The sequence below is a fragment of the Carlito syrichta genome, unplaced genomic scaffold (genome assembly GCF_000164805.1).
Source record: "Carlito syrichta isolate Samal-C Ts95f unplaced genomic scaffold, Tarsius_syrichta-2.0.1 Scaffold305644, whole genome shotgun sequence".
In the NCBI taxonomy this organism is placed as follows: Eukaryota; Metazoa; Chordata; class Mammalia; order Primates; family Tarsiidae; genus Carlito; species Carlito syrichta.
In genome coordinates, this window is record NW_007249740.1 from 285752 (window position 1) to 357840 (window position 72089).

Consider the following 72089-nt stretch of genomic DNA (forward strand, 5'->3'; position numbering starts at 1 on the left):
TTCCTTGTTGTGACAAATATACCATCCTAAGCGTATAACAAAACCGAATATGGGGTACAAGACAACTCCCTGTCGTGCCTTCACATTTGTTGTGACCCCAAACGATTTTAAAATAAAAGGCTATTTCTAAACAGGGGGTGGTGTGAATGCATAGTAGACAGAGACTCCCTCGGTATAAACAAACCCGCATTCGACTGTCCCTTCTGAATTCATGCGTGCCGCACAATAAAAGCGTCAGTGGACACGCTGGGGTCACTCATTAAGGGGCAGACCAGTGGAGGGAAGACCTTCCTTTGTCTCACGCAGATTCTCAGAGCGCAAAACGCGCACATCTCAAGGAAGAGCCACACGTTGGGTTTTCCTGACAGAGCAGGGTCTGAACAGTAAACCCCAGGCAGCAGCCACCGCCACGCCGAGATGTTTCTGGCACTGCACTTCGAATCCCGGAGAAATGCTAAATGCCTCTGAGGAATGGAACCCGAACACATGGGCCCACAGCCAAAGATACACGCTGGCAACGCGGACCTTGGGGCACGATGGGTCTGGGGAACGACCCCCTCCCGTTGCCGGGGGAAGTATAGTCAGTTACTTCCCTAATTGTTCCCCCACGAATGCTGATGTCCTAATGAGATCAGCACCATTATGCATTCCTTTCATCTGTTCTTGCACACTCTGAAGTAGGGGGTAAGAGGTATTTGTCTGCTACGAGACACTCTTGGCAAATTAAAAGGATCTTGATGATGAGATAAATAAAAGCTTCCACCCAGCTTAGGCTGCTGTGGCTGGCTTTTGCCCATTAGAGTCGGGAGGGAGGGAAGCCTGCTGTTCACATTTGTCTGCAAGGACTGAGAAGTCCACCAGCCATTTCAGGTCACCGCTCTCTAGGCAAGCTAGCGAAAGGAGGACCAAGCCTCCGATGCAGAGCAGCTTGACACTCTTTTCTATCAAGCCGTGGGCAGGGTATGAATGTGCCACATTTGGTAGGCCCGGGACCAAAAGCCAGTGGCAGATACAGACGTTCAGTGGGCTCCACGGTCTCCACTCTGCCTGATCCACGTGCCACGGGGTGAGTGCCATGCAGTGACAGATCATTCTAGGAGCGCTTTAGAATTCAGCACATTATGAATGTGTCATTTCTAGCTGTATCTCGTTATGATGCCAAAAAAAAGGTGTGATTCTTTTAACTCACAGGTTGCATTCAGGGAAATTTAACTTTATGCCATAAGACAGAACATCCGCCAGAATGAATCACTCTCGTCTAGAAGGCCTTCCAAATCAGGCAGGAGCGGTCACGGCAGTGTTTCAGGGTTAATCTCGACGGCTCCACAATCGACTCTGAATGCTGCTTGAAAACTGCAAGGAGGCGAGGATCGCCTGTCACCTCGGATCTGCTCTGTAAAGACGCTCATTAAAGCAGGGGACCGGGTCTCACCATGCCACAGAGACGTGCCACTTCCTTTCCTTGGAAACAATGAAGTGCTGCCACGGCCACGTGAGTACAAATCCGACAGCTGCCAGGGAAGGGCAGAAAAACCCCACGCTGACAAGATTCCCACTCGCTCGGCTGCAGGGGGACCGGAGAATGCGCGCGTCGCTAGTGAGACGGCCGGGGCACGGGCTCAGCTGCTCACACCTGGCTGCCATGGACACCTGGGCACCCGTGCATCTCCGCCGGTCCACCCCCTTCCCCCCCGCCGGTCACGGGCGGCCAGAGGGCGAGGCAGTGGTCTCCAGCAAGAGCGTCGTCTGCATTGGCCCTTTTTCTTGGGTAAAACATTTTTCACCAATCATATCTTGGGCTTTTTGTTTTTAATTTTCAACTTGTTTTCCCACCATGCATAGACGTTAACAGCATCGTGATTTATGTTAATAGGACCCAGGTTTTGAGAATAGCGAAACTTTTCTGCTACAGGATTTTTTTTTATCCTTGAAGTTGTTCGCTAATATATCTCGAAGGGCATGCTTTCTTCTGTTGATTTTTAAGACATTTGTGGACGTCGTTTCAGAGTGACAAGCCAGACCACCATCACAAAACGTACAATGCTTGTGAGAAATCCGTCCTTCTCCTCATTCTTTCTCACATCCTGTGACTTTTATGGTGTGATATTCCACATGTTCAAGCTGAGTTTGTTTGGAAAACCACAAATTACTGAAACCTTATTTTCCGTAATCAGCTATTTTACAAATATTTATTTATGACGCACGAGGGATAATTGGCTCCTTTGAAGGGGACTCGATGTGTCTGAATTGGCACAAATGACAGAGCTCACGATGATCTATTTCACGTGAGAAGATTCCTCCTAGAGCTGCCTCAATTTCCCGGCAAGGAGAGACCAAGTTTTGTGACAGAATAAACCGGATGTGGAGGAATAACATGGAGCAGAACGGAACAAACTAGGTCACCGGCCCAGGCAAGGGATCCTCCATCCCCATGGGGAGGGGGACCTACCTGGGTGAGGCCCCCCCCAGGGCATTTGTGGTTGCGGGGTCAGGTCAGCTGGCTGTTTTCCCATTAGTCTGTTTCTCCATCACTCTGCTCTTTCTATTTTTCATGCCCCTCTCACCTGGTAAGGAATGTGTCTGTGTTTTCTCTTTCATTTACAGGTAGGAGAATTGATTTCACCCTCCTCAGTAGTCATGAGAGGATGTTGCCTATTGATATGTAAAATTAGGAAATATATTTGATAGAAGGCATGCATAGATTGGCAACACACTGCAGCAAGGCATGGGGCACAGACATCCTCACCTTCCCGAGATGTCTCCTTTAGTCTTGGTCTGTATGCGTGCCCTCCTGTATCTCTTGAAGGAGTCTGAAAAGGTTTTGTGGGGTTTTTTTTTAGCATGAATGACTGAACCCTCTGATGGTGTGCAGATCTGCAATATAGGACTTCGAAAATGCATGCTTATTATCTGTCTATAAATAGAGATTTCTTCCTCTACTGTCCTCTGTAGAGGCAGGGGATACTTCTTATTTATTTATTCATATGGCCTGCACGTTGAAAAATAGCTGACAATAAATGCGTTAAATTGTGTTCAGCCAGGGACTGTCTTAGAGAGCCATCTGAAAGGGACCATGTACATTGCTTATTTCATATCATTTACTCTGCTTAACACATCGTTTTGATTATAGATATGCTTTTCTGTGGATTTACCATTATTTCAACACTGTAGATATTAACCCAACTCCGAGCATTTTCAAAATACTTTTTCTCATTACAATTGTTGCTTATGTAACTTGGTGAACTCTTCCCACATCTCACAGGCCGGGATGAATTGCACGTCTTAAAACAACGACTCAGAGAACAGAGGGTGACGGGAACACTGACGGATGCTCTCTGCCACACCCATTCTCCAAGGCTTGGCAACACATTTAATGAGTGTTCCCTCACTCTTATCAAACACGCTCACGAATGTGCACACCCACAGCTCAGGAGAAAGTCAACCAACTCTTATTAAACAAAATTTTATGAAGAAACATAAGATAAAATGGATATAATAGAAACCAATTAATCAGTAAAATGAACATTCATGATATTCCAGCAAAACCTTATGTGGAATTCATTGCACTTCAAACTATAACACAAAAGGTTGAATGATTGCAAATAATGACATTTTTGAAATTACAGTTAGGGTCCCTTTGAGTCTGAAGGCTCTCATGTACCTGTCAACCACTCACGTGCACGGCGCTCTCCAGCACTGGCACCATCTGTGAAGCAGGCCAATCAACCTTATTTCTAATGACGTCCTTACAGTCTCTTATGCCACCATCAACCTGGAATGTCCACCGTAAGCGTGGCCCATGGGTCTCCATATCCACGCCTTTGCTCAATTTTCTTGGAGCTGTCTGAAAACTTTAACCTTGACCACTTTCTCCCCTTCCCTGGCACACACATTTTTTTCAGAACAACATTCCTCCTTCAACACTGTCTAACATCACCCTGGGCCACCTTCCCTTTGAACACAGTCTTGGAAAACTCTGTAAATAAGCTGCTGTTCTGCAAATCATTCATCTTTTTATGGTTTCCCACTTGTTTCACACTGACAGTATTTCATTTGGCCTCTTTTTTTTTAATTGGACTCTCACTCTGTCACCTGGGCGGGAGTGTAGTGGCCACCACAGCAGCGACCTGCTGGGCTCAGGCAATCCTTCCACCTCAGCCTTCCAAGTAGCCAGAACTACAGGTGCGTGCTACCACACCCAGCTATTTTTTTAATTTATTGTAGATAGGCGGGATTGCCAAGTTGCCCAGGGTGTTCTCGAACCCGTGGACTCAGACAATCCCCTCACCTCAGCCTCCCAAAGTTCTGAGATTACAGGCTTGAGTCACCATACCCAGCCTTGGCCTCTTCTTAAAAAGCCTTAATTTTTGAATGGGTTGTATACTACCTGTTCAAAATATCAAAGATACAAAAATAAATGCAGCAAAAAGCTTGATAATGACCTATGTCATGTTATTTTTTTCTCCAAATAGCATGGATGTTTCCTATTATCTCATATTCTTTCGTGTGCCGTTTATTTTATGCATATGTAACAAAATATGTAAAACAATATTTTATTGTATGTCTACACAAATGGCAGTATATTATAATCCTTTGACTTTGCTTTTTGTTCATTTAACACTGCATATTGGAAAATTCTCTATGTTGGTATCTAACTCATCTCTTCATGCTTTTGCCTGACTGCAGAATGTGTTCTCGGTCTGCCTGTCAGTTTATCTATCTACCACCTATTCATTTCTTTGCTAGTTTCTTGTTTGTCAGTACTTGGTTTACTTTCCAGATTTTTCTAGCACAATACTGCAATGAAGGTTCTTACATAAAAATCTTTCTATGTAGATCTTTGAGGTCTGTGTAAATACATGAAATAAATTCCTCAGAGTAAAATTGCAGGTTCAAATGATATTTTTCATTCATGTTTTTAGAAGATTTATTTTATTCTATTCAATTTGAATAAATGAAACTTGTACCCATTGGAAAATTCAAAAGGAATAAGAGGAAACTGTGAAAACAGAGTCTGTTTTATACTTAATTTCTCCAGCCACCTAATTTTCGTTTGTGGACACAAGTGACTCTAGGCGATCATATGCTTTCAGAGATATTGCATGCCTGTATAGGCATATGTGCATGTAGAGGATTTTTTTTTGGGGGGGCATGTTTGTGTTTTCTTCTGCATTTCACAGAGATCACATTGTTCTTGCCACAAAGTTGATTTGAAAAGCAAATGCAAAAGTGTCACAGTAACCACTGAAATTCAGTGTCAGGCAGAGTCCGTCGGAAGACTTTGGAAATGAAAGGAACCGTGTTATTTGTGGTCTCTATGACACTTGGCTGTCCGGGAAGAAAACAGTTAAAACGCAAGCCCCTGCACCTTTTCTGGTCCACGGTTTCCAGTCTGTCTCCATTGGGATTAGTTGCCCCTACATTTTTCTTATACTCGCCATCTTCGGAATCTCCTTCACCGCCATCTTAGGTTTCTCTCATCTCCTTTCTATGAGAATCTTCTGGGTAATTTTTAAAATGTAAGTTTGCGTATTTTTTCCTTGATTTATGCCCTTGTGAAGCACATCCTTAGGCAGCTTTTGAGGAAAGATGTATAGGAGATACATAGGTGTATCTTTAATGAACATTAAGAGTTGTTTCATTTTATCTTTTCATACTTAGGGTATAGAAGCCTAAGTTAGAAATATTTTTTCTTCACTGTGATGAAATCATGTCTTCAATGTCTTCTAAAGCCTAGTGTTATCATTGAGAAGTCTGAAGGTATTTGGATTCCTCTTCCCTTAAGTAAGCCCAAATTTTCTTTCTAGACATGTTGCCCTAGAATTTCTTAGATTTTACCAATGAGGTGCCATCATGAGTAGCTTGGTGGTCTTGTCCACTTGTGTGGGCCCTTTCGCTAGAGAACAATGCTTCATCCTTGGGACGTTTTCTTCTCTTTGGATGATCAAATTGATTTTCTTCTTCCCCGTTTTCTCTTGTTTTCTCTTTTCTTTCTGAAGCTCCTTTTATTATTTAGAAGTTTTACCCTTAGAAGGAGTCCTTTATGTTTTCTCTCCTCGTGTTTCTGATATCTGTTTTTTTCTATACTTTCTGAAATAATTTATCATCCATATCTTCCAACTTTTATTGACATTTCATTATAGCTTTTAGATATTTAATTATCAAAAACTTTTTTTTTTCTAAGAATGTCCTGATGAATAGTAGCACCTTATTCTTACCTCACAATAAACTGTGTTGTCAGTCTGAGAATCTTAGGGTAGCGTATTTGGAGTTTTTTCTTCCTCATGTTTTCTCTTTATCTTTCAAGCTGTTTACTAGTTTTGCAATGTTTAAAATCTTTCTATTCCATGTTATAGACTCTCCTCAGGTATCAAGTCACCCACGGTTCTCTGCTTATAAATGAAAAGGATGAAATACACTGCTAACAGTGAAATACACTGAGCAAGAGATGGGATTTGTCCATTTTGAGCTTGACCATGAGGTGATCTGGCAGACTGATCTTTGTTTGTTATGAAACACACAATGTCGCATCTCTATATCCAGATATTTATGCTTACATTTTGGGTAGTTGAAGATTTTCCTAACAGTGGCACTTCATTGCTGCCTGAAAAGTACCAGCTCACCTGATTGTGCCCTGGACCCAAGTCTGGAAGGATCATGAGAGGCCAGCATCTGGGGTTCAGAGGGTGATTTACGTCTCCTGTTTGCAAAACTAAAGCTTTGTCCTTAACCGTGGTGGTTTCTCCCGTCCTGAGAACAGCTACACTGCCGTCCACACAGAAGGAACCTGAGACACTTGAGTGAAAGGGAGGAGCTTCTTGGAAACCTGGAGATGAAGAGAGCAATCTGAGAGTCAAACTGCTTCTAGAAGAGTCCATGGCCTTTTATCAATCAGTGTTCTCTAGAGAAACAGAACCTTAGGCTGCAAATGCACAAATGTGAAGATCTGCAGCTGGCAAGCTGCACACCCAGAAGAGCACTCGTTTAGTTCCGGCCTGAGTCTGAAGACCTGAGCACCAGGAGAGCGGATGGTTTGCTCTAGTCCAAAGGCTGGCAAGCTCAGGACCCAAGAAGATCCAATATTTCAGTTTTAGTTCAAAGATCGAACAAAGTGGATGTTTCCACTTAAAGGCCATCAGGCGCCAAGAATGATCTCTTAACTGGGGGAGGCTGGACCTTTGGATCTCTTCAGGGCTTCAGCTGATTGGATACCTACTAGATTTGGAAAGCAGGGGGATAGAACAGACAAGAGACAAGTGGCTCAACAGTGGCACAGGTTTACTACAAAGGAAGACCGGCGGAGGAGGACACCGGATGACACTGGAACCTGGAGCCACCTACAGACCAAGCGCAATGTACAGCGGTCTGGGGGAAAGATGACGTCGGCCATCTAGGTGGGGAATTGTGGGCAGTTAGTTGGTGGCTGGGGGGCAGTGAGGGAAGCAGTTTTGCGATCACGCCAGGTAGTTTGTTGCTGTGGTAGTCAGCGAAGAGGCCTCACAGTCAGGGTTGAGGCCTCTCTGTCAGGCCAGCTGCTGTTTAACAGGGTGCCCTCTGCAGTCTGGTCGGTGTCCAGTTGGTCAGTTTCTATCAGCAAAATGGCAGGGACTGCCTGAAATAACGTCCCTGAGCCTAACATGTAGGTATAAACAAATAAAAATATACATTTAGGAGAAATGTCATATTGCATTTTTTTCTGTTAGAATTGGAAAATCTAGGTTTTTGCTAAAATCCTTCAATTATTATGACAATTATTTCACAGTTTTCTCCAATTATCTAATTTTATATCTAATTTTACAAAAAAAAAAAAGATATTTTGAAATGTAACAAAATGGTTGGATGGACTTAGAGGCTATAGTACTGAGTGATCTATCACAGAAACAAAGAACCGAGTATCACATGTTCTCACACATAAGGGGACCTTGAACAACTATCGTAATACTACAAGAAAAGGATTTGCAGTAGGGGGGAACTGCAGGGGGTGGAGGAGGGAGGCTGGATTGGCAGTAGAGGGCATCTGTGGGGTGGGGGGAGCTCACCTCACCAACAAGGGGACCTGCGTTATGAACACTTGTGTACCTAACCCTGAATTTGTGCCTCACATATTTAAAGTAAAATATTTTTTTAAAAGAAGGAATGATTGAAGTCGGAGTGGAATAGTAGCTAGCATGTCCTCTGAAATTGTGGTTTTGCAGTTTGTTGGAAATATGACTGCGTGTGGTGGTGATGTTCCTTAGTAAGCATTTTGCTTCCTGTGATTTTTGTCACTATGATCTAATAAAATCCTGCCATATCTTTCTGTGATTAATCTTCTACAGTGAGTTGCTGAATTATAAGGTTAAAAATTCTACATAAGCACTTAGCTATTTTTCTGCATTTCTAAAGGGTTATTCTAATTTAGCATTAGTTTCAGCTGGTTTTCTTTCCCCAAATGATGTTCGGGCATCTTGAAATATGCTCATCGTTTTCATCTGCCTAAATTTCACTGCCCACCTTCTTTGTACCTCCTTCTCTGAAGCTGTTTCTGGTGGTGGATCCTTTTTCGGAATTAGTTGATTTAATTAAAGACTCTGATTCTGAATCCCTTGACTACTGTCAAAACATATTTGTGTCAAGGTTTCCATCCCCGTCATCATCTGAGAAGCCTTGATTAGCTCACTTTGAAGACTTTCTTTTTATAATGAGAGCATTTCTTAGCATCTTGACCTTTCAGATCATTTGTATCAAGATTAACACACTAGGACTTTATGTTTTAATGAATATACAGTTGATATCACTTTCCATCTTCTATTTGTATTCTAAAACATGTGACTTTTGGTAACTCTTTTCTTTAGAATTAGTTTTTACATTCAGGTGGTAAAAAATAAATAAAGCAATTATGTACAGTTTTATTATTGATACAGCAGAATTTGGTCTGTAACTGCAAAATATGCAGTTATTAATGCATATCTGTCAGGCCAATTGCATGTAAGTTACAAAAAAAATGATGCTAGAATACTTATTCATGAACTCATCATGCAAATTACAAAATAAAATATTTGTAGCGCTCTTAAGCTACTCCTGTGCTCCTTCCAGATTCCCCTCTCCTGTCTTTCCTTGGAGGATAACACTGCCCTGGGGTTTGTGCTTCTTTTCTTTGTTGTTGTTGTTGTTGTTTTTTTTTTACATCACTGAACATATTACCATTTGGGTTTGTATCTTTGATCTTCTATAAATGATATCATGCTCTGTGTTGTCTTTTGATATAGATTTAAAGTAAGTCTTGTGTTACAATGGTTGCTTTAATTTCAACCACATATTCAATGAGATAAAAGGTAAAAGCAAGAATCCCAATGGAGAATTGGAAAATTTAAAACACGAGTTAAATTTGAATGGCAGATTAAAAGAAAAATACTCGAGATTTAGAACTTGGGTGTTTGCTTCGAAGTGAGATTGGAGATCACAGCAGAAGCAAAGCAAGGGCCTCCACAAATTTTCCCTCCAGTAAAAACAATGAGAACATTTCCCAAAATTGCCGTAATAAACTTTACAAGAACTCTGGAACATAACCAAAGACCTGTAATAATATGGGAGCCCATACTGAAGCAAACTGGTTGAATCTTGGTAGAACCATGAGCTCTGTGACATTCAAATTCCTATAAAAATGTCACATCAACAAAGCTGACAAGAAAGAAATAGAAAATCTGAAAAGGCTGAAATTAAAAGAATAATTTAAATTGCAACAAAAAAAATTCCAAGGAAGAAATTTCCCAGGCCATATTTCAACATAGGTTGCAGAGGATTAAATAGCAAGTAATTCAGATTTCATAAAACTCAGTGAGATATTAAAATAAAGAACACTATTAATCTCCCTATAGGAAATGAACATTATCTCCGTATCATAACCAGGCAAAGACGTGGGAATTATAGAAAAGTGATCATTCTATAACGGACGACCTGCAGCTCTGTAGGTCACTCTGTACAACCTGACAAGGAGATTCTAAAATCTACATAAAGATTAAAAAGTCAGGAATACCCCCCAAATTCTGAATAAGGAGCAAATTGTGGAAGTACTTGCTGTACTGGACACCATGACTTCAAGTTTCTCCTGGAAGTAGAAGAGAGAGCAGTGAGCAGGGCAAGCCAAGATGACAGAGAGCTCGCTGTTCTACTGAGATTCACTAGTCTTGTTCGATACATGCTTCTACAGTCTTATTAGACTGGTTATAGTCTAGAGTTCTTAAAACATTTATTTTTGCAAGTTTGGGAAATGTTCTCATTGGTTTTGGGGAGAGAAACTTTGTGGAGGCCTCACTTTTACTTTTGCCTGTACTTTTTGTGATGAACTTTGTAACATTGATTTTCGTAAACTTATGCCAATTAAGCTAGTATGGTATTTACTTATTAAAAGAAAAGTAGTAATTAAAGAGAATAGAGGATCCAGAATCATACTCATTCACAAACATGCTAGATTTAAAACGAAACTGAAACTGCAGTAAATGGAAAAGTTACAGACTTTTCAATAAACAGGATTTAGTGCAATGTATATTTTATTTGCGTTATCTAGTATATATACATACACATATATGTGCATATATATATTCCAATAAAATAACCTCCAATTTTTTATCATACCAAATGCAAGAAGCATTGTAGATATAAATAAGAAAGATAGGGTAAATCTTCCAGATTCTAAAATATTGTCATAATTTTTGATTTAAAAAGATCACATGGGGTAGGACATAAAAAAGTGTGAGCTGTAGGTGAAAATATTGATACATTTAACAAAAGTATAATTAAGAAATTGTGCCTTTCAAAGGACATCATGGATAGAATAAAAGGCAACCACAGGAGATAAAATATATTTACTAAATGCGTCACCAGCCATGGACTTAAAACTAGAAAATACAGACTGTGAAACATTTATAAGCAGTTCTGAACACAATTTTGCATAATCTACTAAACTTGAATAAATTCATGCTCTATGACTCAGAAATACTATTTTCAAATTTATTTCCCACAGAAATATGTACACATATGCACCGAGATATATGTATAAAAATGCTTAAGGCAGTGTTATTTATAAAAGTCGTAAACTGGAAAAATTGCATCAAAAGTGCAACAGATAAATATTTTGTGGTACATTCATTCAGCGCTGTATAGCAATCACACAGAATAAAATACCACTTCACGCCACAAGATAAAATAAAGAACAGATTGATTTCCACTTTTATAAAATAAAAATAAATAGGCAAAATTAAGCTCTGATGTTGAAGGACACAGTGAGGGGTGGTATTATGAGGAAAAAAATGGAAGTAATTTCCATAGAAGTCAGGAGAAAGAGTTAACTGCCATTTGCAAGTATAATATATTGTTAGGAACTTGAGTCACCATGATAGGCAATAGATTCATTGAACTTGCTCCTCCTAACTGACATTCTATGCACTTTGGCCAATTCTCTCACACTCAGCTCTGTACTTTTAGTTTTTGAATGCCTTTCTATATGTGTTATAATTCGCCAAAAGGGTTACTACAGTGAAAGAAAAATATTTGGTAAAACTCAATTCCAATTTATCAAAAAAATAGCAACTAGAAATGGAAGAGAAAAAAATCGCTTCAGTTTTAATAACTGGTATCTGTTGGTTGGACTTGGTGGCTCGTGCCTGCAATCCCAGAACTTTGGGAAGTAGAGGAGAGAGGTCTGAGACCAACCTAGACAATTTGGCAAGACCTCTTCTCTACAAAAAATAGAAAATAAAAAAATAGCCAGGCTTGGTGGGCACACCTGTTGTTCCAGAAAATTGGAAGGCGGAGTTCAAGGTTGAGGTTGCTGTAGCCGTGAGTGTGCTACTGCACTCCAGCCTGGGTGACAGAGTGAGACAGAGACTCAAAAAAGAAGACAAAAGAAAAGAAAAAGGTATCTGTCAAACACCCAAACTCATCTTCATATTGTGCAGCTAAACACTTTCGGCATAACATGAGAGACCAGAAAGAAGAAAATGATGCCCATAATTACTCATTGACGACAATATTTACAGAAGAAGTGAGCAAGAACAGAAGTAAAAGCCACATGAATCGCTGGAGATAGAAATGCCTCAACCCAGCACTTACAGAAAAAGTTAGCAACACCCACAAAGAGATAGAACAGTACCTATGGATATGACTTTAATATGGAATGTTGTTTAAATTCCATAGAGTATCCTCGATAACAAAAATATTAATAAGTTATGCCCGATACTACATGGAGAGAGCACACTAGATCAGCAAAACAGGATGTTCAACTGCAACCCAGATCCGTGTGTCATTGGAAACTGACACACAGCAAGGGCGGCATTACAGAGGAGTTGAGAAGTAACGAACTGTCTTACAAAGGGGACGTGAGCATGCACGATACTTATTTTTAAAAAGAGAAAAGAGGAAAGGACTGAAAGAAAGAAGCAAAGAGGGAGGGGGTGGGGAGGAAGGAGGGACAAGAATAGAAAAGAGAGAGAGAGGAAGGAGGGACGGAAGGAAGAAAGGAAGACTAATTAAAGGCAACATGAAAGCAAATTTAAAAAAAAAAATTCAGAAGAGGATCAGATAGTTTTATCCATGTACACGAGGTTATTAAGAATTTTTAAGACCAGGCCGGCAGTTATGTCTTCTCCCAGTGTTCTCCTTTTCCTCCCGTGTGCCCTGCAGGGTTGGGGTAGGGGCTTCGTGGTCCTTCTCTCTTCTGTGTAACTGCTGATACCCTAGAAGGCCTGGGACTCGGACCCTTCTCACAGGTGGATTCCTTCAAATGGCAGCAAGGTTTGTAACAAGTGCTTATATCCTGCCTTGCAAATGCCAGGCACGTTCTCAGAGCTCCTCAAGTATCAACTCTTTTAATTCTCATACCTGCCCCAGGATGGAGAGTTTTTGTTATTATTATACCCGTTGTACACACCCAGGAGGTTGACACACCGAAGCCACAGCACACAGAGAGACTGGGATCCAGAATGTGGCACAACGTGGCCCATGTCATGAGAGATTACCGAGCAGTCAAGCAGGAGACCAAATCACTAACTTAGTCACCAGAATGAGAAGGAAGGCATCCGCCATTACATCTGAAAAAGAAATCTAGGAGACCAACGAAGCGTTTGGGGTATTAAAATGGAGTTTTGTATTCAAACACATTCATACCAATATGGGACTTCGATAAATATTGAGGAACAACTGAACAAAAAATACTCAGTCTAAAATGGACGAGTTGGTATTGATATAATGGCCCAATGACAGACTATCAGATCTCAGCCCTTCTTGAAGTTTGACACGAGAATGTGTTTCTTGATGGATTAAGATTTAAATGGCAATTACATTTTCTTTTTTTTTTGGAGTTGGAGTCTCACTCTGTCGCCCAGACTGGAGTGCAGTGGCCGCTCCCAGCCACCGCAGCCTTGACCTGCTGGGCTCCGGCGATCCTTCCGCCTCAGCCTTCCGAGTAGCCGGAATTACAGGCGTGCGCTACCACGCCCGGCTGATTTTTTTTGATTGATTGTAGAGATGAGGTCTCGCTGCCCAGGCGGGTCTCGAACCCGCAGGCTCAGGCAATCCACTCACCTTAGCCTCCCAAAGGCACAGGATTACAGGCTGAGCCACCGAGCCCGGCTGGCAATTGCATTTTCAAAAGGTGATTTCTGGTAAATAATTTTTATGTTAAATTCCTTATTTATAAATTAGAATAAAAATAGCCTCTACCTAATAAAGTTTTTGACATGCAATTTTAAATGGTTTACTTTAGGAAAAACACACGTAACGTCTCCTGACACAGGAACACTCCATAGATGTTAGCTCTTGTTGCTGTTAGCCTAAATTTCAGGGTGATCCCTGTTTCACAAGAGTTTATGTCTGTTCTTGTAACATCAACGAGCACGCATTGGCACTTAGGAGCTGATGATGGGTAAAGTAGCTGACAGATACTGAAAACAATGGCATCATATTTTGTTTCTGGTCAACTTTCCGTATCATTTGTTCTGCAAAAACAAATAAATTTGCTGTGTATTTTACCGAATGACATGAAACGCAGGGCTCGTCGGAGTACAGTAGGCCTTTATGTAGAAATACAATGAAGTTAGCAACACTGAAACTTCGGCAGTGGCAAATCAATGTTTCTGTTGCTTCAGGGTACAAGACTGCTCTTGAAGATAAGAAAAATAGTGCATTTGGGTCAATAAAAAGTTTTTAAAAATCTACAAACTTGTGAGAAGAAAAGAAATAAAACAAACATGCTTCAACCACAGTTATTTTGGCGGTTTGTTTCTTCTACATTTCTTTATGAATCTTTGATTGTATAAGTAATGTAACAAGATCTAAATATTTTCCCAGTGTTTTCTCATTATTTATAATAATCATTATCAAACATTTTTGTTCCATTTATAAAGAAAAGTCTAACCTCATTTACGTTTCAACATAAAATTGTAAAACGTCTCCGAATCCTTGTAACTGCCTTATTCACACGCTCACTACTTGCTGTGCTCTTATTCATTTTCATCTAATGATTGTCAATGTTAAAGGATAAATACAAGCCAGTTTTTTAACCATTTTGTGTGGATTTTTTCATTTTGTCTTGCTTCATTTTATGCTATATGGGAAGTAAAGGAGGTGTCGGGAGGATGACAGTGCCTCCTAGGAATTCATCTGGGGAAACGAACCTTCAAAGGGACAGATGCTGACTACCTCGAAGAGTCAAGGAGAGGAGATTTCAAACTGGATGTGAGGGAAGAGAAGAGGAGCGGTGGCTGAGTGCCGACCTGGGCGAGGGCACAGGGCCACGAGATGTCCAAGCACACACTGTCCCCACGTGCTCATGTTACAATCCGGAGTTGACACCCTCCCACAGAAGACAACAGTCTCGCGTGCTTTCTATCAGCGGTTGTGATTCGAACGAAACCTCCTAAGCATATTCACAAACATGGTTCTCTGGCACAAAAGGGCTGCTAGATATTGCCTACGTTGGCATTAAACATCATTGGCATTACTTCAGAATGAATGTTTTTCAGAAATCTCAAAGCACCCTCTGTTTGTTGGAAAATTCTTTTTTACCTTCTGACTTCTCCCTCAATTGAGATTTAGCATGGTCCTGTATATTCTTTTTCGTTTGTGTGTTTTTTCAGTTGGAGTCTCACTCTTGTCGCCCAGGTTGGAGTGCAGTGGCACACTCCTGGCCACCACAGCCTCAATCTTTCCACCTCAGCCTTCCGAGTAGCTAGAACTGCGGACGCACACCACCACGCCCGGCTACTTTTTGTGGTTTATTCTAGAGACGAGGTCTCAACAAATTTCCCAGGCTGGTTTCGAACCCCTGGGTTCAGACCAACCTCTTGCCTCAGCCTCCCAAAGTGCTGGGATGACAGGCTAAGCCACCACGCCCGGCCGATCCTATATATTCTTATGTGTACCCGGTCTCACTTTATATTGATTGTCATATGACTTAATCAATGTGTACTCCTAATATGGGAGTCAAATAGTGTTTTGGGAATCAGATCTCGCAAGAGGATAAAATGCCAGAAGTATTGTGAGCATTTAAATTTCTGGTGGAGAAAGGACACGCCATTCGTCTTCAATGAATTTCCCACCATCCTCGATGGTGACTTATTTTTTGATCTCATTCCCAAAGTAAGGAGATGATTCTTTTAAAAAATTTATTTGATTCATTTTATTTTTATTTTAAAGATGTAGGGTACAAATCAGGGTTAGTTGGACAAATGTTCATTGTGTAGATAATGTTTGGGCCGCACTTTGGGCCCCGTTCACCTGGTTTGAGATCAGCTACCCTTGTTGATGCAGTTCCCCTTCCCCATTTCCCCTGAAGGACTCGGGATTACCGCTCAGGTCACAGAGACCTGACCCTGCGGATTTCCTTCGCTTTCCACACGACCGTCCATTTTTCTTTCGAGGCTATACCACCCATCTGCGAACTCCGAGTATCTTAGAGATGTGGCCACGCTAACACATTCACGTCACAGAGATGGTGATGATCAGAGCTTGGAAAGCCATCGTCCCAGACTGTCTCGGGAGTAAATCCAGGCAAAGCGTGGCTGGGCTATTAGCAAAGACTTCCTTTGTTCTTCCGCTGGGAGCGGATGGTGTCTGTGAAAATACTGCTTTTCATTTCCCCAAACCTCAGAGTAAAACAGAAAAATATTTTGCTCTCTCATCTGTGCTGCTTTAATTTTTATGGCAGGGCTATGTTTTCTTGGTTCTAAGGATGACTTCCCTACGATACCAACCAAGTATAAAAACTGCTTCTGTCAGAGAGGAAAGTCCCAATATTAAGGCAAACATTCTGATGCCTAAAACAGGTTATGCGCTCGCAAAATTAGCCACACAATTTTGCAGTATATTTGGATAACCCATTTGGGATGTATCTTTTCTTCTATTGTCAAGGGCAACAAAAAAATAAAAAAAATACTTTCAAGGCAACTGCATGTGTGATTATGCCAAATGTGACCGATGCTTGCAAAGTGCTTTCTCCCTTTGTAATCCCTGTAGAATTAGACGATCTATTAATACAGAATTGCATTATCTATGTATCGATATATCGTTAATATAGAATTAATTTACCTAAGCAAGCCATGGGAGAATTTCGACGGGGATTTTAATAGTGATAGATATTTAAATCATGACAGTTAAGCATTTAAAGTGAAACACTAGGTTCTGTTTGTGCTGTGATATCATAGAAGCCTGAACTATCCCACAGTAAGTTGCCCTGAGATATAGATTTGTATAGAAGTAGTTATGCTTAACTCGGTGCTCTTAATTCTAAAAATACAAAGTACTTTTAAATCTGTAAAGAATGACTTATATTGGATACAAATAAATTCGGGTAGACTGCAAATCACAGCAAATCATGGTGACACGCTAGGCAAGCTCGCGATGGATTCCAGGTGGAGGAGACTCCGGGCAGGAGGAAACAGCCATGCTCCGTTTGACTGTGAAGCTCCACTCGTCTGCCTTCAGTATGTGTGGCTGCATTTGCTTGTTTCCTTTTCTAGAGATCCAATAAAGTGTAATGAGGCACAGTTCCCGGCACAAAATGTTTGTGATTGTACAACATTGACAGACTGCGGATTCTCAGAACGAAGCCTTCACAGAGGCGAGCAACTGCTCATGGATACTGGCTCGTCTTGCTCTAGGGCAGAGGCCAGCGCATTTTTCCGTAAAGGGCAACACGGGAAACATGCTGGACTCTGTCAGCCGTAAGGTCTCTGGTTGGTCGGCCCTGACACTGGAGCAGCTGTAGGCGATATGAAAATGGATGGGCATGGCTGTGCTCCAATAAAACTTTATTTATAAATGCAGGCAGTGGGCCAGAGTTGTTCTAAAGCCATGGTTTGCGGCCCCTGTTCTATGGCATGTTTTTTAGACAGTCAAACATCATGTGCTTTGAAATCATCCAGATTTTCTTTAAGGGTGAATCTGGTTCTTATGGGAACTGAGCATTGTAAATGAGGGAATATTTCATTTGAGAAAAAAAATAACATTATGAAAATAAATTATTAAAGAGAGTGAGTGCTTAGGATTAAAAATGAAATATTATTGAATACCACACCATTATGGAATCTATAAAATACTACAATACTTGTATCAGTTGTCTAAAATATCTCAATAATACATGCTTCTTACATTTCTGTAGCTCACTTTTTAATCTCCTCGTTCATTCATAACATCCTTTCCTGAAGGGAAAGTAGGAAGTTCAAGTATACTTTTTTAACATGCTTATCTAAGTTTAGTTTTTTGGTTACTAATAGTTGAAAAACGTGACTTCCACACAGTAAATGTGATATTGGCAATGTCTGGCAAATATTCCAGAACTGTCATCAATTTTGAAAGACAAAACAAACACACTCACACACACACACACACACACACACACACACGCAAAACAAACAGAAATCTCTCCATCAGGCATCGATTATTTGACCCGTGGGATGGGAAAACTCTCCAGACTTGCTCTGGCTGCATGCGTCCCAGGCCTGATGTCCCCTCCATCCCCATACCCTTTGCCCGCAACACAGGACAGACTCTCGGTGCAGTGCCTCTTCGGGGGCTGGCTCCTCGTGTCCTGGTCCTGAGTGAAGCAGCAAAGAGGAAACTGGTCAGGGAAGGTGGGTCCTGGAAACCGTCCTCACATCAGGAAGTTGCCTTAGCTAAACCATACGCAGAAGTGATCACTGATAAGCCCAGCGTTATGTGCCACTTGGACCAAACCAAATTTATTTCCAACTCAGCTTCCCCTATCAAAGTCCCCCAATCAGCCGTGGCCACTCACAAAGCCCCCAGTAAAGGGCATGGGGTGGTGTGGAAGTCGTGCTCGGAAGAAACAGACTCAAGCAAGGATTAAAACATCTGGATGGGCATGGTGGCATGCACCTGTAATCCCAATACTTTGGGAGGCCAAGGGGAGGGAGGATCACTTGAGACCAGGAGTTCGAGACCAGCCTCGGTGACATAGCAAGACCCTGCCTTTACAAAATATAAAGAAGGAAGCTGAGCATGGTGACAGGAAGGCAGAGGTGCTTGAGACAAGAAGTCCAAGGCTGCAGTGAGCTATGGTCACACCACTGCATTCCAGCCTGGGTGACAGAGTGAGACACTGTCCCTAAACAGCAGCAACAATAACAACAACAACAACAACAATCAAATAACTAGGATGCTACTCTTGCAAATTTCACAAAGATGTCTGACCCATGTGTGTGCATTGCTAAGGCTTCTCCCAGTCCCTTAAAAGTGACTGTGGTCCAAAAGAGTGCCCCACACTTACGCTTCAATGGCATCACAGCACGGTCATTTTCAAGTTTCCTTAAATATGGAGACCCCCATGTCCAAGCGTGATCCATGGACTGTGAATCACTGGGCATGTGGTCTGGAAGAGCACTGCAACGATTAGAAAATCGTTTTCCTGCTAGACTCTTCAGCAGTCTGGCTCCCCACTAATATCCAGCATCAATAAAATGTTTGAAAAACCAGAGAGGAATCTCATTCCAGGTATTGCACAAGCTCTGTAATTACAGAAAGTTTATCTCTGGTTGGAACCAAAATAAAACATTAAATTTGGGTTTACGTGGTACATGCTTGTATTTTATCAGTGAGTGCGATAATAGATGCTAAGGGATCATTTGTAATGCCCAAAGTTTATGTTGGCAATGTAGTAAAAAACGGCTTATTTCCCTTCACAATCTAAAATTTTATAAAGAGATTTAACACCTATTGAATGCTTATAATAATGCACATATAAAAGGTACTTTTTACAGATATGTACAAATTAATATATATTTAATTAGGTAAGTAGATATTCACATCAGCTCCTGGAATCACATATGGTACATGATACCTTGCAATAAATATTGTTAAATAAAAGAATGAGTAAAAACCGGGCTCGGTGGCTCAGCCTGTAATCCCGTGCCTTTGGGAGACTGAGGTGAGTGGATGGCCTGAGCCCGCGGGTTTGAGACCTGCCTGGGCAGCGAGACCTCATCTCTACAATAAATCAAAAAATCAGCCAGGTGTGGTAGTGCACGCCTGCAATTCCGGCTACTTGGAAGGCTGAGGTGGAAGGATCGCCAGAGCCCAGCAGGTCGAGGCTGCGGTGGCGGGGAGCGGCCACTGCACTCCAGTCTGGGCGACAGAGTGAGACTCCAACTCAAAAAAAAAAAGGATGAGTAGATTAATAATCTCATTTGAGCATCAAAAAACGTTGATGTGACTATATTATCAGTATCCATGTTTATGAGTAACCTGGACTCAATATGAAATAAAATTTGCCAATTTTGACACAAAAAATTGATGGCCCAGTTTACATTGGTCCCCAGGTCTCTGAACTCCTAGTTCTAGTCTACTTGTCATCTCCTCAAAACATCTGAAAAAAAAAATCTATGTCTGGTTTCCAAGGAATGAGTGCAAATTAAATACTCTGGAAGCGAAGCCATTTTTGAAGCCTTGAAGCTAGTATCCATGGGACCAATTCTTATTATTTGTTATCCAAGACTTATCCACCCTCCTTCACCCATGCCAAGCAGTCTCCTAAGCCTTATGCAAATATTCACCTACTAATTCCCCACTGTGATGCCTGAGATAACCCCGGTTAGTACCCATATTATAGATGAAGAAACAGAGGGAGCGAGCAAAGCTAAGCCACTAGGTTAGAACCTACTGAGACCTGGGTTTCCAACGGGATACCCGGGTCCTGATTTTACATTTTCTATCATGCACGATGGCAGTCGAATTCTCATACATACAGACCTAAGTGTGTGGAGGTGCAGGTCCCAGAATGTGAATAAGAATCTTGATTTGAACCATGGCTGCTTAAACTATCCAATAGCTGTAAATCATAAAAATTTAAAATGGTGGATTGCCTGAGCCCGCGGGTTCGAGACCTGCCTGGGCAACTTGGTGAGACACCATCTCTACAATAAATCAAAAAATTAATTTAAAAATTAGCCGGGCATGGTAGCGCACGCCTATAGTTCCAGCTACTTGGAAGGCTGAGGCGGAAGGATCGCCAGAGTCCAGTGGGTCGAGGCCACAGTGGCTGGGAGTGGTCACTGCACTCCAGTCTGGGCAACGGAGTGAGACTCCAACTCAAAAAAAAAATTTTTAAATGGTTACCAAAGGCCTTACCAACGCTCTACCAAATTGACTTTTTGAATATCGTGGCGGTTTGTAGCTTAAGCATCAACATAGGCCTGGCCCATCTTGGCTCTTGCCCATAACTCAGGGGAGATTCCCTATTCCCCCTCAACACTGGCAACTCCGCCTCTGAAGTGTGGGGACATCAGAAGATCATTTGTCAAAATGCGACGGCCTCACACACAAATGTCTCCAGCAGCCGGCGGTCATTCTCAGCATTCCTTCAGTGGGTTCCTTTCACCTACACGGAGCTATATCTGGGACGTCTCCAGAAATTACAGGGCTATTTTTAAAGGTCCCATCACTTTCAAATAGTTCCCCAATCAGCGACTTGAGAGCACTCCTTTAACTTTTAATCTTTTTGACATTTTTGGACCCTGCTGTGTTTGTGTTTTCTTACCATAAATCATCTCTGTCTCGGAGAAGCCACTCATCAGTCAAGGTCTCGTTGCATTTGCACTCCCTCAAGACTCCTCTGATTTCCTAGGATTAGAGCTAGAATCGCCCGAGACCATGGAGATAGGTCAATAAACTGCTTAAAAAAACAATCCTGCCCTTCTCTCTCAAGCCGATCTCTGGCCTTCATTTCTGCAGTTGTTATCCCAATCAATACTGGTATCTGAGTAATTAAAGGCTTCCAGGTTTAGAGTTCTCACCCTCCTGCAGGCTCTGCTTATCTGCAGAAACACTGCCTGACACATCTGCTTCGACTGTCCTTGACTTTACAGCCACAATCTACAATCACACTGTTATTCTTTATTTTGAATCGACGGAGACGTCAGGTGAGCTATTTAAATGATCTTTGCTCATACAATTATCACCGTGACCCACCCTAATAATATTTGACAGAGTCATTGGGTTTGTATGTCTTATCTTAGTGCTAAACTAAATTCTCTTGAACTCACCGCACATCTTTCCAGGATAAATAAATGTATTCTCACTGAATTATGCTTACTTGTTTTTTTAGTTCCATGACAAAGTGACTCTGGAAATTACCCATCACAATTTCAGAAGCTCCTTCTCGCTAACTCGACCTTTCCAATAATCAATATTTGCACTAAAAGTTAAAAAATTCAATCAAGCCTAGGCATGCCTGCAAATGTACGAATACGAGTTATTGCATACGTCCCAAAGTGTGATCAAAGTGAGACTCCTCACTTTACGTCTGGTGACCAACACCAACTCGGTAGCTTCACTAAGATAGTGAGAAGATCTTTGACCTGTGAAACCCTGGAGGAAGCTGAAAACACTCCAGGTGTGTTTCCTCTGACACCTCCACTCACTGAGGCTGGAAGCTTTTCTACAACTGTGTCCTTGACAGTCGCCTTTGACTGAATTTACAAAAGTCCAGATGTCCTTTCAACAAAACTGTCCAAGAGTCCACAGGCAGGGTGAGTCAAGGAGAAGACATTAAGGAGAAAAGGACAGAGAGAAATAAAAACGGAAAAGCTAAGTAGTGAGAGGGAGGGTGTGGTTTCAGTCAAGACTACATTTCCTCGAACATGGCTCACTGGCAGCACTGCCAATGACTGAGAACATCCCCACAAACTGCCACCAAACATCACCACTCACTGGCATCATCAACCTACCACTACCAACCACCACCAGCCATCATCACCACCAGCCATCAGCATTAACCAGCCCCAGCAACAATCATCACCATTAACCAGCACCAGAAATGACCAACCACTACTAACCACCTCCAAAAGCCCCCATCACCGTTAATCATCTTCAATAACCGTCACTATTAACCACCAGCAGCAACAATCTTTGCCATCAGCCACCACCATACCAACCATCACCATCAACAATCATCACCATTAGCCACTACCTGCAACCATCAACCACTACCAACCACCACCAGCAACAACCATCACTACTAATTGCCATCCTTAAATGTAGGAGCTCATCACTGCTAATTGCCATCCTTAAATGTAGGAGCTCAGGAAAGATGGTACTGGTCCCAGAAGGGTCATGGAGCAGAAGAAAGACACGAGGTCAGGCGGTGGAGAGAATTTCCACATTCCAGGCATCAGAGGTCATTTCCGATGCTTACAAGGAGAATCAGAACTGCAATGGAAAATCCATGCACAAGAATCCACTTGGAAAGACACAAAGCTTGTATTTACAGCCCTTGAAAACCAAATCATTTCAGAAAGAGCCTACTGGAAAGTGTATAACTATGATGGACAATAACACCTTAAAAGCAGAATGTGTCTGCTTTTGCTGTGAGAGTTTAACTATTTACATTCTCAGATAAAGACACTTATGCTCAACAGACCATATGACCTTCACAAAGTCGCACAGCAGCTGTAGTCAGTACACAAACCCAGACAGCCCAGCACCCAATGGAAAAGGTTTCACACCACACAACCTGCCAGGGCTTCATCTTTCAACAGAAATGGTCTGCCTGCATGAAAAGGGTAAAACACTCAGCTTTGGGTGTGTCTTGGTAAATTTCCACTTCCATCTTCAACCATCTAAAAACTGCCCAGGTAATTGTACATAATATGAAGGGGGCGGGAAGGAAAAAAATCCATAAAAGATTATATAATTGTTTTTCTTATCTTCCAGTGCTGAAACGATCCATAGAAAATCTAGTTATCAGAAGACATCCAACCTTGACAAGGTTAGCTTGGATTTGCCGAGAGCAGCTTGTGATTTTTAAAGCATTATGATGATGATCATCATCGTTATGGAGTTGTAGCATGTACCTTTTAATTTGGTTGTCAAGGGAGACAGGGAGCAATAATTAAGGCTAAAAGATGGAGAATGGAAGCCTTATTAAAGGATCTATTAAAGTTGGGAATTTGATCTGAGAATTAGATTCTGATGAGAGTTGTTAATGCAGCCCCAGCCCTTCTGAGTGACAGGGGAACTGAGCACACAATTACAGCGACAGGCTTCTCCCTCATCTTTACAAGCCCAAACTCACAGTCACATCCACTTAGATTAATTTTTATGAAGCCTGAAAATTTATAGCGGCGCCAAATTGGAAACCCGTTTGTTTGTTGTCCACAGGAAATATTTTCAGGGGAGCAGATCGCACTGAAAGCCATCCTGTCCGTCTTGCTTGTCTTTTTGACTCGTGAAATTAATAATATGAGATTAATCTGCAGGCTGCTGTCTTTATGAGAGCTGATAGAGCGTCAGCAGCCGAACATTCTTATGATTATCAGTGGGAATGTCAAGGCAAGCATGTAAAAGTCACGGCGGATGCAGGTGCTCCCTGTACTGAGCAAAGGGTTTGGGGGAAAATAAATAAATAACAGCCTTGTGCCGTTTGGTGTTATAAGTGAGAAATCAGTCTTCCTTGCATTGCTGAAACCGAAATGTTCGGGAAGGGATTTTAAACAACTTTGGACATAGTTATTTCGAGATGTCTGTTCCGTAGAGATAGCAATAGTTCATTACCATGCACACTGAAAACCTATTTAAGGGGTACTTTGCAGCACAGAGATTAATTTACCACATCGTATTTTTTTCCTCCCAGTAACACTAATGTAAATAATTGTTGTACCTTAAATTGGCATTATATTTTGATAGCCTGGTTTTTAATATACAAAGAACTGTTCAGCAGAACTGTTCAGAAACACGGAAATGGAGACAGAAAAGAGGCGTCTTTGGGAGCAGCTCTCCATTTAAATTCCATGTATTGTTCTCATAAAGTGTGGGGGCTCAAGGTGTTTCACAGAGTAAGAATGATGGAAGCATGATTGTTTTGCAAATCAGTTTCAAAAATAGCAGAAATATTTGTTTGTAATTTGGATATGGTAAAATTTGAAAACTTAGCCCAATTAGAAGTGTTCTTTTACGTTTCTGTTACTATACTGTTATTTTCTCTCAAATGAATCTAATAGGATATATATATATATATATATATATATATAGAGAGAGAGAGAGAGAGAGAGAGAGAGAGAGAGAGAGAGAGAGAGAGAGAGAGAGGAGGGAGGGTGCCAAAAAATGACGCACATTTTAACAAAGGGAAAAAAAAACTTGCATTAAAATTTTAAAACAATATATACCAATAGCAAAAGATGACTCCAAGTCACCTTTGACTTCTGCACTTGCAAGAGATGCTCGGGGTGGCTCCCATCAGCATCCAGATGCTTCCCAGGATGGTGAATGACTGCAGAGCTTGTTGCTGTCGAGACTTCCTGTGTCTTCCCTTGCGCATGTCGCACACAGGACCATGTGTCTCGAACGGATCGGGTGTCAAGCGTGTTGGCGGTTCTGTTGCATATCCCCGCCTCCACTGTCCTTGTCCTTCCACAACATTCTCGAATTTCAAATGCCTCTTCAAAGTGGTCTTGGCTACTCGAACAACTTCCACCATTCTCTGTGACTGTCTTGCTGTCGCAGGGTGATGCTAGCATTCATTTGATGAACACCATCTTTTGAGCAAGCGTCATACTACACATTGCTACCGTAATGCAGTTCAGCCTCAAAAAGCAATACACAAATAGCATCTCTTTAAATGTGTATTCATATTTTTAGCACCCTTTGCGCGCACGCCCGCACACACACACACACACACACACACACACGCACACACACACACACACACACACACACACACACACACACAACTGGGCAGAGCTCTGTGATATTACCTTTAAGCTCTCCTAGTAATAAAAGTGTATTAACATCATCCTAGAAAATGGAACTCAGTGGATAGTACCTATAGATAGTGGAAGAAGAAATAAAATATGTTCCTAATTTAGGAAGTTGAAAATACTAAAAAGAGTAACACGTCTGTATTTTGGGGAGGAATTGGGAAAAATAAGCAATAGCTGAAGCCTCAATTTGCGGGAATATTATTTATAATATCTCATCTTTAACAGCATACAACTGTTATTTAGGAACATGGCAATTTAAAAGCAGAAATAATTAAATGATTTGAGTAGTTACATCTGGAAGTGCAAAAGTGGCTATAAAGGTACTTCAGAGTAAGAGAGGAGGAGAGAGTGTGCCTTTGTTTCAGCGACTTAAAAAATAATTTTATTAAAAATATTTTTATAATATAGTGTTCAAAGTTGTATTTAAAGCTATCCATGTACATTGTACATATAGCATTGTGGGTCATGGCAGGCTTCTAATCACTATTTCAAATCATCCAATGTATCATCCTTGTGAAAAAATAGTTATTCTGCAAAGAAACACTACTAGAACATTGTCTCGTACTCTTTGTCAATATTAGCATGATGACGAATAACTCATGAGTCAATATCATTTCATTTCCTGTGTATCAAGCTTGAGTGTCAATGCCGAGCACACTGTGTGCTGGGCTTCAAATACGTGGTGGGTACTGAGGAATGCCAACGTTCCATAGGGCCCGGGGCCCTGCTGTGACAGTGCTGGATGTGGGTGGAGAAAGGCACCGTATTTCCCCACCGACTACACTGTCACTCAGGCCTCCCCTTTCAGGACTATCCTCGGCCTCCAGGACGTTCTACTAAATGCCCTTAAGAGGTGCTGAGTCTCCTCAACCTGAGTCCTGATTAAACTGGTGATCTCATGTCACCCAAGCGCTATGCATTTGTTAAAAGACTATTCTGTGTGTGTAGTGAGGCTTAATAAATTGCAACGTATTAACCCGTGTGGCAGTTACCAAATCACCTGAAGGAAGAGGTGGACTACACAACATATGAGAGGAAAATTTTGATGTTGGGAAGGTCTTAGTTTACTATGAGGAAAGCTTGACAGCCTATCATTTCTTAAAAGCTCCTGCTTTCTGTACATCTACAGATGGACACTAAATCAAGGATCTAGAGACAAATGAATGACCTGAACTCTGCCGATGACCAGTCTGTGATCTTGGCAAAAGTATTCACCGAAGTGTGATGCTTCATCTATTACATGTGGTCACAGTTACCTTCTCTACATCATACTTTTTATGTGTGTCCAATCGACACAGACATCAAAATTTTTTGTGTGCTAGGCAATAAGGAAATAATCACCAACTAGACAGACACATTTCCTAGCTTTGTGAGACTTAAAGTCTGGGAGAAAAACAAAGATGTAAATCAAAACCTGTATGAATGAAGAGCTACATCATGTTTCTGATTGAGGATACTTAGCATCACCAATATTTTAATTCACCCCTTTTGAAACTCTAAAATACGGGAACCTAACCGAGTTTATTATGATAAAACTTAATAAGCAAGTTCTAATACCAGACGAAAAGATATGGAAAAAATCAGTGCAGAATACGTTGAACAAGAAAAAAATAAAAATGATTTGATATACTAAATATAAGAATTTACTAACAAGCCTAGTAATTAAAGCAGTGCAGTGTCCGCATGTGAAATGAAAGTAAGAAAGGAAGACGGGAAGGAAGGAGGGAGGGAGGGAAGGAGGGAAGGAAGTAAGAGGAAGGGAATGAAGAAAAGAATGCCTTTAAGAGAAAGGAAGGAAGGAAGGAAAGAAGGAAGGATGAAGGGGAGAAAACAGGGAAGGAAGGAGGGAAGGAGGGAAGGGAAGAGGAAAGAAGAGAGGGAAGAAAAGAAGGAAAGAGAAAGACTCTGCAAAAGTGGTGTTGGGATAGTTAGAACATGTTTGTGAAAATTATAACAGCAAATAAATAAACACATATTGACATATATGCACACACATATAAATGTATTAAGGGACCAAAAATTATAGAAGTCAAATATCTATTAATAATCATTCAAAAAGAAATTCCTCATTCATAGAGAATCTGCAATTTTGCATGGATACTGCCAGTAATTTTGTCAATCAAAATTGCAAATGCAGGTGAGATAATGGCAATTTACATTTTAAATTGGGTTAAAAAATGTAAGTATATGCCAGTAACCAATAAGTATATAAAAATTATTATTGAAAACTACTGACTTTGCGTGTACCTAGTTTGTGAGTGTACAGATATGGTACCATGTAAAGGGTATCTGTGTATTCACTAGAAAGATTGCATACCTCTGATAACTGACACAGTATGTTGCTAGCATAAAGGTATGTTACTATGCTTGCTGAAGAAAACTAAACATCTCTCTGTTTATATGGAGACAAATTTTTCATTAAATTATCAGAACTCCAATCTTATACTAAAAATGATCTCTAGATATGAAGTAGGCATTGGCTAGAATATCATAAATAATAATAGTATAAGTTAAATAGAAACATGCAATATCTCAATACATTTAGAAAAAGCATTTGAAAAATTACACAATTTCAAATGTGTATCTTTTATAGTAATTACCAAATTAAAGCATAAGAACCCTTCATTTTATACCATTTAATATTATTCATGCTGTTTTATCACTGAAATTTTTAACCATCTTATTTTCTTTGTCTTCCTATATAGTTGCTTAGCATTTTATGAAATAATTTCAAGTATGATGAAAACCATGATGGAGTGAATTTGTTTATCAAAACGTCTCCAGGAATATTCTTTTTGGAGAATACAGGTTTACCAGACACTTTCTAACCCTTATGAGTGTAAGCTTAAAATTATATATATGTATATATAAATATATAATGCATCTATATATCTGCATGTATGCATAATATCTATATCTGTCTATGTCGATATCTACACACACATAGATGTAAACAAACATACGAGGCTTCCACATTCTCCCGGGCCCTAGCTGTTGATACAAACGTTCTGCTGTCATACACGTGAGCTCACGGATGAGATGGTAAAATGTCGACTTGGAGCAAGGATGCCGGTTGCTAGAGAGACACTTGACCCGCTGTTGGACTCTGCCCACAACCAAGCCATAGCCTCTTTTCTATAGTCCGCTTCGGTGAATTATGCCCTACAAGTCATCAGTCTAGCATAATAAAAGAATCCTTCACAAGAGGAGAAAGAACACGATCTAACAGTTCAAAGGAACATTTACAGAGAAAGAACACAGTGTCACCGTTTCCATTTCACAATAAGCATAAAAGAAAAGAACGCTATTTTGAAGGAAAGTTGGTGTTGTCCAAAGCATCGACCTTTAATCTGTGATTGGTAGGATTCATGTGACCTTCTGCTCACACATGGGGATACATTTTTGGTGCGTGGTAGTTTTCCAGATGTTTTGACTGTTGTTTCATGGCACATTTGGGGGGAGCAGGATGTTTATTGCCTGTGGGGCTCTGTTCACTGACCAAGTGTTTCCAAATCAGAGGATGGTGCTGCAATGTCGGACAGAGCAGAGATAGTGGAGACTCCAGTCAACGCGTGAAGTGGCCAGTTAGGAGACTGTGCAGCCCTAATGCCTTGGCTCTCCACTTGTTTGAGGTGCAGCTGCTGTGCTGGTGAATGGTCTCATGGTCAGGGACACATGCTGTGGGAAATTGGCTGGACTCCCGGTGCCTCTCCGTTGTCTGTGGGCTCTCTGGGGTCTGTGTCCTCAGGTGAAGCTCAGTCTTGTCTCCATGTGACTCTCTGCCTGCCCTTGTTATGTCTGTGCACCTTAAAACAACAGCAAAATACTCAGGAAAACCATCCATTTGTACCATTCTTCATTTTTTGGTCAACTTTGCAACAAGACAATCTGGTATTGTTGTGGGTGCCTTATAAATGCCATGGAATAATTTTTATTTGGACAAGTGTCCATTTTCCAAATGGTTTGTCTCAACTGAAAACTAAGTAAAAAAGTATTAGCAAACAAAGCTTGTGTGCACTAATATGGCTCACAAATAAAACGTGATTTGTTATTGCATCTATTTTTTATTGAATACACAGTAGATAATTATGGCTTATAAGTTATATATTTTGCATGATATAAAGTTTTAACTTACACTTTTAAGTTTTTTATTTCCATAACTCAAATATAGAAGATACATTTATATTCAGTGTTCAAACGTTTGTCACAATTAATCCTCCTCAACATATTTTCTCTCTCATGTCTAATATATCCTTGTTGTATCGAAATAAGTTATAGTCAAAGTTTTAAAAAAATGAGTATACAAGTATATTGAATGAGGTTCTACTAAGCCTCTACTAAGAGTCCAGGGAAACACCAGGTTAATTTAATTATTTGGCTGAAGAATTTGCAGCAAATGAGTCAAAGTACATTGAGGTAAATGAAATATGATTAGTCTTTTCAGTAATGGATGCAATATTTTGGAAGAGTCTGCACTTGTTAATGCAATCAATACCTATGGAGAAAAGAGATATTCTAAACATAAACTGGGGTAAGTCAATATTTGATCTTGGATTTGTTCCAGCTGACAAAGGTTCATAAGTTCATCTAATATGGCTAAAAACAAAATAGACAAGGGCAAGAACCTGTTCAGATAGGAGGGTTTATACTGAAGATAAGGGAATGTCGGCTGTGAGACCCAATGGGCAAAAATGACCCTAAAGAAAAACAGACCTGAATGGCGATGGCTTGATTACTAACAAGAGACTTTCAGTAGGGAAATAAAGCAGGCTGCATACATGTAAATTTAATGATCGAGGCATGTTCTGTGGAGCACAGTGAAACAGGGAGAAATTTATAAGAGGATATTATGTCTATGTCTAGATGGGATTTAAGTAAAAGTTATGAGGCATCCAAATCTTGGCAAACTTCTCCAGGAGAATCAACTTTCCTGTCCCTAGGAGGTGGAAGACTCTTCCAAGTATGACCTGTAACATCCTGGGACATTGTGGACCCATGAAACCCATGTGATCCCTGAAGATCATCTGTGGATTTTCATGTTCAGAACGATGGTTTTTATTAGGCTACTGACTAATTCCTTCCCATCTGGGGAAATGTTTTTTACCTCAAGAAATTAGAAACCTGCCAAAAATTTTTTTTTGTTGTTACGTACAGAAATAGAACTTTTATTCACTGGAACATGTCTAAAAGTAGCTTGACCCTAAACTTTAGATAGTAGGACAGTTATAAGCACGAGTTTTGTGGGTGAGATCAATGGAATGAGCCCTGGTCTTTTTCATCTAATATTTGGATGACTCTGGCAATCAAGTCAATCTCGTATCCTCACGTGGTGGAAGGCAGCATACACAGAATATCCAAGTCAAAGACGTGAAACTTTTGTCTTAATTTTCTTTCTTATAACAAGATAAAAAAGTGATTCATAGACTGATTTTAAAGTTAAAACTTCTGTATTTAAAATATAGTAATCTTCTACATCATTCCTTTTCAAAATCAACAGACGGTATCTAAATATATTGAAGAAATTAATATATTTTTTCTGTATCATTCAGACATTCAACAGTGAAAACTGGTGTGTGTATGTGCGTTTGTTTAATTGTGAATTGCTTTAGGTAGCTTTTGTTAAGCTCTTAAGAGATCTTTTGCCTACTGAAAATATTAAACACGGAGTTTGTGCATGATCTTATTAGACACCCCAAAGGACAATTTTATTCACTCTGTTAATACATATAAACTGGCTACTGTCATTGAAGCTGCACATTTAAAAAAATAAATTGCATTGTGTATATTTAAGGTATACAACATGATTTTATGGGATACAGATAGATACTAAACAGGTTACTATAGTGATGTGAGTTCACATGCCCACCCTTTCATAGGGACCCAGTTTTTTGGTTTAGTGGCAAGAGCAGCTCATTTCACAAGAATCCCATGTACAATTCAGTTACGCTCCCTGCAGGCCTCATGCTGTACTTCAGAGCTCCAGGCTTGTCTGTGACCTACTTGGTATCCTCTGACCTGCATCTCCCCACCTCCTGCGCCAGATGCCGTATCTTGAGTACACCTTCTTTCTTTGTTATACTACTTGTTTTCAATGCATAGGACCAGTCATTTTAAAAAATTTGAGTAAGAAAAATTACAAAATGGTCACAATTTCTAAAGAAAAGATGGACTTTTGGCAACTTTAGCATTAACAAGTTGACTTGCTAAAATGCTAAATAGGTCCATATACGTACAAAAAACAAGCATACCTACACACAGATACATCTGTGGTTGACAGAGGGGATATGCAACTAAATTTGTGAAGAAAAGGAAGCCAATTCTTTTAAAAAAATACATTAGAATATTGATTGTCAAGTGAAATAAATTGTATGAAGAAATAAAAGATTTTTGGAAAATTGACTGCAATTATAATACATTTTATCTTGCTCTGTGTTCAGAATGCAACTAGCAATGGGAAACAGCACTGAGGCACCAGGGTGCTGCACGGACCTCTGGATGACTTCGGAAGACACTGCTTCAACACCATAGCTTCACGAAACTTCTCCCAACCCAGCTGACTGGGTAAGCTTGTTTACATTCCTAAAATTATAGTCCAACAGGGAACTTCAGTCACTGGCGATGAATGAGTATCTCTTCTAGCTGTATGGCAGCCATGTTAAAATGTAAGTTTCAACATGGCTGTCATACAGGTAGAAGAGTTTCAGCTGGGCTCGGTGGCTCAGCCTGTAATCCCGCGCATTTGGGAGGCTGAGGTGAGTGGATTGCCTGAGCCCGCGGGTTCGAGACCCGCCTGGGCAATGAGACCTCATCTCCACAATAAATCAAAAAATCAGCTGGGCGTGGTGGCGCATGCCTGTAATTACAGCTACTTGGAAGGCTGAGGTGGAAGGATCGCTGGAGCCCAGCGGGTCGAGGCTGCGGTGGCGGGGAGTGGCCACTGCACTCCAGTCTGGGCGATTGAGTGAGACTCCAACTCAAAAAAAAAAAAATGCAAGTTTCTAGATAGCTTACACTATGAGAGAGAGAGTAAAGGACTTGGAGTTGGAATTTCAGAACTCACATATTTAATTTTACTGCCCCTGATCCTGATGACCATCACTAATGGGCTTTTGTTCCCTGAAATGTGTCAGATCATCAGCTGAAGATACATGAAACCGCCATCTTTAAGAATTGTTTTGGGAATGTAACGAGCTAACTCACAACAAAGCGCTCTGTATATTTCAAATTGATATTTATGCTTTTCTTTTACAGACTCTAACTGGCGTAAATCATACTCCTAATTAGCAATGGTATCTTTATCGTTTTACTCAACCCTATCTTAAAGCACTAGAGAGTATCTTAAAGTTGCCTCTGTTTTCTTCCTTTCAAGAGGATTTCATTTCTCTCTTGACAGAGGGGTATATATATTTATGAATGTAATTTTAAATTTTTTGTTATTTTATAAATTTAAATAAATTGCAGGCTCCATGTCTTACTCTTTAATTAAAATTATTTTGAAATCTACCCTTGTCAGTAATTGTATATCTGGCTAGACAGAAATACTTTATTTATTAAGCTTTTATTTTTAATTTGTGGTTCAATAGCTAGTCCCAAATCTGAGGTACGTTTTGTTTTATGTGGTGTTCCTTTATTCGATAATAGTTTCTAAAAGTTATGTTTTCATCAACAAACAAATATCAATTTCACTGAGCCTTGGTGTGCTATGAGTGTCCTCTCTATCAGGATAGTAAAGGTTAAAATGGCATGCACCCACCTTCAGGTGCTCACTTCTGTGGGGAGAAGGAAGTGTGTGTGTGGGTGTGTGCATGTGTGCTAACACTAGAGTGTAGCTTCAAAATCCATTTCAAAATTCTCAAAGTGACATATGCCACCTCTTCTCAACCCATGGATAGAGGGTGACGATGTAGACTCCATCTTTCATTTTTCCAAGTGTGAAGGCCACCAGAAGCTCTGACATTACATCTTAAATCAAGATGAGCAAATACAGACATTGTCCTCAGTGAAAACTATCTTAGGCATCAAGGAGGTTTGTCAGAGGAATGCCTCGTCAGCCACCACAGATCATGGATCCATGTTTGTTTGTTTATTTTGGTTCTGAGTTTAGTTTAGAGCCTGAAATCATTCTCCTATTTCAGAGGGCATGTTCTCATGTCTGTGACTAAACTCAGGAGCAGGGATCCAGTAACTCACAGATAAGTCTCATTCAGCCACGCAGAGACCAGTGGTTCTCCGAGGGGGCGATTTTGCCCTCCAGGGGACGTTTGGTCAAACGTGAGTACTCCTGGCTTCCAGTAAGTGGCGTCTATGGATATTACCCACCAGCGTACGGTGCACAGAGGGGTCCCAGCAACAGAGACGGTCCAGACAGCAGGGCCGCAAGTGCCAAGGCTGAGGAACCCTGTGGTCACATACAACAAGAGACTGGGGATGCCAGGTAGGACATTCACAGCAGTCTTCTCCTCTCTACCCTTTCTGAGCTCACTCGTGGCTACAGTAGCTAAATGGCCTCCACCTCACTCTGTTTTTCATGTGTCAAGTCAGCAGAGGAAGCATCGGAATGAAGGACTGCAAATATTCCTGCAATTCATTAAACCTTTTCTAGGTGTATGAGCAAAACTCAACTATTCAAAATGAGACAGCAAGCTGGGAGTAAAATCCAAACAAAACTTCCTGTCTCTAGATTCAAAATCCTCAAGAATTGCACTTGTAACATGGAGCAAAGAGGCACCCAGCACCCACCCACTCTACCGAGAGTTCTGTAGAGATCTGCTTGCTTGGGCGGCACTCCCGGGCCTCGGGCCAGGCTTCCCGCGTGAGGTGGTTTAATGTCCGTTTGTGGAGACACACACACCACTCTGGGACTGGATGGAGAATGGACAGGCATGGACTCAAGCCTGGAGGAACCTGAATAGTCAGTGGCAAGTGTGTATTAATGGGTTTGTGTTTTATCATTTCTGTAATAAACATGTAGGAGGCCCGATACCAGGTGGTATTCTTTTAATTTCATCTTGCTTTGTCTTGGACTCTAATTCTGACTAATGTATTTATTTAATTTTAGCTGCTTTAACAGTGATGTTGTTTCCTGTACTTTCCCTAGCTACTCTTCCTTCAGTCTACATTGGCCCCCTTATGCGCCTTGGCAATATTGAGTTTGCTATACACTGGCTCAAGTCTCATTTCAAGTAGCGGATTTAATCGGTGATATTCCCAGTTAGAAATATTTTCCTCTAAGAGCTGAGTGTTTGAGGTGAATTCCACCCAGGTGGTGACTTACTTTGGCGGCCTCAACTTTCTGCCTCTTTCAAGCAAATAACCTGAGTCTGTGAAACAGCGGCTGCTGTTTTTACCCCATGATCTGTTGTGGAAAGAGTTTTTCCATAATAAAGCATGCCCTGAGTATAATTTCCTCATCGGTAAAGAAAGACATTCTCAAACACAACTTCTGAACGTCAGAAACCATCACTCAGGGCACTGCACCTCAGGTCAGGCCTTTGGAATCATCCTCAGTGTCATGTGGGCGACTCTGCCGCGCTGTGTTCCTGATATCCTGAAGGTCTTAAATTAGGGACTTTCTTGCCAAATTAGAAGGGGAAAAAAGGCTGCCAGTGTCTTTCTGATCACAGTGTCTTTGCTAAATCATACGATTTGGCGACGAGTCACCTCTCTCGCGACAGAAATCGAATTTCTCTGAGAGCAGAATGGAGGTAAGTTGGTATGGGGGTTGTCTTTCTTGAATCATTTTCCTGCACTTCTTTTGGGACCGCAAGAGATCCCAACTTACTGCAGGCTCCAGAAAGGCTACGGGAACATCTCACTTTTAATGCCCTTGTCTTCCTCCTGTCCACTACGAACGGAGCTACCTGGTCTACGGCCGCTTAATTAAAGGCATCTCGTTTCAAACTTGTAATTATTTTGACAATGAGACTTCAGCTCACAATAATTGAATGTGGAGGCCAAGTGAATAAGACCTCAAAGCCCCTCCGACTGAGGAGTATCATATAAACAATTCACATGGGAATTTCACGTGTCTGCAAATGTCATTGCTAGGAATTTTCATAGGAGTTGGAATCCTGAAGAAGGAATGATGATAAACATGGATCTTTTGATTCCTTGCCTACTGAATCTACTCAGAGCCTCTGTGGCTTTTCATTTTGCCTATTTTAAAAACAACTTTAGCTATTTGACTTCATCTAGCTCTTAGGTGCTAATTGGAAAGAACTGAATTCACACTGAAATCCACTCAATTTCCCCACTAGGTTTGTTTGTTCTATTCAAATACGTCTGCTGCCACATTGTTTTCAAAAAATGATTGAAATGGGAATGCCAAGCACAGACTCCACATACTGGGAATATAAAATGACTGATCATTTGGGTGTTTCATAATCTGAATTAAGGGCATTTATAACAGTAGCAAAGTGAAGAGATGATCTCTTTGTCTATCTCTGTCTCCTTCTCTCTTTTCTCTCCTTCATATGTCTGTGTCTTTTTCTGCCTCATCCTCCCTCTCATCCGCTCCTGACTCTGCTCTGCACCTGGCTTGGCCAGTGCCGCCTCCTCCGGGGTCCTCCCCTGATTTAAGGCACTTGCTTGGACAGCAGCTTGTCAGTGTCTCTCAGCCCTGACCTACTTTGGGACTCATCACATCAGCACAAGGTGGCCAGTAAAGTGATTTGGCGTAGAAGGGGTAGTGATTTGCAGAGGCCAACACTTAGGGTGACTTTAGCTGATTATCATGCGGAGAGTTATTTAATATTTACTATTTGATTGTAGCAATTTCCCTTTAGCAAAAAAAAATGTTGAGGGCATGAACTTCTGGCCAAGAGGAAGTCACAGGGACTGGCTTCACGCTCCTCCCTGCCACAATGAACTTGGAAAACCAGGTGATACATATCTGAAGCCGTGTGTTCCAAATGCGCCTTGAAGGGCTGTGGTAGCTGAAGGGACAGTGACAAGGAGCCCTCTGGTTTCCTGGCTCTGGACCTTAGAGGATTTCTGGCTGCAGGGAACAGGAAACAGCCCAAGTTCAAGGACACAACCCTGAGGGAACAGAGAGTCACAGAAGGACGACTCCGGACACCTGCAGGATGTCTCCCTCGGGGAGTTAGACTGGGTGACCTTGGAGTCATGTGGGCCTTGCTTCCCTGCGGGTAGTGATTGGACTAGATTAAATCACATGTTCTGGTTTTCCTAAAAGTCCTTAAGACAAGATTCAAAGGCATCCAGTTCTCACCAAGAAACTTAACTGTGTCCTAGAACAAACAAAGCACAACCAGATCTGTAGTAAAACCAAACCAGCCAGCACCCAACAAGAGAAAATTCACTGTGTCTGACAGCCAGTTACAGATAACCAGGCATAGCACAAAAGCAGACAAACAGGCTCGGATTTAGGATAAAGATCAATCAATCAAAACTGAAGGAGAAGAGACGCACAAGTTAAAATTAGCAGACAGAGTCACTGAAGCAATTATCGTACCTGCATCTCATGTATTTAAGTCAAATAGACATGGAAGACAGGAATGAAAGGGCTCAAACTGAACAAACGTTAAGTGAGAAAGGATAAAAGTTCCTATCTGAAAAACTAAAACTGAAATTTCCAGAAAACATAGGGAAATATGTTTTTAATCTTGGGTTAACTAAAGATTTCTTAACATGTCATCAAAAGCATGATCTGTAGAATATACTTCATCAAAATCAAGAACTGATATTTGAAAGAAATTGTAAGAATAAAAAAATGAACAACAACACCTGGAAATACCTTTACAAATATATATTGGTAAAAGATTTGTCTAGGGTTTTTAAAGATTCATAAAGAATTGTCAAACCTCAAAAATAAGAGGATAGATAACGCAATGAATAATTTTGCAAAAAATTTAAACAGAAAATATGGCGTGGCAAATACACATTTTGAAAAAGCTCAAATTAGTATTTATTCTGGAAATTCTAATTAAAGCCACCATGCACGGGACCATTAGATGGCTACATTTGAAAAGGATGGAGCAGTAGAAATGCCGGGGCGGAAGTGTAGCAGACAGTCCTTTTACATGTAACTGCTGGGAAGGCTTTATTGTACAACTGCTTTGGGGAGCAATTTATAAATCTCTTTAAAATTGAAATATGCACGCACCATACATCCTTACAAAGGCCTTGGGGGTCCATAAAAGCCATATTTGCAATAGCAGAAAACTGAAAACAACTCAGTGTTCTACCTAGAGGTAAAGGAAATTAGCACAGTTTGATGCAATCCCACAAAGGAATACTACTTGGCAGTTAAAAGGAATAAACTCTGGATGCATGCAACAGCACGGACGATCCAAAGTAGTTACGTAGAGTGAAATAAGTCAGGAAAAAAGAGGTCTGTGCTTTCTTTTATAAAAGTCTCTTGAAAATGCAGATTAACCTATGGCAACAGGAAGTGGGTCAAGGGGATCTGGTCACAAGTATCACAAAGGTGGAGGGATGAGTCTCGCGGGAACACGAGGAAACTTCTGGGGGGTTCCTAGGCCCACTCTCCAGGTTGTGGTGATTGTGTCACAGATGCACATACCTGTCAGGTGATCACATCATATCCCTTAATCGATTCAGTTTAGCCAGGCATAGTGGCTCACACCTGTTATCCCAACACTTTGGAGGTGGAGGCTAAAGGATTGCCTGAACCCAGGGGTTCGAGACCAGCCTGGGCAACTTGACAAGTCTTTGTCTCTGCAATAAATCAAAAAATGAGCCGAGCGTGGTGACACTCGCCTGTAGTCCCAGCTACTCGGAAGGCTGAGGCAGAAGGATCGCTGGAACCCAGCAGGCCGAGGCTGCAGTGGCCGTGAGCATGCCACTGCACTTCAACCTGGGTGACAGAGTAAGACTCTGACACACACACAAAATAGATTCAGTTTATTAAATGCATATTATGTATACCTTGATAAGAATAAATTATGCGGTCAGGCTCGGTGACTCAGCCTGTAATCCCGCGCCTTTGGGAGGCTGAGGTAAGTGGATTGCCTGAGCCCGCAGATTCGAGACCCGCCTAGGCAGCGAGACCTCATCTCTACAATAAATCAAAAAATCAGCCGGGCGTGGTAGCGTGTGCCTGTAATTCCGGCTACTCAGAAGGCTGAGGAGGAAGGACCACCGGAGCCCAGCAGGTCGAGGCTGCGGTGGCCGGGAGCGGCCACTGCACTCCAGTCTGGGTGAAGGAGTGAGACTCCAACTCAAAAATAAAAGAATAAATTATGCAAATGTGTGGATTACAGGCATATATTTTTATTTCCACAATTTCTGTGAATCGGGATAATTGGCCTTTGATTTTCTTTATTTCATTTTAAAGATGTGGGGTACAACTCAGGGCTAGGCACATCAGTGGTCATCGTGCAGGTGAAGTTTGGTCCTCCCACGGGTCCTCACTTCACCTGGTTTGGGATCAGGTGCCCTTCATGATGTTATGTGCCCTTCCTTCCTGACAGTGACACGCTATTGCTGATTTCTTTCATGTAGTGTCTTGATAAAAATTCAGAGTCCAGTATCAGAGATAGGTGCTTGGAAAGTCCTCTAAGAAGGCTAGTTTTGAGGCATTTTGTCCTTTTTTCCCTAGAACCATTTTGGTGACCCTCTATGGATTCACAGTAATTAGTGGCGACCACTAAACTGTGCAGTGGAAAGTCTGGCTTCATCCCTCCTCATCCCTCCCCACGATCACCCAAACCCACTGCCCTACTTTGCCCAGGTGGCTCGACTAAATTCAGGGCACACATATCGAACAGAGGCTGATGACTTGGGAAATCGCATTCTTATTTTACCCCATTGAGAGCCATCTTTAAATCACAATGCTCAATCCGCCACTTGACAAATCAGCGAAGGGAGGGCTGATCATGTTCCGAGATGACAGATCAGGGTTTTTTTTTAAAATCTCTAAATTGCCCTTTAATCAGAATGATGCTCTGGGAGGCTGAGTATCCAGGCAACCACGCCGAGACTGCTGAACCTGATAAGGAGGCGTCCTCGGAACCTGGCGAGAAGGATCTGTCAGTTCTCCCCTTTGTAACAAAAGTGTGTTCCCTTTGATAGCGCGCATTTTGGAGCGAATATAAATGATGGAAATTGCCTTTCAAAAATCATGCAGACGTTCGGCATTCTGAAACATCACATAGACATCCCCCCGCCCCCCGCCCCGCGCAGGTGAGCAGCTCACAAGAGCGGCTTCGTGACCCGACCCTCTGCCCGGAGCCCGACGACACCAAACCTCACTGCGAGTAAGCATCTGTCGCTGGAGATCGCCACGGAGGGCTTCTCTGTGGGTCAGGCCAAGTCATTCGTGGTGTATGCAAGCAGACTACAGGCAGAGCGTGTTAACCCAGGGAAAAGGCGGGGCTGAGGAGGGGTGTAGGGAAGGACAGGCCCCCCAGGCTGCTGGGAGTTGATGGACTTCAGCCCCGTCCCCCAACAGAAAACGTCTCAACAAGAGATATGACCTGTATTGCACTAACATGGGTATCTGCATACACACACATATGTATATATATGAAATTCTTGATCGATTATGAGGCAATGTGTCTTGAAGTTAGGCTGCAGCATATGCCCATGACTCCCTTCAGGAAAGGCTAGAGAGAAGAGACATCCATTGCAGAGACCGGAGATGTCCAAGGACCCCAGCCACGACCTTCAGTGGAGTCTCTGTCAGGGACAAGTTGTGGACTCCTGGACGAGGCACGCATGCTTGCATCTGAGCTTCCTTGGGTAGGACGAACCCATCTCATCCTGAGAGCGTGTGAAGACTCAGTGGATGACCCCAAGGACCTGCCTCACCTGCTGCACTTTAATTATCCAAGAAATTCCACTTTTCTGTTACCCCTTCTGATAATTCATTGGAATTGATAAACTCTGATTTGGAAAAATATTAATTTTTTTAAAAAGTTCTTCTACTTATGGAAAAACAAACCATGCGAATCAGCAAGCCTAGTACAGAAGGAAAAGAACTGAGACATGAATTCTCAGTCTTGAGTAGGGCTATTAATATGCCTCAGTTTGTATGTACACCAGGTTGGAATGTTTAACATGATCTAGAAACTCTGCCGGATATTCGTGCGTGTAACAGGCATCAATGCTACTTAAAAACATTAAAAAATGTCATCCAATATAATACAACTACTGTATTATCATTTTCAGGGACTGATTATTTTTTCTTGCTTATTTGTTCATCTCATGTAAATATTTGCATTCAAATAAAAATATTGTCAATTGCTTTTTTCTGCTGGAATCATATCTTCATTTCTTTCTTTTTTTACTTTCGAAGTAATTTTATTGAATTATATATATAATTATATTCCTAAAATATAAAAATTATACTGCCTTACATTTGAACTTCTTGGACTGCTCTTTCATTAAGAATGCTCTTATTGATTTATGAATTTATTACATAAGAATTTCTCTTCTGCACTATACCGGTTGCAAGACGTCAGACATGGTTCCCAAAATTCAGGCATGAGGTCATTTACGGTCTAATGGAGAGCACAGATATTGTGCGATAATAATAAGCATAAAAGCAAATAATGGAGTGATAATTGGGAGTGAGGTAGAGTGCCATCAGGATATCTAGCAAGCGGACTTAATCCAATCTGAGGCCACAGAAGGGCACTTTGGGAGGCCAAGGCGAGTGGATTTTCTGAGCCCACAGGTTCGGGACCAGTCTGGGTAACTTGGCGAGACCTTGTCTGTACACTAAAAAAAAAAAAAAAAAAAATTAGCTGGGTGTGGTAGTGCGCGCTTGTAGTTCCAATTACTCGGAAGGCTGAAGCGGAAGGATCACTGGAGCCCAGCAGGTCAGTGCTGGGGTGGCCATGAGCTTGTCACTGCCCTCCAACCTAGGCGACGGACTGAGACTCAAACTCAAAAAAAAGAATTACCCTTGATATAAATGATGGTAAGATTTGAGTCTCGCCGCTAGGGGCATCAGGAAGTCATTGAGGGGCTTCAGGTTGCAATCCTGACCTTCTCTTCATGGATAGGGATACTTTGCTTTGTGTAATAGAAAGACGCACAGGTCATTTTGGGTAGATTTGAGAATCTGTGTACTGGAGTATTGGTTTAGAATGAGGCAGGGCTGGGGACTGGATGTAAGAGGATGCCCCATGAACACAATCTGGTGACACAGTGGATGGAGATGTTGAAAGTATCCAGTGGAAGATGACAGCCTTGACCACAGACACATACTTTGGTTGAAGTGCTTGCAGCACCTGGAAGTGGAAACCACCAAGGTGAGTTCTCCTACTAACTTGGAGCTCAGAAGTCACGGGCACTGGTGATCCCCAACACCCCAGGGATTCTGATGTGCTGCTGTGATCGATTGACTCAGAGGTCATCTTCTAGAAGATTATTTTCTAGAATCAGCCACAAAACATGCAGCCATGGCCCACACCTGTGTGCCATCACCACATGGTGATTTTCTGTTTTTTGCTAGATTCTACTCTCTTTCTAATTGCCTCACATTAAGCACCAAAAATGTTTGGATTTCAGAAAAGGGTTGGTGAAAATGTTTTCTGTGGTTTTCAGCTAAAGTAGCTCACACATAAGGAATAAAGCAAATGAGGATTGAATTAACCTATTGTCATCGCTGGGGAAGTGCCCAGTATCCACCTTCACCCTCGGGCAGGCAGCAAGTGGTCGTTCAAATGCACAGACTCCACACACACTACCACGGTCTGTGGTCAAGAGCTTGCTGACCAGCACTGAGACATCAGGAAAGAGATTGCCCAGCAGTCAAAAGACTTTCGCAAAGAGCACACCTTTTTGGGTATTCACATGGCCACAGATATTCACAGGAGTCTAGTTCCTTTTCTGTCTTTCTACAGTGCTCCCAATCCTTCATGTTTCCATTTTTCTTGCCATTCAACACTGTAGCTTCCATGGACCTGGGCATCTGGCCAAGCTATGAACACCTTCTCATATATCTGGAATCCCTCCTTCTATCAGAATTAACCACACAGTATACACATATGGTGTACTCCCATTAAAAGGGGTTTCCTTCTCCTTTCTGTTTCAGAGTCACCGAGCACGCGGCGGCAGTGGCGAGCACTCTACTTGCAGTCTGAACGTCATAGGGGTCACCTGCCGAGGAAGCTCCCCTTGTTGACCTCTGACGTCAGGTGCTCCCTGGGCAGTGCCCGTGATGCCCCGTGATGCCCAGAGAGAGAGAGCGGTCATGAGCAAAAACCAGGCTCACAGGGAATGTGTTCTGCTCGTGCAGAACATAGGGTGATGGGTTCCCCCTATGAGTTACCTGACGATGTGAGTCCTCTGCCTAAGTCCTGGAGGCCAGAAGGTGCTCTGCAGCCATGGTGCCCAGGTGAGGAGCAAGTGTCCCTGAGACCCCAGGGCAAACCTGGGAATGTACCGAGGAAAACTGTCTCATCACACACAGTAGGCAAAGAGCCAGAAAGTTTACTTGGAAGCAACTTGGAGATGGGTGGGGGCACATCTCTGGGATGGCCCTTCTGCTGTCCAACAGTGCCTCATAGGTACATCCTAATAAGCTCCTCTGCTTGCCAAGCTAGACGTGTCCAAGTCAGTCTTTGGTATCTGGTCCCTTTCCATGGGGGGGGACGCATTCTTTTTTGCAGTCCTTGGTTTTTCCCACAACACACAGTGTGTTTAGCCACAGTCCTATGGGTATAGCCTACACTTGGCTATGGTATGGCGAACAGAACAGTCATGGCATGATGGGTCATTCAGGCTGCAGGGTCCCGGGGCCTGCTGGTCAGTATGTCACACTCTCAGCATGACCGGTAGCAAGACAAAGCTTGGTTATTCACATAAGTCTGGTCATGAACAAAGCAGGGCAGCAAAATGTAGTTCTCTGCATGATCCTACTGGGGTCCAATCTGTTATAGAAACTTGTATCTCTATTGGAGTCACTAAATGATGAAACTTGGCACAGCTCATCTCTCTGCAGACGAGCCCAGCTGGAGAGAGCCAATTTTGCCTTGACCCTTCGTCAAAGCTGGCGAGTTTTGTGCTGCTGAGTAAATGAGTAGTGTCCCTCCGATGACAAGTGGCCCTCCAGGCACTCAGTCTCACCCTATCAGGATTAGAAGCAAGAGGCAGAACGATGCATCCCCTAGAAGCAGACCTCAGAAATTTGTTGAAGAGGGAATAAGTGACTTTATTTTATTTTTTATTTAAAATTGTTGTGTATTTATTTACTTTTAGTTGGCAAAAAAGAAGCATCTATCTTTGTGATGCAAAACATGGTATTTTGGTACATGGACACATGGTACAATGACTACATCAAGCTACTTCATGTGTGTGTTGTCTCAGATACCATTTTCCTGGTGAGAACACTTACAGTCTGTGCTCTCAGCAATTCTGAGGTATGCAATACATTGTCGTTAACCATGTCACCAAGGTGCACAATAGGTCTCTCGAACTTATGCCTCCTGTCTAACTGAAAGCTCATACCATTTCACACATACCCAGCTCAACTCTTCTCCCTCCAGGCTTTGGCAACCAGTATTTGATGCTCTACTTCCATGAGTTCAGCGTTTTTAGGTATATTTTTGTGTTGCCACGTAGTATTTGTCTTTCTGTGCGCGGTTTATTCCACTCAACGTAACAGCCTCCAGACTTATCCATCAACGGACAGAATTTACCTCTTTTTATGACTGCATATTATTCCATCGTGCGTACATGCCCCATTTTCTTTATCCATTTATCTGTTGATGGAATGATTCCACGTCTTGGCTTCTGTGAATGGTGCCACAATGAGCATGGGGTGCAGGTGTCACTGTGAAATCCTGGTTTCATTTCTTTGGCTATGTACCCAATAGTGGAAGCTCTGGATGGTGTGGTAGTTTAATTTTGAATGTTTTGAAAAATTTCCATATGGTTTTTTCATGGTGGTTCTGCAAATTTTCATTTCCATCAAGAGTGGGTGAGAATTCTCTTCTTTCCTTCTTCGCCGATACATGTTTTCTCATTTCAACAGCTCATCCAGTCATTTAGGAAACCTGTTATTCTGGCCTTCCATGCAATATTAGCATGATATCATCAATACAGTAGATCACTGATATGCCCTTTAGGACTGTAGAGTCATTGAAATTCCTTTGGAATTCATTATGACAGAGACAGAGGTCTGATATAAAACCTTAGGGTTCCATGCTATTGAAAAAAATCAAATGCAAATGTAAGCAGAATGAATGGCTATCAAGCATATGCCAGGCTTTCTCGTCAATAAAACAGGAGTGTCAGACATAAGTGAGGTGACAATCGATGAATCAAAAAATAATCTATTTGCAATTTACTTTATCAAGCATGCTTATATTTCTTTTTTTTTTTTTGAGTCAGAGTCTCACTCTGTCGCCCAGACTGGAGTGCAGTGGCTGCTCCTGGCTACCGCAGCCTCAACCTGCTGGGCTCTGGTGATCCTTCCGCCTCGCTTATATTTCATACAAACCAAGTTGGCTAGTTAAACGTGGGGGCACTAAACATGATCACATCTGCTTCCTTGACACTTTTTGGTGACCTAGATCTTTACGAAATTTCTCTAGAACTTTGTTATAGATTTTATATGTTTAATTTTGTTTTTAGAAAGAAAAGAGCTTTTGCTTTGACTTGGATATAAGATTGGCTTAAAGAAACACAGGGCATAAAGGTAAAGCGTTCCAGCATTTGCTGGTGCTATGATGCAAAACCTCTCTAAGCCAAGAAACAGCCACAAGTCGGGAATCTCCAAGGTCTGCAGTTCGGAAAGGCTGAAGGCAAAGTCCCTCTTACGATCACAATCCACAGTCCGATGAACCAAAGCTATATTTTGTTTCCAAATATGTAGCTCATTTTAAAGTTCATGGACAATAATGCCTGAAATACTGGATCTTTCTCCGTAACGACTGTATGTTTTGTGGTTTTGACATATGGAGTGACGAGGTACGCATCTCACTCTTGTGTGTTTCACTTCCAATAACCCAGGTAAACAGACCGAGTGTGATGACCAGCGTGATACAGTGCGAAAGGAACCTCCTTCCCAATATCCTCCCCGATGTGTGTGTCTTTCTCTGTTTAAAGGTTTTTGATCTGCAGTGTGACTTGGAGTTGGGAACTGGGTAACTGACCATTCCTCTGCCAACTGACTCTAGCCAGACTTCTATTTGATTGATATTATGAGGTGCAGATATCAAGTACGATTTGAATTTGATGTGCATCCATTTATTTGGGGGAATTACTGGGTGTCAAAACATGAATGCCAATTTTCTTCCATTGATTGAAAGCATATCCACCTATTCTCTGATAATTAAATACAACCCATGATCTTGGTATCCCGTCTTAAATCAGAAAATTCATTTCAACTGCAGTGTCTCCACCTGCCCCCTCTGCCCTCATTAAATAGCAGCTAAATCATTTCTTTACAGATAACAGAATCCCCTCAACAAATATCTGCTTATCTAGGATTTCATGACAGACTTCCATTCTTGGCCTTTTTTGGAATAATATTTGAATAGACACATCAAAAATGATAAATCATTCCTATCAAAGTCCTGGAGTTGCTTTCTGCACTTTATAACAAATAAGTTGTAACATTTCAGGTTACTTTAGCACTGAGTACAGACACCACAGGGTCAGCTGAGCCAAAGTTAAAACATTCTCAGCAGTTTGAATTATCAAATTTAATTTAGAATCTCCTGAAACTCCATCTCTATAAGTCACTTCCTTCCAATCTAAACTATCTTTTTTCCTCCTAAGATCTCATGTTCATGAGACCTGTTCCTAGACACATCCTTCAGGAATTTACTGATATGAATTAAAAACATTTTGCTTTTTTTGTTTGTTTTTTTTTTGTGTTTTTTGAGTTGGAGTCTCACTCCATTGCCCAGACTGGAGTGCAATGGTATGCTAACGGCCACCCAGCGTCGACCTGCAAGGCTTAGGCGATCTTTCCGCCTCAGTCTTCCATGTAGCCGGGACCACAGGCGCTTGCTAACATGCCTGTCTAATTTTTTGTTTTATTGTAGAGATAAAGTCTCACCAAGTTGTCCAGGTTGTTCTCAAATCTGTGGGCTCAGGCAATCCTCTCACCTTGGCCTCCCAAAGTGCTGGGATTACAGGCTTGAGCTACCACACCTGATCCGCATTCTGCATTTTTAAGTGTGCATCCATTTTGATGGAACACTGTAGTAGAAGTCATATGGAGGGTTTTAGGAAATGTACATACTTCCCCCAAGGCACAGGGGTAGATTTAAGACAGAAGAAAGCCATAAGGAGCAACTAGAACACAATGTGGGCTAAAGGCTGGTTATTATGTTTGGCTTTGATTTTTAATATTAAAACAATGAAGCCAATCGGTATAGAAAGGAAGAAATCTGGTTTCTAGTGAAACCCTTCGTGAGCCAGGGTCAGTGTCCATTGCACAATAGAAGCCTAAAACAGCAGTTTGGTTTGTTTTTCTGGTTCTCGAAATGAGTAGAGGAATAACGGTCTGACGGGACATTGACTATATCGTGGACAATTCCAAGTGCACTTTCAGTCGTGAGGTCCATGAGTGTCAAAGAAGAAAGGGAGCCAAGAGTCAGGGTTTCAGGAGGGCCACGGGATAGCTGAGAAGGGTGGAGGGAAGGGCAGGATGGTAGCAGCTTGACATTTAATGGGGATCAGGACCGCAGAGATGATGGAAGATTACAGCAGTTGTTTTATGTAATAGCCCACGGATTGCCACCACTTTGAAAAGATCAGCCTGCAGACACAGGAAGATTTACTGTGCTGAGATCACCTTTGTTTGCACATTATAACTTCATGTTGCTGTCACACTGGGTTTCTTTGTGTTAATCTCTCAGATTCAGGGAAGGATTAAACTTTCCCATAAAATGCTACAGCTGCAAGATGTCTTTATAACAATATCCAAACACATATATATTGATTTACATCTGCATTTATAGCCGTAGAACTCTTCTAGCTAATTTTTATTTTATTTTTTGGTCCAAGTAGCAAGTTATTTGGAAACACGGAGACAAAAAACAACAGGAACTACCCAAGAGTTCAGGCACACTCCTCTATAAGAAAAGTAAATGTGTTTGGTAGAAGAAGAAAGACAAGTGAGCATGACTGGAGAATACGGCCATTTGTCTTCCTAAACTTCAATTGTACTTTAAAGGATCTCTAAATATACTACATAGGCAAAATAAACAAAATGCAATGAATAAAGCAACAGCAGCCAGAAAAACAGAGAAATCTGCTCTATTTACAAAACGCAGAAAATGTATGAAATGGGTAAGTTTGGGCACATGGAAGATGGACCCTACGTGGGCTCAAAAACAGTGGCTGGCAACTTGAACGTAAACAAGACGGTAGGATCCTAACCTTAAGAAAGTTAGCATTTATGCAAAATAGGACAGCCATTTCTGCTTTTATTTATGCTGGTATAGTTTTTATTAGACTCGGTTCTCATTAAGAACAACCAAAGATAACTGAGTAAAATACATAAAAGCTCCAACTACTTGAATGCATTGGACAGCAATCAATACAGATAGAAATCGAGGAGGCAAAACCACAGAGAAAAGGAAATTATAAAATACTGAGCCTGAAATTCAGCATGGGATTTCTACTCTGAGCATTTGCTGAGTCCTCAAGTGCTAAGAGGTGAGTAACCTGGAAATCAAAAGGAAAATAGCTCTGAGGAGCCAAAACCCAAGCAGTGCAGAACACGCCTCTGGTGAGTGTCATGGGTTTCCAGTGGAAACCCTTAAAGGGCTGCGCTTCAAGAGTGGACAGTGAGATTAAAGCCACTTCAGTCTCTGCTTGCGTCCATGTGGGCTTCTGTCACTGTAACTGTGGACCACAAGAAAATAAAATCTGGTCTGCAGAAAGATGGCTTGACACAGAGTGTCTGCTACTGTTATGCCTAGTGCCCCACCTTCAATAAAAATCACTTGACATTTCAGAAGCAGACCTACAGGGAAGACAGATACTAGTTGTCACTCTCAAATTCTTAACTGTGATGAATATGTTTAAGAACTTAGATAACAAGATGAAAAAATTCACCAGAGAATGAGAATCAGTAAAATAAAAAAACCAAAAGTATGTATATAATTTTCTATTATTAAATTTAATAATCCAGTAAAGATGCTTAATAAGGTATTAGAAAGAACTAAAAAGTATTAGTCAACTGGAGTATAGATCAGGAGAAAATATGTAGAATGAATCGTAAAAAGAAGAAACAATGAAGAAAACTGAAAAAAGCTTTGCCAGATATACATAGCTCATGACGAAAAGGTAAAACACGTGTAATTTGATTCCCAGAATGACAAGTAAGACCAGAGAAAAGGTGAGAGAGAGAGAATTAATAGAAGCGGAGCAATATCTGAAGGAAAGCAGTCCACACATTTTCTAAACCTGACAAAAGAAACCAAAGATTCAAGAAGCTCTTTTATCCCAAGCTGGATAAATATTAAAAGAAAAAAAAAAACTGCTTGAGACACAATGGTTAAATTCCCTAAAACAAACATAAAGGTGGAAAAAATACTTCAAGATGATCCAGATATATCATCAGATGTTATTTTAAATAGGACTAGCACAAAAGTGATGGGAGTCTAATGAAAGTGGAATGACATCTTGATGATGATGGTGATCACTTTGATGGACGCCAAAGTCATCTTCAGGCAAACAAAACCTTGAACTAACATATTAGGATGAATTATTTTAGCAGGAAGGCAAGGATTCTGCAATCGTGGTCATACAAGGAGTGAGAAACATGTATTTAACACGACATATATATCAAGCATTTAAAATTTTTTAAATGCTCATGCCAGTGGTGTTGGGAATGAGACTTTTTGCTTCTCTGGCTGAGGAACAGGGGAGGAGACAGATCTCACAGGCAAAACTCCACTCCTGTGTCGACACACAGTCAACGTCCCCTCATTCCGAGCGGACACTCCCAGAATGAGTCTCATTCAGGGTCATCACTAGTCTTTTATTTTTTAATAGTCAAACTGGGCAGAAATACTTGAAGAAAACACAAAGATGGGGGAGTCACAACGCAATCCCTAGACATGTGAGATTACCTCCAGTTTATCACTGGGGTCCCCACTCCTTGTCTTTCCTACCATTAAGGATGAAATTTAACTTTTGAACCAAAAGCTTCTCTCTAATCTTAAGTCTTGGCACCTTTCTTTATTTCTAGTTACTGAGCTGCCTCAGCACCAAAATGAGACAACATTCAAAAGCCATTTTTCCCCCAGAGTCTTATTTTCTTGACATTCTCTCTCAGCATATAAGACTGAAAATCATGAACTAGAATGTGTGAATATGTATGTAATTAATAGTCTTTCATCTCAGATTTTTCTTTTGAGACTCATATTGCCTTTTGTCTTAACATGCATTTGCATATGCAAAAAATCATTATGGCAGCTTCAAGTCCGGTTCTGGACAAGATGGAGTAAACACATTCACTCTATTCATTCAAATGATTGCCATTAAAAACCTTGGAGATATATATATATATATATATGTATATAAACAAATATTAGACAAATCTTAGAGCTGAAGAAAAAAGCCAGACTGTGTGAGGAGACATAAGCAAGATTACAGTTGTGAATTCCTTTCCATTCTCCTTCTGAAATGCCCAGTCTGGAGAAGCCCTTAACCTAAAAATGATGGATGGAGATTTTTTTAAATGCCTTAGAAAAGTCCACTCTGTCTAGCCAGAGAAGCCTGAAAGGGGTGGCCCAGCAGGAATCCGTTGACTATGCCCATCCTACCCCTGCTGAACACCACACAGCCATATGTTCTCCAGCAGTTGACACTGTTTCTGGGAGGAGAGCTGAGGCACCTCCTATCCCATGTCTACCTTGCAGTGCTCATGCAGGCATGCAGGAGGAAAGCATGCAGAAGGACAGGCTGGACCACACAATGCTTCAAAGCAGGGAGTGAAGCCTACGGTCACCTTCTGAGTGCCCATGTGTTACCTGACAAGAACCAACACAGCAAAGGCTTTAGGACAGAGTCACAGTACCAAGCACCAGCCAGATTTCAGATCTGCCCGTGGGTAGTGGACTAGCAGGTTGGGCACTGCAGAGGCTTTGAAACCACAGTCCAAAGTGGCCAGGACTTGTGTGCTAGACCTGAGCATGGCCACCTTATAAATTAAAGACCTAAATAGGAACCAACATCTCAAAACTTAGTACCTCAAATTTCTAGGACATATTAGAAAACGACTTGCATATCAAGAACCAGAGAATCTCAATTCTAATAAGTTAAGACAAACAACAGACACCAACAATGAAATAAACAGATGCACCCATTAGCTGACATGAATTGTTGACTTCAGGTCTTTGCTTGGTGGCTAAAAAAACCCAAATAAAGTGTGTTCTCATTTGCTATGGAAAAAACAATCTGCATATATAAATAATCTTTGTGCGCCCTTAATTGGACATAAGACAAATAAACTAGAGGCTCTTGGAAATTGAATCCAAGTTTAAAAGACCAGCTTTATGGAGATGATTTATTCAACAAATATGCCTGCTAGATGCCCACTGGGGAGAGTAAATCAGAGTCTTTGCTTTCTGGAAAATTATAATCAGTCGGGAGAGAGGAGACACATTCACAGACTGGAATCAAGTAGGCAAGCCTTAGAGCTCGAGTGTCCGAATGCACATCCTTAGGCATGAATGGGTGGACAGGAGCAATCTCTTCTCATCTTCTCCCACAGCCTCCATAGTGGGAAGCAGGACAGAGAGAAGAATGCCCGTGATGACTCTTTGTACTTGTGATCTCAAACGTACACAAGAATCCTGCTCTCTCATACCTCTGTAGCTATCAGAGGAGAGGACGTTAGTGGAGAAAATCTGCACACAGTTACAGCAACACGTACACCTCGGGATCAGTTATGGCGATACACACCCTCCCCCAAATCAGTTACAGCAATATGCATGTACCCAGATCAGTTATGGTAATAGGCACCACCCCCAAATTGGTTAGGGGAACAGGCACCAATCCCAAAGCAGAACACAATTATACATTGTTGTTTAGAAATAAAAAGTTTTATTTTCTATATACATAAGAGCCTGGTCACTAAAACAATCTGGATAATGCATATTTTTTAAAAGAAAAGAAATATTTCAATCAAACACAGTCACAGTTAACCTGATGACATTTTTTCTTGCAGTCTGTTTTTTTTTTTCCTAAGTAATTTCTCTATCTCATGTTGACATCACTTAATTAACCAGACACCTGGGAGATATTGTTTGGCATTTCACAGAAAATGTCAGTGTAGAGTGAAATAGAAGATACAGTAAAAGTTTGAATGAATAATGAAGAGTCCCACGGCCAGAAATGACAGCATCCGCACCCACACAGAGAGGCCAGCATGAAGAGCTCAGGGTCTGTCCTGGTCTTAGAGGGAGTTTTTCCCCAAAATTAATTCCTTAAAACCATAACCCTTGAAATGACAGTATTAAAAGGTAGGTTGGGTCTTGTGATATGACTTTCCATCATAAATGAGATCAGTGCCCTTGTAAAGGGGGCCCCAGGGAGACCCCTCACCCAGGAGACAGTCTTCTGCAACCTAGAAGAAAGCCCCCACAGAACTGGCCACGCTGCCCCCAATCCCAGATTCCTGCCTTCACAAGTGGGAGAGTTGAGTATCTGTTGTTGACCAGCTGCCCAGGCTCTGGGACTTTGCCATGGCTGCACAAAGGGACTAAAACACTTTCTAACACTGCAGCCTTATGAGCTCAATGCTATTTCAATGCTTGGGGTCAATTATTTTAGAAGATTTTTGAGGTTTTCTTTTCTTTCATTCTTTTTTTTTTTTTTTTTTTTTTTTTTGGAGTTGGAGTCTCACTCTGTTGCCCAGACTGGAGTGCAGTGGCACGCTCACGGCCACCGCAGCCCGACCTGCTGGGCTCCTCAGCCTTCCAAGTAGCTGGAATCACAGGCATGAGCCGCCACGCACAGCTAATGGGGTTTTCTTAAAGTTTCCAGTTAAAGAGTGTTTCAGATATTTGTGAACATAAAGCTGGCAGCCAGTACCCTATGAGGGGGGGCAGGGGGCAGAAACAGAAGTCATGCATCTCAGAGGATCCTTTTCTAAAACCACGGTTGCTCTACAGGGTTCTGACATGGTCAAGAAGGGTGTTGGACCCATGCCCCTACGAGAAAGGAGGAAGACCAGGGTGTCTGGATCAAAGACCCCCCCAGCTGTGTGTGGAAGTTTGAAGGCTCCCCAGTATCTTTCTAGTGGCTGTCTCTCGGGGCCCTCCATGCTTGGGGCTTCCGGGACACTGGGCTCCAGTCAGTCACCCCCTCATCTTCCATTACCAGAGTCTTCTCTTGCTCTCTTGGTCAGTTCCCTGGGAATACAGCCACAGTCCGCTCCTTTAAAGTCTCATATAGTAAGCTTGCTTCATGCTGTAACTATTTTTTATTGACATCTGTCTTGGTGTTAACATGCTATTCTGTCATGTGGCTAATTTTACTTAATGAATACCTTATTGTAGTGAATTTGCCTTAAAATTCTCATGAATATAAATGATGATTTATGTCTAAAAATTACACCAAGCATTTTTGTTTACATATTATTATTTTCTAAGACTGGGTTCCCAGCAATAGAATCATTGGATCAAATGGCTTAAATATATTTACGGCTCTTGATATTTTTCAAAAGTTGCCAACTAACCCTCCCTGCAAAATTGTGCTTGTCTTATTCTATCACCGCCATCACTAAGAATTGATATTTCAAGCAAATTTCGCGATTTGGTAGGTGAAAAAGAATGTTTTGCTTTTATATCCTTATGCGTTTGCTTATTTGTAGGAATTAAACTATGCTTGTTTACCAATATGTTTCCATTGTGTAAAATTTATGTTCATTCATTTGCTCCTTTTTCTAAATAACAGTCTGGCATGTATTATTAATCTATATGAACTTGTCATACTATGAATATATATATATGTATATATATATATACTATACTGTATTACTATTTTGAACATATTTCTCTGCTTTAAACTCCCTATTAATTTTGTTTATAAGATATATTTATCATAATATGTGCAATACAAATTTTATGATCTTTTCGATTACTTGAAAACCATGACAATCTTTCTTCTTTCAGAGATTTGACAATTATGAAAACTTTAAGCAAATTCAAACTAAAAAACACCCTCTCCCCCAATTTTCACTGTTATCCACATTTTCCACTCTGGGTTCATCTATTTTTTTTTTAGCTGGAATCTCACTCCATCGTCCAGGCCGGAGTGCAGTGGCATGCTCACAGCCACCCCAGCTTCGACTCACTGGACTCACATGATCCTTCCACCTCAGCCTTCCAAGTAGCCAGAACTACAGGCACTCACCACCATGCCCAGCTAATATTTTTTGATTTATTGTAGGGATGAGGTCTCGCCAAGTTGCCCAGACTGTTCTTGAACTGGTGGGCTCAGGCAATTCCCTTACCTTAGTCTCCCAAAGTGCTGGGATTATAGACTTGAGCCACCCTGCCCAGCCTGGGTTCATCTATTATTCCATTCACTTCCTATTCCCTCACTTGGTTATTAATATTATCAGGGTTTGCAAGGCTTACATGAAAATGCACAAATCTTAACTGCACTTGTGACTGCAGGACCCACGCATGTAACCCCATATGTGGTCCCCATCACCTCATAACATTTCAACTTAGTTCCCTACCAGGAGCCAACACTGTGCTAATTGTTGCCACATCATACTGTTTTTTCCTGTCTAAAACCTGAGACTCGACACATCTTTGTAACTCATATATGTTATGTATGTGCTGGTACTTCTCTAGAGCATAAGAGATATTTAATGTTTAATTATGATGACATTCGCTTGTAAATGGTCGGTAGAAAACACAGCATAAATTTGGTATTAGCGATATCATTCTTACCAAATAAAATACAGCTGAGTATGCAAATAACTGACATAAATGCTATCACGTATTGCAAGGAACACATAACTCCTCTTTCTTATCACTATTATTACCTTAGCAAAGGGCATAAGTAACACAAGGATAACTATGATGCTGTGGTACAATTTGCTTTATAGCAATTTGCAAAATTGAACTGCTTTTACTAACCTTGAAATTTATTTGAATTCTAATGGAAGAAAAATTGCTGAGAAAATCAACAGTACAGTCAAAATGAATATATGGCTTTGTCTTGTTTTGCTTGTTTTAACTTCACAAAGAGTCCCAAATTTTGCTCTAGTATAGTCTGTGACTCTTGAAACTGATGGGTCAGCACTCCAGGGATGGCGGAGGAAGGATAAACATATTTCACATTTAATCCACATCTGCAAAATCAGATCTATTAATCACCTCTCCCTTGCCTCTCAAAATTGCTTCAAAGGACTCAAGGTCAGGAAGTGGGAGTGGAGAGAGGTCTGTCTCCAAGACACCATGCAAAAAAAAGAATAAAATAAAACAAAATAAATGCATGAGAGGAGAGTCTAACAAGGCATCAGGAGAAAATTAAATTTAAACAAGAGAGTGCTAGAGAAAGAAATAGTTTAGTCTGGTCTATCAGACACAGTGAAAAAGGAGGTGAAATCTTTATGATTTCTTTTGTGGGAGGAAAAGAAAGGGGTGAAATGAAGACCAACATGACCTCCGCGTGTGGTGGTGACAATGGTTACCTGAATGAACAGGAGGGCCTTAAAGTCAGTTATCCATAACTCCCTTTTCCATAGATTCTGGCCAGGGCTTTTGATTCTCTTCTGTCGGTTTCTTCAGAGAACATTTCTGGAGTTTTATTGAGCCTGTACACCTGATGCTTCCCTGACCTTCAAATGTTGCAGCTCTGCCCTCCCATGGGATTGTGTTTAGAGAGGGAGGAGCCTCAGGGAAGGCAAGCAAAGGTACTGAGGTCAATAGGGTGGCATTTGGACTGGACAGAATGGGTGTTTTTATAAGAAGAAGAAGCTTCAGCAGAGCTCTCTCTGCCTCTCTCCGTGTACACAGAGAGGAAAGGCCTTGTGGCACACAGTGGGAAGGCTGCAGTCGGCAAGCCAGGAGGAGCGTCTTCGTCAGAAGCAAGATCAACCGGCTCCTTGATCTGGGACTTCTGGCCTCCAGAATTGTGAGAAACAAATGTCTGTGGCTTCAGCTGCCCAGCTTATGGCATTCTGTATGACAGCAGGACGTACACCAGAGCAGGACATGCACCAGAGACAGCATCTTCAACCGATCACTCTATTTTCCAGCTATATCCAGTTAAGCTTTCCTTCATTTCCCCAAGGATACTCGGGTGGAGACACGCGGCGATGATGTCCAAGAAGCAGATAGGTGGCACACTCGCTGCCCACGCGACTGATTCTGTCTCAACTCTGAACTGTGGAGTGTGTTGCTATGAGTTAGAACTAACGCCTTAGTTATTTGCGGCATTCACTAAAAACCTCATCAGGAAAATACACATCAAAACCTTCTCCTTTTCCGATGCATGTGGACAGAACTAGCCCTCGCCCATCTTCTAAATATTGAATTAGTTATTTTATCTATCACTCTCTCATGGCATCTCAAACATCTCTATATTGCAGCATTAGCATGCTGTCTTTTAATTATTTCAGACAAACAGCTGACATTCTTTAGCAAGGCAAGCAAATATGTATTACCAGAAAGGTAAATGGAGCCCAAGAGTGCTAGCTATTATGAATGAGTCACTGGAAAATGTCGAGAGGGACATTTGTGCCTCCCAGATATCTTGGAGACTAGATACACTTAAGAGATACAATATGCATTTGACACCTGTTATCATAGCTCATGAAGACCACAGCATCCTGATGGCCATGTGAACGTATTAAATGTTTTATTTAAGAAAAGTATTGCCATATCGAAGTCACTGGACGTTCTTAATATTCACTGCTTCATGATTGTCTGACAAATGGTTATTAACATCATTTTCCTGGCATTGTTTTGGTGTGGGAATATACTCGTTAAAAAAGAAAAGTAAGAAAATGCATTCGCTCTGGGGAATTCTACTTTAGTTGAGTCTGTGGCTAATCCATAGACAGACAGGTGTCTGTGCATACAGTGCTATCATGGGAAATGAGCACAGCCCAGCTGTTGCAGACAGCAGACATGGAGCTTTCGTCATCATGTTGAAGTGTTGGGCCTTCTCCTCTCTGTAATGCATCAAGCACAGCCCTCAGGACATGAGAGGAAACGGCGGGTATCCCAGAGGCAGGCAATGGGATCAGTAGAAGCAGCGAGTGACGGTCCCAGAGGCAGAGTGGGCAAGATGGAGAAACGTGGCCAGTGTTGGGTGAGAACAGAGGAGGGAGGGGGGAAAAGCAGGGTGATATGTGGCGGTGGGGGGCAGCCATGACACGCAAGCCTTAGAGGTCCCGGCGAGAAGGTCTGTGACATTCAGGGCACGAAGCCACCTCGAAGTCTGGAGCAAACTGTGATGCTGAGCCCAGCTCTCCTCTGTAAAGTTCCCCAGCCCTGCCTGGAGCACAGACCCAGGAGGCCATGGTGGGCCTTAGGGGACTTCACCACATTCCGGGAGGGAGATGGTGGTGGCTGGGATCGGAGTCCCGTGTTAGCAGGGACAGATCGCCTATTTTAGAGTCGATGCCTATTGTATGTGCTGATACTTTGGGTTTGCACGTGGGAACAAATCAGCGAAAACAGCTAGAATTCTCAAAAGTGAATGGAAGAATTGAATGAATGGGTTTTGCCAGCGACTGAAACAGATAGCAGAGCAGAAACAACATATCTGGGTGGCACATTGGGAGGGACATAAGGACATGCATACTCATCCTCTGGGACGAGTGTCCACATGCACCTGATAAACTTGAGCAGGTGAGCGTCGCTGTGTGAAAAGAATACAGGACCCTCAGTGGCATTCGGGACACACACTTGACTGCACCCTACTCCCGTTCCTCTGTTGTGACCCAGCGTGGCTCCGTCTCCAGGAAATCGTTTCTGTTACTGCTCTGTTTCTCACTGCAGGCTTTCTTTTCATGCTCAGCCATGCTTCTGGCTTGCTTGAACAAGCCGCAAAGAAAATTGCAATGTTCCAACACCATCTGGGCAGGGAGGTGACAGACCGTGTTGCGAGGTGACAATCCGGGCCAGGATGGCATCTTTGCACCCGAAGCCCTTGTGTTCTCAGGGAAACAAGGGGACTTGAGTCAACTGCCGTGGCTTTCCGGACAACAGCGTCCCGTGGAGCCAGTCTGCCGGTTCCCCGTGCCTGAGTCCTCCAGTGCCTGATCTGTCATGGGAGACACAGAGGCCGCCAAGTCCATTCTTCTTTCAAGGGAGGGAAAACTAGTACAACCTCAATAGAAAACAGTTTGGGAATTCCTAAAAGAGTTAGAATTCGACCTTCCATATGACCCCACAATCCCACTGCTGGAAATGTACCTGAATGAACTCAAATCACTCTATGAAAAAGATCCCTGAACCCCCATGTTTATTGCAGCGTAATTCACAATAGCAAAAAAATGGAACCAACCATGCTGCCCATCAAAAGAGGATTGGATAAAAAAGTTGTGGTACATATACATGGTGGACTATTACGCAGCCATAAATAAGGACAACATTATGAACTTTGCAGCAAACTTGGATGGACTTAGAGTGGATAATACTGAGTGGTCTATCATAGAAACAAAGAATTGAGTAACACATGTTCTCACTCATAAGCGGACCCTGAACAATGATCATAATACTGTAAGAAAGGAATTGGCAGTAGTGGGAAACTGCCAGTGGCACCTCATCAACAAGGGTAACTGTGTAATGGACATTTGTATTCCTAATCCTGAATTATACCCTATGTTTTTAAAATAAAAAATATTTTTTAGAAAATAAAGGCGCATTAGAGGCCAGATCATGCCACCATCTCCAGACTAAAATGCAGTGATCCTGAAAAAAGGCCAATGTCATTGCAACCAGCATGGCCTTCGACACGCTTAACCTGTGTAGACGCAATGCCCCTCTGCACAAATGACAAAGAAATTAATTGCCTCTGCTGGAATCTGAATTTGGACTTGACTGCTCTTGTTTCCTCATTGTCCTGCTAGGTCTGGCCTCGTGACCCTGCCCTGCAGCTCACGGCAGAGCTAACCTGGCGCGGACATCTCGCCCAACAGAGTCCTTCCAAATAGCCTGCTTACTGCTCCTGATATGACTGTCAGTGCTCTTGGCTACTTGACCACAGTGGCCTAAAGTCCCCGTGTCTAGGAATGACATAGGCCCATACCATAATGTAAGGAGGATATAGCCATAGCTCACCCACATGCTAACTTCTGTGTTCTTCCATCATAGCTCACAGTTCCTTCTCTGCCAACTTTAGGTCTACTGAAGCATTGCTTGGTCACGACTTAAAGAGGAGGCTTGGTTAAGGAGCGTGAGTGCACACCCCAGTTCCCACCCCTTGGACTTCTTGTGGCACAGAGGCTGTCCGACATCTAACACACACAAGGGACTGCGTCTGAGCTGAATGACTGCCTTTCCTGGAATAACCCATAGTGGTCTCACCAGATAGCCTTTCTGGGCATGTGAGTGTGTCATGTGTGCTGCTTGTGTATGTGCTTAGGACCGTTTACAATACCAGGAAATTATCTTCTACTGAAGCAATACTGAATCCAAAGACAAAAAGGAAGAAATACATTTGTGTAAGTTTTTATTTTTATTTTTTTACAGGAAGATTTTTTTAAAACAATTTTATTTTAAATAACACATACTGTTTACTGAATACAGACTGTGATGGTGGAAAGTATTCTGAAACATGGCTTTATTAATAACAATTCAGAAAGTACTAAAAGCAAAAGGAAGGCAATGAAGATCATTAGTCCGAGAGATGACAAGTGTGTTGTATTGCCATGCTAGCGTAGGGCTGTCAGCAATCTTCTAGACAAAGTGCATTGAAAACCACATATGGATTAACTACATGTTATATATTGTAACCCATTTTTATAGTTTGAAATATTTGTAGGGTAATCCATGTCACTAAAGAGTCTTCCACAAATTTCTGTGTTAATAATGTTACTTTTCAATTGAGGAATTAGTGGCTTAAAACAATCAACTTAATTTCAAGCTTGCGAAAGTCTATGGATGGGAGGAATTGGGGGAGGATCTCCGCTCCACACAGGCATTCATGGGTCCAGGTGGAGAGAGGCCCTTCGACGGCGGCACCCTCCAACTCACGTTGAGTGCTGACATCGCAATAGCAGAAGAGGGCTGAAATCACACATCTCCACACAGAAAGTATTTGTGACCCTGGTCTGGAAGGGGCTACTTTTTATTGACATGGACTGAATCCACCTGCTGAGGAGGCTGGGAAGTGGAGGCTTGCCATTGAGGAAGTCCATGTCTTCCTTTTGTCCTCAGAGACTGGCTAATCCATACCAGTCACTATGACTGTTCTCAATTTGGACCCTTGCTGCTTGGGATCTCAAAGGAGCTGGCTTTTCTAACCTACAATCCCCAAAGTTATTGGTCTGCCTGCCTTATTCATTCTGATGGTCAGTTGCCGATTCACACCTAAGTTATTTCGTTTTCTAGCAATGTGCTAAACGCTGCTGGCACCAAGAGCATACCTCACCTGGTCAAGTTTGGTTCCCCAGCCTCTTCCCCAGGGGTTTACGGCCTGGTAAGCCCCTGGGCCACCTTCCACGCCATCACAGCCGTTTTACTTCAAATGTGTCAGCCACCACGTCAGACAGATCTTACCTTACCAACTTCTGAACAGTCGAGTCCCCTGGCACTGCCCCACGCCACGTAGCTTAGGCTGTGTGAGGGAAGCACCCTGCGTCCAGGACCAGTCTCAGATAACTTAAAGTGATTCCGGTGTCTGTCATAAGCACACCCTGAATTGAACATGTCTTCATGTGAGAGCAGTGACACAGTCCTGTTGATGGCTTTGGGTGGTGCTGGTTGCTCCACCAGTGGTTCTCGCGTCCAGGCTGATCTGTTCCGTGTTGCTGTCACCTAGGGTCCAGGCTCATCTGGCCACAACATCCAGCCGGCCAGCATGGAGGAGGATCCAACACTGAGGGGTGCAAGGAGCCAGACCCAGAAGCGGTTGGTATCCCTTCAGGCGTCCCCCAGGCACACAACCCCAGGACACGGCATTCCCAACTGAGTGGGGTCGGGCCCCCTTCCCCTCCTGGGCAACTGGCCCTTGCAAGGATACTTAGGCTGGGTCAGGAGGACAGAACTTGGGTGGACAGCCAGCCTCCTTCTGCATGTGCACTGCAAAGTCCAGTGATAATTATTTGGAACTAAATGGTATGGGTTGTACATCTCGTGCTGGGTCCATTATTTCTCGAAAACATATTATGATGTCTTTCCATCTTTGCCGAACTCTAAGTCACTGTGACATTTGATTCCCAAGAGATTTCGTATGAGGCTTTTCCAGAACAACCCACACTGGTGTGTGGGGGTTCAGTGTGCACTCACAACTCAGGCCTCTTCGGGGATTTCCTGCCTTGGCCTCCTATTAACTTTGTGTTAATTTTTTTGATAAATCATAAGTTCTTTCGGCTACATATTATTTGACCTACATGCTCTCTTTTTGACCGAATACTGCAGAAAAATTAAGTCATTTTGATGTTCTCCAATTGTGACATTTCCAATCAATATTTCTAAGTTATAGAGGCTTACCTTATAGTAATATAGAAGTCAGATTCCAATAATAAATGTAGGTATGTAATTAAGTATACCTAAGCTTATAATCCCAATTGACCATTTTATACCCAGAGTCCCAAAATTATAAAACAAGTCTGAAGTGAGAAACACTTTAAAAAGTATTCCTGGCAAAAAACTTAATACAAAACTCAAAGACAAAAAAAAGTATAAAAAAGCATTTTTTAGAAAAGAATATTTTGAGTTTATTAATATAACATTAAAATACAAACATTTAATATAACATTAAAATACAAATAGTCTAAGTTGTCTTGGAATTGTGTGTATTTTAGAAGTATTGTATTCATGGAAAAACGACGTATACTGTAGCATTTTATGTTCATCCTACACCAACAATTTTTGTATTTATACACAAGTGTTTTTCTATCAGTATAGTTGCCGCTTATAGATTTATCACCATGTGTTATTTATTCCGAGTGTATATGCACATTTTGCTGAAATAAAAGAGCATTTTATATGTAAAGATTTTATATAAAAACATTGCATAACATTTTATGTATAAAGAATATATAATTGCTATTTTTATGACTATAAAAACAGTTATTTTAAGAAATACCCCAAATATAAAAATGATACAATATATTAAAGTGAAAAAATAAATAAATACTAAAATCGTCTATAGTTTCTACTTATCCGTGTTTTATTCCTTTATTTTTCTTGTCAGTTAAATTACAGACTCTAGCTAGTATCATAGTCACAACCTGCCAGAAAAAAGGTTCGTTTTATTCTAAGTTGTGAGGAGCCCACAATGCCTAGGGCTTCACTCACCGTTTTCTTTTTACTGTCAATCCTTGAAGGCAGTTAGAAAATCACATCCTTCTACTGTCTGGGGTAATATGTAGGGACGTATGTGTATCGTGCCCTCTGGGGTAAGTCTTATGTCATGCTAGTGTCATGGGACCGCAGATGCAACTGCCAACCAACTGCACCCACACACCTTCACCTGCGTGGATCTCACCTCAAGTAAGCATGCTCTGGAGAAATGGAGAATGGAAAAGCAATTCGACGCATTTTCCCCAGAGAGGCCCAAAGCGTTCAGCCAGGACTTCAGAACCTGAAAGTCACCGTATTTGAAGGGCACGTTTGGGCAGCTCATGGTGTGCCTCCAGCTCTTGTTCCACGGCTGGCTGTGTGCTGTGCAGTTCCATGCTTCGACTCATCCTGTCAACCAGCAGCCTCGCCGGGAAGTGAGATCACTGGACTAGGAGTGAGGACTTCCTTCTCAGCCGGCCAAGAGAACCTCCACCCAGCGCTGCCTGGAGACACACCATCCAGCCAGTGACTCCAGGAAGGAAACATGTGCGTGGAAGCTGGGAGATAATCGTGTGAATGACTTGGAAAGACATTTTAGTTTTTGGAGCAGCTTGAGACGTGCAGCCAAATTCAGCAACGGGGACGGAGCGTTCCCACATGGTCCCTGCCCCCACACGCCCCAGCCTCCCCCTCCCAGAGGGTGCATTTGTCCTCCTGGGTAACCTGCCAGACATATCATCACCACCCAGAGTCCACAGCTGACACGAAGGCTCTCCTGGGGTTGTGCATTCTGTGGGTCTGGACACGTGCATAATGGCCTGCACCTACCATCACCCCACCCTACAGAGTCGTTCCACTGCCCTAAAAGTCTTTAGGGACGTCTTCTCTTCACCCCTCTCCTCAACCAACCCTTAAAACCATTGGTCTTTTTCTTTCTCTGCTGTTCTTCCCTTTCTGGAATGTCATAGTTTATTTTCTTGTATATTTTTGAGTAGGAGTCTCACTCCATCGCCCAGACTGGAGTGCAGCGGCCCGCTCCCGGGCACCGCAGCTTTGACCTGCTGGGTTCAGGTGATCCTTCCACCTCAGCCTTCCAAGTAGCTGGAACCACAGAAGGAATGTCATAGATTTTAATAGCACAGTACGTCGCCTCTTCAGATTGGTTTCCTTCACTTAGGAGTAGGCACGTCTTGCTTCTCCATGTCTTCTTGTGGCTTGTTAGCTCATGTGCTTTTAGCACTGAACAATATTCCACTCTCTGGTTGGATGTACCTCAGATTATTTGGCCATTCACCTCCTGAAGGACATCTTGATTGCTTCCAAGTTTTGCCAATTATGGATAAGACTGCCATACACACCTACATGCAGTTTTTGATGGGCACACATTTTCAGCACATTGGTGAATACCACGGAGTGCAATTGCTGAATGGTCTGGAAGGGGCGTGTTTCCCTTTGAAGGAAACTGCCCGACTGTCTTCCACGGGGGCTGTACCATGTTGCAATCCCACAAGCCACATGTGGGCATTCCTGTTGCTCCACAACCCGCCAGTATTTGGTGGTGTCCATGGTCTGGATTTTGGCCATTCTAACAGGTGTGTAAAGGTGTCTCATCGTTGTTTTGATTTGCAATTCTATGATGATATAGGGCATGGAGCATTTTCAAGTGTTTATTGGCAACCTATATCTTCTTTGGTGAGGTGTCTGTTCAAATATTTTGCCCGTTTTTTAGTCAGGTTGTTTGTTTCCTTATTGCTCATTTCTATGAGTTCTTTGTATGCATTTTGGTTAGCAGTCTTTTTACCAGATGTGTTTTTTGTAAATATTTTCTTTCAGTGCATGGCTTAGTCTTTTTGTTCTCTTGGCAATGTCTTTCACAGAGCAGAAGTTTTTAATTTTCTTGAAGTCCAGCTAATCAATACTTTCATGGATTATGCTTTTGGCATTTTATCTTAGAAGTCATCATCATACCCAACATCACCTAGATTTTCTCCTAGATTTTCTTCTAGGAGTTTTATAGCTTTGCATTTTACACTGAGGTTTAGGATCCATTTTGAGTTAAGTTGTAGGAAGGGTGGCAGGTCTGTGTATAGGTTCATTTTACGTTAATGTGTGTGGATGTCCAGATATGCCAGCGCCATTTGTTGAAAAGGCTGTCTTTTCTCCATCGAATCGTCTTTGTTCCTTTGTTAAAGATCAGATGCCTATATCTGGGCAACTCTATTTCTGAACTCTGTTCTGCTTCCTAGATCTCTTTGTCTGTCATTCCATTAATATCACACTGTCTTGATTGCAGTTGCTTATAGTGAGTCTTGAATGTTTATTATGCTATATAAAATAAATAAAATCCAGAGAATCTGTGTTTCAAAGCCCTGTCATCATTTTTTTTCTCTAAATGATTTAATCTGTTTGCCTTCCTGTTCTACTTTTGGTGGTTTCCTTCTTGATAATACTAAAACACCGCAGGTGTCTCTTCTGTGGCACTGGTGCCAGGGGCGGGACGAAGTACACGTTAGAGCCTAATCCCTGGAGGCCAGGCCACTGCTCAGAGGTCGGAGAAAACATGAAGGAACCCAGTGTTCATAAATGTCTGTGCATTAAGTCGTTCCAAAGGCCATGGTATTTGCTTTACTTGACGGAATGATCGATGCTGCATGCAAGGTGCTAGGACGGCAGTGACTCTGAACACGGCTCAGATGAAATACAGAATTGTGCCTTAAGCTGTACACTCTGCACAATGCCAGCCACGCTGAGGAAATTCAAAGCTGATGCTTCTCACACCCAGATGTGCTCATATTATTTGCATATGCGCTATCTTCTACTCAACACTGTGCTATCATGTAACCCTGAATGGTATTTCAGGTAACGGCTTGAAAAATTGATTTTCAACTCCCTTTCTCAAAAGAAAAAGCATGAAGTTGTTTCTCTTATCAGTGGGCGAGACAAAAAAAAATCTAATATTCCTTTCCTTTTAGGAGAGATGTATTCACCTGCTACCTTTTCTGAACTTCTAAAACATAAAGTGACAAATACAAGACTCATAAAATACCCTGGTTCTGATGAGTGAGACAGCAGAACTCAATAACAAATACTGAATGGGAACCACAGCCGCGGAACCACTCAGCCAGAAACTCAAAGCTGCCAAAACACTCATGAAAAGGGAGCCGGGAAGCTTTCTCCAGCAAGGTCTTTTCACACTGTCAGAGGCCACTCTGTCGTTCTGCAGAAGGCAAAGCAGACAGATTGCATTCTCACGCTTGGATGTGCCAAAATCCCTGCCCCAGCACTGCTAACTGCGCGCCATTTCCAGGATGGCTTGATTTCTTATTTTTAAAGGTAACGATATTCTTAATGCAAATATAATTCATCAGAAACAGTCGCTTATGGGAGTAGCTCTCACAAATTCATTTGCACTGTCTCAAAAAAACAGGAAAAAAGTCCATTTATTTTGAAGAGGAACCTTTCTCCTTAAGACGCATTATTCTAGCTTTTTTTTCCTGTCAAAAATGTCTCCTTCCTTCTCTAGAAAAGAAATAAAATGCTAATTTCTATACCGAGTTACAACACTCAATCAAATTTTTCGCCCCAGGCACATGATCACAAGGTGCACCCTCTCCCATGTGATGTGTGGTGACACGTAACATAAAGCTGACATTTCACACCGTGGCCTTCCTGAGACCTGCTTCGTCAGAATTTGTCTTGTGTGTAGGCTTCTGGGCAGACAGAACCTCACTCTTTCTCTCACTGACATCACCTTTTTTTTTTTCATTAATCAGTAGTTTTTATTATGGTTTTGTGGGGTACAGTTAAGGGTATTTAAGGCTGTCTACTTGCTCCCTGATAATAACCATTTCTCCTTTATCCTGTGTCAAACTTTTCCTTTCCGAACACAAGATCCATTTACAGCCTCTGTTACAGAAGAGCCCAAAGACGTCATCGGCCCTGTGAATATTAATTAGCTAAGGTTTGCTTCAGTCTCCTCATTAACTTTCCTAACAATGCATGGGGACAACCTGAACCACGCACCCTTTCTATATAATGCACTTTATTTCAATTTCTTGTGCAGAAGTGATTTTACAAAAACTGCAAAATTACAAATCACGACGTGACTTCAATGCTCACAGATAAAGATTCCATTGTCCCCTCATGGTTCGGGTCAAGCTGTTTCTAGAACGTGCTCAAGGTGGCAGCCTGCTAGCATGGCTGGGTATTCCATGTATCCACCACCCGCAGAGCCAGGGCTCCTATGTTCTCCTCCATTCTACCCTCCAAAAATACAGCATCACACCACTAACGTGGCCTTCAACTTCAGCCTTTTGCCTCTGACGCTGGACTTGAAGTATGTGAGATGAAACTCAGGAACACAGCCAGGGAAATTGAAACTCAATGTTTTCTCATCTACCTTTGCAACCCATGTACCCGATAGCTTCCCGCTGGCTGGAGGGATAAACAGTCTCATCCTCGTCTGGCTGAGATTGCCTCTGGTTTCTTCGTGACCCTCGATGTCCATCTCCCCAGGGACCTCCCTTCGGCCTCTCTCTGGGTGATGGAGACTGTGCTTCGTCTCTCTCAGAGCAGGGAGGCCATGGGCATCTTCTCCAGGGCCCTCCTTGGCATCACAGAGGCATCGTCTTTGGTCATTTTCCCGGTGCCTTTGGTGTTATTCAGTCTTCAGCGATTTTTCAAGGCATTTACATTCTCAGGCACTGCTGGAGAGGTCCCTGGACCCCATCCACCTCACTCCATTCGTTTTTATCCGCCTGTCCTCCAGTGGAAATCCACACTGGTGGGACAATTGCAGAACCTTCTTCCAAATTTGTTTTTATGCACCTTCAACTCATAGCAGAGCCCAGTTGCTGTCCCCAGGGGACCTCCTGTGGGCCCACTGTTGTGATTTCAGACTCTTCGGGGAAAGACGCTATTTCACGGAGTCACTCTGCACTATCTGCTGGCAAAAGCACTGTGCTAAATGAGAAGAAATCGCCATGTACAGTGATGGAAACAGTGGAAACGGCCGTGATCATCCACATCTGCAACACGCAACATTCCTTAAATGATGAACTTTCGTGAAAATGGCAATGGATGGGAGCCAGACACAACTTACACAGAATGCTGCTTGAATTGATCTATGCAAGGAAAAGCTGAGCTTGCAGAAGCAAGTCTTACCTAAAAGTAAGCCATGCTGTTTAATGGTCACCCACCTGAATGTGTGGACCCATGGGGGGATTGGGTTAGGACAGATTCATGAAGCCACTGCCAGGTTTTTCCAACCGCATCACAATTTCATGCTTGTGGCGGATTTGTATGGTAGGTCTCTAGCAAGGTCGTGAAGCCTGCTCCAACCCCACCCTCCAAACCAAGGTTTTCTTCTTTGCTTTCTCTCTCTTCTTTTATCTAGTCAGTTGGTTTTGTGGCTTAGAGGGGCTGCCAACCCTTGCCCTTCTCCATGGTCTATGCCTTCAGTTAAAATCTAGATGTTGAAAGCAATTTGCTGATGGCTTTCCTCTTGGCATAGCAAAGAGTGGCTAAAAAAATGATCAGAGAAACTGACCCCAGCTAACTCTTCAAGAACTATTTGCACTTTCATCAACTCATACTTCTCATCAATCAACTAATCAAGGACAATGACACACCCAGTAGATGTGCTATGTTTGTAGAGGCCCCTCCCCCCAAAAAAAATCATGGTTAAGGAGTTCTTGAAAAATAGCCTAGCACAATTGAACAGACAGCATGAAATGGAATGCCATCATTAAATTCTGCTCTTTTGGATTGCTAATCTTAAACATGAGGGTCACTAAATAAGAGCTGGAGGAGGGGAAATGGATGAGCTTGGAAAGGCCACACGGAAAAGCAAACTGGGGATCTAACTTTGCACAGTTCAGGGATAGAGATCTTGAATCTGGTGAAGGTCCTGGGGCAGGATGGAGAACTGGACTCCGGCCTAGGCCTCCAAGCTTAATCAAGCTCTTTTCTTTTGAAGTGTAAACAGGCAGAGAACTTAGCTTGGCAGAACTTGGAAGAATGAGACTTGAGCTGAGATGGGATCACAGGCCTCAGAGTGAAGGACCGTACGAAGCCATCTGCAAACAACTCTTAAAAGAAGGAGGCACTGGGTCTGTGAATCTGTGCCTCCTGTGTCTGAAAACCAAACAGGATTTTCAGTTAGCATGGGGAAATCCCAGGTCCAAGTTCTTAAAAAATGAGTAAATGATGCAAAAGATTTTTTTTAATGGCGAGTGCCTGCCAGCAGGTGGTACAACAGCAAGGAAGAGGAAGAGTCTCTTGGTGGTGTTCAGGCAGGGATCAGTCAGCTTTGCCAAGGTCAGATGTTGGAGACTTCTCACCGATGACATGGCATGCGAGTCAGCTTACACATGGGCCGCACGCCGCGGGTTCTCCCGCAGCCCTGGGGCGGGTGATTGATCTGTCCTGTGCGCCTTCTCGTTCTAGAACCCAAGGGGAAGCGCCCTTCATCTGGAACACACCAATCTTATGGCAAAGAGCTGAGGTGAAACGAGGAGCCAAACCAGACAGGTCTATCGAGAGCCCCTGCTCCAGCCTGGGAAAGGTCAAAGTGACTCGGTCCCAGGAGGGAAGCCAGGTCACACATTCCGATCTGACAGCAGAGCGGGTCACTTCCGCCACGTGCGAATCGCTGCACATCCCAAGACAGTGGGTAGGACGAGGAATCCTTTGGTGGGGACGGAGGAAATAGTCGTAACCCACGCCACTCTAGCTGTGGACACGGAAACACATCGTTTTTTGGCAGAGAACATTTGCTGGTGAATTTCTGCTCCATGACTGGCCGTTTTGAAATGAAGTTCTACAAAGACTGCGTGTCTTGAACACTCAATCTGATTGTTCTGCACCCTCCCCTCAAATAAAACATACGTGTGATGTATTTTCCACCACTGCACACCCTGCAAAAGCCAGTGGCACTGAGTTGTGCCTCTCTGAGAATCAAATTTAAGATCTATCAGAGAACACACTTTAAACAGAGATTGATTCAGGCATGACTGGATTTATAATTAGAGTCGAAAAAAATTTGAAATCCAAGTTCACAAAAAAAGAGCAAATGATACAAAAAAGGAAAAATGTTTTTGACAAGTGCCTGAGATTTTTCTCAGGGATTTGTTTTCACAGATGCTTTCCTGTGTCAAGAGATTCAAAGACCTGGCAAGCCTTGAGCTTGTGGTGTCCTAGGAAACATAATCTACAATAGACTTCAGGAATCATGGGGATGGATTTATATCAAACAATAAATACTTCTGGTCCTCTTGTCTAAGCAATTATACTAATTAGATTGAAAAATCCCGACATTTCCAATTGGCAATGACGACACAACGTATATCCACAAATGTAGCAGAAGGTGAAAGCTGATTTGGGAGCTGGAAAGACTGCACCGACAGTGCAACACTCACATGGTTATCTCACTTCTACTATTTTTGAATCGAAGCAATCGTTTGCAAATTGTAAGCGTCAGGAAAAAAGTGAGTGAAATATTTGGAAATGAAATATGTCAAGTTGGGTTCAAAACAAACAGAAATGCGAAAAAAAGGTTTTATTTTCACTGAAAAGGCTGCTGAAGATTATGAAACAGGCTAACACTGGTCAGCAGTTTCCCAGGAAAGGAGGTTTTCAAGTTCCCACATCCCATGTATTGGGATGATTAAAGGTATGTGAAGTTCAATGCATGTGCTATTGTGCACATATGGCCAAGACTGTGGTCGACGGTCACTGCAATACCGTCAGCCACAACTGAGGGGCATTGGATCCCTGAGCCATCCTCAACGTAGGAGAACTCTACATACAGATGTTAACTCTGCAGAGTTTCATGTAAGCAGCATACATGTACTGTCGGGTTCCTGTTGATTTTCTGTGCTAAAACACCAAGATTTCCGTTGTATCAGGCCGTTCAGAGAGATGCAGAACTTGTGTGGACTGGTGGTACCATGGGAATCGTTACTGTGACCCCTGCCCTAAGCTTTGGCCGACAAATGCTGTCGCCATTCCTTGAAGCTTGCCTAGCGGCCAGTGGTCTTTGAACACCCAACCCTGGATTGTGAGCCATTCACCTGTGTGTTTCCCTCAACTTGCAAAGCCTTGAAAAACTGGGACCTGTGCCTTGGCTCACCTGTTTCCACCGACAACGTTGTTCTAGATTTAGTGGAAGAGCATTCAAGAAAATGCATTCCAGGCAACCCCTTCGGGTCCCCTCCCACTGTAGGAGCTATTCTGTCCTCTCAATAAATTTTGCTTTTTTTAAAAAAAAGAAAGAGAAAATAAAATAAAATAAAATGCATTCCATTTGTTACAAATTTAGTTTTCAAGATCGTTCGTTCTGCTAAATAATCAGACGTTTGCCATAATCAAGATTGTGCTTGTTTTTTTTTAATTAAAAATCCTTACAAAGAAGTCCTGGACATGATTTTGTTAAATGTCTTAATTTTAAAGCTTAACAAGTGTGTAGAACCCTGTGGAAATCATTCCAGGGATCTGCTATTTTGGACATAATTTCATTCAGTGTAGTGGGGTGTGGAAAGTTTAGTTTTTAGTGCAAATCATCTCCTCAAGTGTCCTCTTCAGTCTTAAGATTTTAGTCCCTATCTCCATCCCAGATACACCCAGGAAATCATACACAGGCACACAGAGCTATACACAAATTCACTCACATCTACCCACAGTGTGATTATTAGATAAGAACAGGATAAGCTGCAGTGACAAATTGACACCCAACCACTATGGCTGGCCACAATGAAGGTGTCTATCTCACTCACTTACATGCCCGTTGTGTGTTCACCCAAAAGTGCTCCACACAGTCCTTCAGGGTCCCAGGCTAACAGAGGCTCCACTCTCTTTGGCAGCAAAAGAAAAGAAAAACATGATACTGAACAAGTGTTTGACCTCAATACCTTCAAGATGTTTGTTTCTGTGCTCTTGAAACACAGAAAAAGGAAGGAGAGTTTTGACCACAGACTCTCCTCCCAGGTCCCTTAGTCTACCCTACTACTTATAAAAAATTTCACTTGAAACACTTTGTTTTACCTACAAAACTTTCTAAACCACACTCCAAACTTTTTTTCCCCCACTTAGTGACAGCCTTCTCATTTTTCTGCTTTATTATTTTGATTTTTTCTTCTTCTTCGTGTTTAACTTTTGGAAAATGTGGAATAAGCTGATAAAATATGATACATTTCTATCTTGGAAATAAGGAAGACTCAGCTATATGCTGCCTATAAGAGACTCATTCCCTACTAAGGACACACATAGACTAAGAGTGAAAAGATGGAAAAAGATATTCCACACAAATGAAAACTCAGAGAAAGCAAGAGTGACTATATTTGCATCAAATAAAATAAACTTTAAATTAGAATCCCTAAAAAGACAAAGAAAGTCATTTCATAAATATAAAAGGGTTCATTCAGCAAGAGGTTGTAACACTCATAAATATATATACAATCGGCATATAGCAGTGACACATTTAAAACAAATATTAATAAATCTGAAGGGGGAAATTGACTGCAATACAATAATGTCAAGGGGTTTCACTAGACTACTTATAGCAAAAAACCAGATATTTTTCCGATTAACAGAGAAACATAAATTTTAAACTGCATTTTAAGTCAAAGTTCTGACAGATATTTACAGAACAAGTCATTCAACAGTCATAGAATATAAGTTATTTTCAATTACACATGGAACATTCTCCAGAATAGATCATATATTGGGCCGCAAAAGAAGTCTCATCAGGTGTAAGAAGACTGAAATCATATCAAGCATATATTCTAAGTACAGTGGCATAAAACTGGAAAGCAATAACAAGAAGAACTTCTGAAACTTTAAAAATACATGGAAATGAGTAACATGCTCCTGAGTGGCCACTGGACCATGGAAAAATTAAAAGGGAAAATAAGCGTGTATTGAGACAAATGAAAATAGAAATATAACATACCTAAACCTATGGGATGCAGCAAAAACTTTGTGTGTGTGTGTGTGTGTGTGTGTGTGTAACAATACTTTTTTTATTTTAAGAATTTTTTAAATTTTGAAATTGTGGGGTACACTTCAGGGTTGGGTATGCAAATAATCACTGTGCAGGTGCCCTTGCTGATGAGGTGTGCCCCCCTTCCCCAGGCAGATTTACATGACCACCAGTCCCGTCTCCCTTCCCTCCACCCCTCCACGGTTTCCTGCTACAATCCAGAACTGAGTGTCACATGTTCTCACTTGCAAGTGGACCTTGAACAGCCATTGCAATACTATAAGAAAAGCAGTTTTAAGAGGAAATTCTTTAGAATGCATTCCTATATTAAAACAAACAAACAAAACTCAAGTAAACAACTAGCACTACACCTCAAGGAACTAGAAAAACAAGAGCAAATTAAACCAGAGGAAAAATAAACAAGAAAGAGACTAAAAAAGATGTATAAAAGATCAACACAACAAAGAGTGATTTTTTTTT